The following is a 72,089-nucleotide window of genomic DNA, read 5'->3' as shown; positions in this document are numbered from 1 at the left end:
CCTCAACTCACAATTACAAAATTACATCACATGATACAAAGCTCAACCACCAGACTAATATAATGATATACATGATATAACATGGACCTAAATCAAATCTCCAAATATGCAACACCACCAAAAATCATGCTAATATCAACCACAACATGCTACACCACCAGGAATACCGCATAACACGAAGAACATTACCAGATCAGAAAAATCACCAAGAAATCACACAACAATCAATGCAAATCATCAAAACAAATATGACACAATTAGGAAGCACTGAAAAGAATGTTAGAAACATGAGAAATTGATGCACCAACACCACTCATCAAATCTTCATCAATCAACATCTAAACTTCAAGAACACTCAAACATCAACAATTGTCAAGAAGAAAGATAACTTGTGGAGCACCAAATCATGAACCATCTAAAATGTAGATACGCAAGACCATCCCAAACAATATCCCAAAAACACAGCTAAAGATCTAATCACATGGGAATATACTAGAGCAAATAATGAACTTTGCAAAGCACTGATTAGAAAAACAAAACTACAAACCGGATCATATGAAATGATCAATTAAGCTTCCCGTATCACCAAAACCAATATAGAAAGATGTACTGATACTAGAAATAATCTATACACCAAACCTTGATACCAATCAACCAATCTACAACCACCAGAGCAATAAATCATAGGAACATGTTGACATCAATGACAACAACATATCCTAGCAATAGCAATGTCCACCAATCTCCCCCTTTGGCATTGATGGCAACATATGAATGTGAAAAACAATCAATGCAAAGAAAGAAAATATCTCCAACAAACTCCCCCTAAGATCAAGTAGATAAAATAGTTTTTTACATGCTTGTCTCCCCCTTTGACAACAATGCCAAAGACGCTCAAAATAGAAAACCAAACTTAATCTCCCCCTAAAACATATAACCAATCCAACTGACTACTCCAAAGAAGGAGAAACACCAACTCATCAATCTAGACGAAAGGATAAGATTATGAAGTCCACCGGATTGATGCAAGTCAATGCATCTAGTTCTCATCAGGAGGGGTGGATACCCCTAACTTGTCTCTCAAATAGACAAATGAATCTGTAGACAAAGTCTTAGTGAAAATATCAGCAATTTGTTCATTTGTAGATACATATTCTAGCTTCACTTCCTCTTCACTGACTTTTTCTCTTAAGAAATGATACTTGATTGACACATATTTAGTCTTTGAATGTTTCACTAGATTCTTTGACATATTAATAGCATTGGAATTATCATAATATATGGCATTATGATCATCATAGATAACTCTGATATCCTTCAACATTTGCTTCATCCAAACTATTTGAGTGCAATTACTAGCAGTAGCAATGTACTCAACTTTAGTAGTAGATAAGGATACTGAATCTTGTTTCTTACTTTCCCACGAAACCAATTTCTTACCCAAAAAGAAAGCACCACTGGAGGTACTCTTCTAGTCATCAACATCACCAGCCCAATTAGCATTAGTGTAAGAACATAAGATGAAATCATCATTCCTTGGATATCACAAACCATAATCCATAGCCCCTTTCAAGTATCTGAAAATCTTCTTGACAGGAGTGACATGAATCTCTTTCGGATCAACTTGATATCTAGCATCCATGCACACAATATGCATAATATTCGGTCTAGTCTAAGTAAGATATAGCAGTCCACCAACAATAGATTTGTATAAAGACTGATTAGCTTTCAGAGATTCATCATTTTTAGACAATTTGCAGCCACTCATCATAGGAGTTCCAACTGGATTGGAGTCTTCCAACCCAAACTTCTTCAACAATTCCTTCACATATTTAGTTTGAGATATAAAAATACCTTTTCCAATCTGTGAAATCTACAAACCTAAGAAAAAATTCATGTCACCTATCATAGACATTTCAAATTCTTTCTCCATATCGCCAACAAACTTCATGCTCAAGTTATCATCTCCTCGAAAGATAATATCATCAACAAAAACTTCAACAATCAAGATGTTATCATTTTCAATCTTAAAATATAGATTACTATTAGCAGTGCCTTTACTAAATCCCTATTTCAACAAATACTTATCCAATCTTGCATACCAAGCTCTAGGGGCTTGTTTTAATCCACAAAGAGATTTCTTCAGTTTGCATACCATGTCTCCATCATCTGATAATGAAAATCCATCAGGTTTCTCAATAGACTTCTTCCTCAAAATCACCATTTAGAAAAGCTGACTTGACATCCATCTGATATACCTTGAAATCCTTATATGCAACATATGCAAGCAAGAGTGTAATAGCTTCAAGTCTAGCTACCAAAGAAAAAGTCTCCTCATAATCAATTCCTTCTTTCTGTGAATATCCTTTGCATACCATTCTTGCTTTATTTCTGACATTCACTAGCTTCATTAAATTTGTTCCTAAATACCCATTTAGTACCAATCAGATTTTTATCTTTAGGTCTAGGCACAAGCTTCCATGTGTTATTCTTTCCAATCTAATTTAATTTTTCTTCCATAGCCCTTATCCAATTTTCATCTTTGCAAGCTTCAATAACATCTTTAGGTTCAATTTTGGAAATCGAACATACCTCTTCAACAGCTAGCCTTCTTATAGTCATTACACCTTTATTTTTATCACCAATAATCTAATTTTCAGAATGATTCAATCTTACATACCTCAGAGTCCTTTTATTATTTAGATTTTTCAGGTTCCTGTACCTCTCCACCAGCAACAACAATATATGGATTAATAGTCTTCTACCGGATCAATTTGCTTCAATTCTTCAATCTAAATAGGTGTTAGAATAATATGTTGACCATCATCATATCTGCATACTTTGATTTATTTTCCATGGTTCTCATCAACCTTCACATTTTTATTTTCTACTATCTTTCTGAGTCTCTTATTGTAGCACCAATAGGCTTTTCTCTTTGTTGAATATCCCAAGAAAATTTCTTCATCACTTCTTGCATCAAAATTTCCTATGTCCTCATCTCTCTTGATATAACATTTTCTTCCAAAATTTTTGAAATATCTCATAGTAGGAACATGACCAAACCATAGCTCATAAGGAGTCTTACCAGTATCACCTTTTATATGCACTCGGTTGAAAGTGTAAAAAATAGTGCTAACAACTTCTCTTCAATAGATCTTCAAAACATTTCCTTCAATTAGCATAATCCTTACAAAATCCAAGATAGTTTTGTTCTTCCTTTCAACAACTCCATTTTGTTGTGAGGTTCTAGGAGAAAATAATTGTCTTCTAATCCCATGCTTCTCATAGAATTAATCAAACTCACCAGAACAAAATTATCCTCCTCTATCAAACCTCAAACATTTCACCTTCAATCCCATCTCAGTCTCAACCTTTTCTTTGAATATCTTGAATTTATCTAATGCTTCTGATTTTTTATTCAGAAAGATAGCCCACATCATTCTAGAATAATCATCAATTACTAACATGAAATATCTATCACCCTGCACACTTCTAATATTTGTAGGTCCACATAGTTCAGTATGCATGAGATTTAGCAATCCATTAGACATATACTTCTTACTCTTGAAAGAAATTCTTGTTTGCTTTCCCATTTGACATTCCTTACATGCTGGATTAGTAGGCTTAACAATTTTAGGAAAATCTCTTATAGCCTGTGTAGAATTGATCTTAATCCTAGAATCAAAGTTAACATGACACATTCTCCTATGCCACAACCAACTTTCATCAATTTGAGCAATCAAGCAACTTTTCTCACTAGCATTCAAATGAAAGATATTACCTTCGGTCTTAGTTCCAGATGCAATCTCTATACAAGAGGCATTTAGGATCTTGTATTTTCTATTCTTGAATTGCAAATCATAACCTTTGTCTACCATCTGTCCAACACTTAAAGTATTATGCTTAAAACCTTCAATATACAAGACATCATCAGTGTTATGCTTATCATAAGAGGAAACAGAACCTCTACCATGGATCACACAGGCTTTGTCATCTCCAAATCTTACTATTCCACCATCATATCTTTCCATACTCACAAATTTTATTTTATCACCAGTCATATGATGTGAACAACCACTGTCAATCACCCATTCATCTTTCTCTTTTACTTTAGCAACTAGATATTTCTCCTCAATAGTGCAGTTTGACAGGTACCGGTCTATCTTCTTTGATAGAAATAAACAAAACTTCATCTCCTTCTGATTCTTCATTTGTAACTCCTTCATCAATGGTATAATAATAGTTCTTTTTATGTGTATACTTCCAATTAGGCTTGTAAGGCTTATCATACTTCTCATGCTTCTCATATCTATCATTCCTATTATGCTTATCAAATTTATCATGTCTATCATATTTAGACATTCTCTCCTGGAATCTAAAAGTAAAATGTCCTATCTTATTGCAAGAAAAACATTTCAGAGGCAATTTTCCAACATACGTACCGGATCCCTTAGGTAATATCTGGGCAATCAATGCTTCAAGCTCATCCAATTCTCTTTCTTTCTCTTCCATCTCTCTTCTCTCTCTTTCATATCTAGATATTCTACTTTCTTTAGGGTCATACTTCTGCTTCCCGGATACAGATGCTCTAAATTTTGTCTGAAACTTTCCATGTGAATCACCAAATTCGCTCAATTCAAATGTAGAAATCTTTCCAACCAGCATATCTCTTGTCACAATTGTCACACTTTGGATCTCATCAATAGCAGCTAGCTTATGTTTGTAAGCAGGTGGAAATGATCTCAGCACCCTAATAATGATTTCATCTTCTTCAAGGGTTCCACCAGCACATCTAATACCTAGGACAAGTTCATTCACCTTAGCCATGAAGTAACTTATGCTCTCATCTTCTCCCATCCTCAACATCTCATACTTCCATTTTAAACTCTTCAACTTAGCAACTTTTACTTGTTTATGTCTTTCATACAAGGTTTGAAAATTCTCCCAGACCTCATGTGTAGTTTGAAGTCCCATTACATTGGTCATTTTTTAATCAGTTAGGGCACTCAACAATGCTTCCTTCACTCTAATGGTATTTTCAGCTTCCTTGATCTCATCAATAGTAACTGGTCCATTCGGAGGAACAAAATAGGCATTCTTAGTAATCTTCCAGTAATATTCTCCAAGACATCTCAAGTGCACCTCCATCCAGTTCTTCCATATCGCATAATTACTTCCATCAAATATTGGACTCGCCTTCTTAAAGATAACACTTCCACTTTGAATTGCCATCTCGAATCTCCTCAAGCAGTCAAGTTTCTTTTGGAGGATCTATCTCTAATACCAATTGTTCACAACAACAATGAAGGAAAAATGAGAGGGGGGGTGAATCAGTTTTCATCGGATCTACAAACTTAACCACAAATACAACTCTGATAAACTGTAGAAACAACAAAGATAAGAAAATAGATAACACAAAACACAACATCAGGATTTTGACATGGAAAACCTGGTTAAGGGAAAAACCACGGTGGGAACCTACCTGCAATAAGATGATAATCTGCAGTAGTATGTGTAAATACTACAATGGGGAATGCACCAACATTCACGTACACTTCCTAGAGCTTACAACTAATAATACAATAACCCAGAAGGTTACAACCCTCAGGGAAGTTTGACTAACTTACAATAAGATTCAGACTACAATCCGGAAGGAGTGAATTGAAAGAATAGCATCTGCAAATGCCTGATGACAATTTTGGTTTAGTACATATGTCTTCTTTGTAACAACAAACAAAAAGATGAATCCTTTGTTTCAACATACATCGCTCTCTAATAATGCAGACAAAACCTTGATGCACAAATTACATGACTATATCACCTATTTATACAAATCATCAACCTTGACAACAAGGTTGGCTAAACCCTCAACTCACAATTACAAAATTACATCACACAATACAAAGATCGACCACCAAACCAATATAATGATATACATGATATAACATGGACTTAAATCAAATCTTCAAATACTCAACACCACAGGAAAACACGCCAAGATCTACCACAACACACTACACCACCAGGAATACCGCATAACACGAAGAACATCACCGCATCAACAAAATCACCAAGAACTCACACAATGATCAATGTAGATCATCAAAAACAATAGGACACAATTAGGAAACACCAAAAATCATGTTAGAATCATTAGCAACTGCCGCACCAACACCACTCATCAAATCTTCATCAATCAACATATGACCTTCAAGAACACTCAAACAACAACAACTGTCATGAAGAAGATAACTTGTGGAGCACCAAATCATGAACCATCTGAAATGAAGATACACATGACCATCTCAAACAATATCCCAAAAACTCAACTCAAGATCTTATCACACTGGAGTATACCAGAGGAAATACTGAACTCTGCAAAGCACCGATTAGAAAAAAAAACTACAAATCGAATCATATGATATGATCAATTAAGCTTCCCAGATCACCAAAACCAATACAAAAAGATGTATTAATACTAGAAATAATCTATACACCAAACCATGATACCAATAAACCAATCCACAAGCACCAGAGCAATAAATCATAGGAATATGTTGACATCAATGACAACAACATATCCTAGCAATAGAAATGTCCAACAATCTCCCCCTTTGGCATTGATGGAAACATATGAATGTGAAAAACAATCAATGCAAAGAAAGAAAACATCTCCAACAAACTCCCCCTAAGATCAACCAGATAAAACTATTTTTCACATGCTTCTCTCCCCCTTAGACAACAATGCCAAATATCTCAAAATAGAACACCAAATTCTCCCCCTTAGATAAAAAAATCATGATTCTCTCACCCATAAATAGATAGCCAATCCAATAGACTACTCCACTAGAGGAGCAACACCAACTCATCAATCTGGATAAAAGGAATAAGATTGTTAAGTCCACCGGATTGATGTAACTCAATGCATCTAGTTCTCATCAGAAGGGGTGGATATGCTTAACTTGTCTCTCAAATAGAAAAATGTATCTGCAAGCAAAGCCTTAGTGAAAATATCAATAATTTGTTCCTTTGTAGACACATATTCTAGCTTCACTTCCTCTTCGTTGACTCTTTCTCTCAAGTAATGATATTTGATTGACACATGTTAAGTTTTTGCATGTTGCACCAGATTCTTTGACATGTTAATAGCACTGGAATTATCACAATATATGGTAGTAGGCTCATCATAGATAACTCTGACATCCTTCAACATTTGCTTCATCCAAACTACCTAAGTGTAGCTACCAGCAGCAACAATGTACTCAGCTTCAACAATAGATAAGGACATCAAATCTTGTTTCTTGCTAGCCCATGAAACCAATTTCTTACCTAAAAAGAAAGCACCACCGGAGGTACTCTTTTGGTCATCAACATCACCATCCCAATAAACATCAGTGTAAGCACATAACATGAAATCATCATTCCTCGGATGCCACAAACCATAATCCACAGTTCCCTTCAAGTATTTGAATATTCTCTTTATAACACTGACATGACTCTCTTTCAGATCAACTTGATATCTAGCAGCCATGTACACAACATGCATATTATTCGGCCTAGTCTGAGTAAGATATAGTAGTCCACCAACCATAGATCTATACAAACTCTGATTAGCTTTTGGAGATTCATCATTCTTAGACAATTTGTAGCTAGTCACCTTAGGAGTTCCAACCAGTTTGGAGTCATCTAACTCAAACTTCTTCATCAATTCCTTCACATATTTAGTTTGAGATATAAAAAATGCCTTTTTCAATATGTGAAATCTACAAACCTAAGAAAAAAATTTTCTCTCCTATCATAGACATTTCAAATTCTTTCTACATTTCACCGACAAACATCATGCTCAAGTCATCATCTCCTCCAAAGATAATATCATCAACAAAGAATTCAACAATCAAGATGTTATCATTCTCAATCTTAAAATACAGATTACTATCAGTAGTCCCTTTATTAAATCCTAATTTCAGCAAGTACTTATCCAATCTATCATACCATGCTCTAGGGGCTTGTTTCAATCCATAAAAAACTTTCTTTAGTTTACATACCATGCCTTCATCATCTGATAATGAAAATCCATCAGGTTGCTTAATGTAGACTTCTTCCTCAAGATCACCATTCAGAAAAGATGACTTGACATCCATCTGATACACCATGAAATCTATAGGTAGCATATGCAAGCAATAGTCTAACAACTTCAATTCTGACTACCGGAGCAAAATTATCCTTGTTGGGATTAATGATAGTCCCAAAGATATTAAGAGGGGGGGGTGAATTAGTTTCTAACCGGTTAACAGAATATTTGACCTTGTTATATAATTTGCATTCCAAAACAGTATACCGGTAAACAAGAATTAATGCAGTACATATGAACAATAAAGACAACATAGAAATCACGCCATAACACAATATTTTTAATGAGGAAACCCGATGTGGGAAAAAACTCAGTGGGATTTGTGACCCACAATATTCACTCACTGGCCAATGAATGGATATTACTTACAATGTAATACCTACACATGCAAGAAGGCCAACTACCTAGAGCTCACTTCTCAAATACAAAATGGAAGTCTCACTGACTTACAAAATGGATTATGAGAATCCAATATAATGTACTGCTACATTTCAGCATCTGCTATGCCAGGTTCAGTACCGGTTTAAGCTCATACTATAACCATAAACCCTTATACAAAATCTGCCTTAATATTCACTCATCACTTCTGCCTATCCATGTTACATGTCGATCCATATCAAAATGATTTATAAGATATCATACATATATGAGTCTTATTACAATATGGCATTTCGGCTTTACAAAAGATATTTACAATTAAATACAATAAACAAAATCATGTCGACTGGGATGTCGATATACATTGTTGTCATTGTCGGTGAAGTGTTTATTGGTGTCGGTACCTATCGATGTCACAAGATTGCCTGAAGGTTTCCACAAGGCTACAAGGTTGCCATCAATGACAACACCTTCAATCACCTTCAATTACCATAAGAGTGTGCAATGCCAACAATCTCCCCCTTTGGCATTGATGGCAACACTCATGAGAAAAATCCAAAAATCTGTTCCAAAAATGAAGTCCAAAATTTTACCAAAAATGTGTGCTCCCCATGAGCAGATGATCTCCTCTAATAGTCATATTTTTCTCTATCCCACTTCTCCCCCTTTGACATCAATGACAAAGGTTGTCAAAAATTGTCAAATGAGTGCAAAATGTCAACTTGAACTTTGTAATAGATTGGTTACAATCTAGAATATGTCTGCTAAAACCAAGTTTAAGCTCTGAATAAACCCATTACTATCCTTCATAGCTGCCTCAGTTCTCTGAATTGTATCGATGAGATGATGCATATGTTCCTCCGATGTCTTTTTTCCTAGAATTAATGCCTCAGAGATTTCTTTCCTTAGAGAGATAAGATTATCTAACTTAGGACTGAGTTTGCATTTAAGGTCTCTAGCTTTTCCCTTGATCCATTCCTTCTCTTTCTCTAACTTTTCCAATTTTTCCTCAAATCCAACAATTTCTTGTTCAATAACTAATATAGGTTCAGATGAACCAATGATATTATCAGCTATGTCATCTATCTCCTTTTGAACATTTCTAATTTCTTTATCAATGTTCACTGTCAACATATTTGTCTTGCAAGTATCTCTGTACATTTCCTTATACTCCAAAATTGTTGTGTTTAGTGCCGGTAAAAGTGTATTGATGTGTTCTATGCACTTGTTTATTGTTTCCTAAAATAATTTTCCTTTTTCCTTCTCCATTTTCTCCTTGAATGTTTCTTCATTTATTTGATCAATTGTCAGTATATTTCCAGTAATATATTTAGACAATGTGTCTAACTGACTTAAAGAATATTTTACATTATCTAAATTGCATTTGGGTACAATCAACTTAAAAATAGGAATCGTGTCATCAATTGCCTTATAGGCCAATGCATTACAATCTGTTATTTTCTTTATTGAATCTAGAAGTACTTCAGTCACATTAGTGGGTCTAAATTATGTCAGTGAAGTACCAAATGTCTACCCAACTACCTTTACAATACATGTGCTTCTGGTGCGAGTAACCAATTTGCCTGAATCGACCTCTAGTGGGTCAATCTGTGTTTGCATTTCCACTAGCAATGGTTTTGGTTTCTCTGTGATTGCCGGTTGCACTACCTCAATGTGTCCTTGTGAATCTGTTGATTTCTCTGCTTGTTTCTCTATGTTATCTACTGGTATCTATGTTGGTTTCTCTATATTTTCTACTGCCAGTATCTCTGTTACTGTCTCTGTAGGTTTTTCAATGCTTGCATCAATATTACCAATAATCGTTCCATTGTCCAAGGGTTCCACTGAATACTCAGCTTGCTCTGCTTGTGTCTCAACCCCAATGTGTTCTGCCTGTGTTCCAACCTCAATATTATCTGTCGGTTGTTCAGTAGAAATATCATTTTTCTTTTCCTTCGTGCTCTCCTTATCAACTACAATGTTTACCTCCTGAGTGTGAATATTCATAGTGTATAAAATTTCTGACTCGGGGTTAGTATCCTCATGTGGTGTATCCACATTCTTAATAGCCGGTATGCTATCAGTCTGTACTAATGGAGTAACCAAAGGTGGTGGTAGGTTTTCAGTTACTTTAATGTTGGGTAATCCACCTACTTTACCTTTCCCCTTGTCTTTGTCCTTTTGATAAACTTTGAAAGTTTTTGGTCTTTTCAACTCTTCATGTTTTTCTTTCTCAACAAAGAAAATGTCCCACTTGTCTATTGTTTCTTCTGCAATTCATTTACCTTGCTAGCCATTAGGCTCACATGCTGGCGTCCACTTGCAAAAACTGATCTATTAACTTCACTAATTAATTCATCAATTTCCTCTATAGATTTGATTGGATGTACAGCTAGTGGTTTCTCAATTTTAATTTTCTTATCTAGCTCCATAATTGCTAACCTCTTAGCATCTAACCGCCTATATAATTCACTAGGCAAATCATCTACAACTTCAATTAATACTTTCTTGTAAATGTCTAGATGTAAAATAATGTTGTTCTCAATACTTTCTTTCTCTGCATCAGTAAATGTATTGTACAATTTGCTCACATTAGATAGATTGCCATCATCAGCTATTTCATTCAATAGGTTATCCAATGGTGGTATAACTTGTTTTTGTTTCCTTTTAGGTGTCAATTTCTTTGTCGGTGGCCTCACTACCTGTTGCTTCTTCCTTGTCTTCTTGGGTGTAGGAGAGAGTACCGGTGATGGTTTTCTCTTCCTATCAACTCTTTAAACTCAGCAGGAATTTCACTCTCCAAGGATGTACCAACCGATGAGAGATGTGCCTTCGGTTGTAATCCTTCTAAGTCACTTTCCTTATTACCAGTTATGTTCATTATGTTTTCTTTTATTTCCTTCACTTGTTTGGTTGCACTTCTAATGTACTTTTCTCTTTTCTTCCTCTATTTCAATGTCTGCACACCACTCTCTATTGTCTCTGCATTTCTAAAAACCTTTTCTTTTGGTTCTCTAGGGGCTTCTAATAGGGCTTTGGAAAAAGTTTCAATGATGTTTACATCTACCTCATACCCCATTTCTGTCACCCATATAGTTCTAGGAAGAACTGCCTCCATCCAAATTTCATCCTTTTTAATTACAAAACATATTTCTTTTTCATATTTGTCTACAATATTTTGTTGTAATCTCTCTCTTGTTTTCATTTTTCTTTAAAGGCTTTGAAATACCTAGTGATATTGTTATCCTTATCAATGCCCATACTGGTGAATATTTCTAACAGTTGTTTGCCTACCGGTATATCATAACCAAAGTCTTTCTTACCAATACCAGGAACCTCTTTTGTGAGATACAACATCAGACATACCAAGAGATTGCCAAAACAAAATGTTCATTTCTTGTCTCCTTTGATATTTTTCAGATTATCTATTAACTCGTCCTTTAACCACTCACATACATCTATCTTTGCACCATTGGTGACCATATCATATGCATTTTTAATACAAAGACTGGAAACAAAGTTGAGTCGATTTGCATGTGTGGTTTTATAGCCTAAAATCATGCTTATGAATCTGACATTCACATCCTTAACATCATTTACTCTCAGGGATCTGCTATCATAGGTTGCTCCTGTTAATGTCAGCACTGTGTTATTAGGAACCTTTTTAGTTTTATCTGGCCTGCTACCGATGGAGGGTAAACCAGTCACTTCCCTAACTGCTTCTTTGGTGATTTTGCAAACAGAATCTAGCCAAAAGAATTATCCATGAACTCTGCTAAGGACAATTCTTACTACCTCCTTAGGAAATTTCCGGATGTCAAAGATCTCCACAAAACCTAAACTTTCAATTACCTTATGTTTGGGTTTCACATTTCCACTTTCATCATAGATAACAGTTTTAAACATTTTTAATATTTCCTCTAAACCTAATTCCTCAATATTGCAATGAATATAGATTCTAGGGTCTTTAGCATATGCAACACCTTTTGGAATTTTTGAAAAATCACCTAGGGAATCATCCTATTTCGCTATCTCGGGAAGGATCTTAAAAACTGGCCTAGGGCGTTTCACAACTTCTACAACAGTAGGGTTTGCAATAAATTCTGGAGCAGAGGAGGAAGCCATTGATAAATACCTTAATCTGCCTGATAGGTTTGAGTGCTTGAAATAACTTGCTTCACTTCTTTGCTTTGGATGCCTTCACTCGGATTTTTGCACTCTCTGAAAGTTTGAATGCTTGGTGAATTGAAAAAGAGGGAAAACCATTAGTTTATAATGTCTTTTCTTCAACAACCACAATAAATGCTCACCGGTTAAATGAAACTTAACACATATGTTGGTAAAGAATAAATCCATCTTTTTACCATCAACCGAGGGTAAATTTGCATGATTTTCAACTTGTTGCAATACCCCCAAAAGTTTCTTTTCAGTTGGATGAAGAATCTCCTATCAGTGGAGTAATACTCAGCTCTACTGATGAAGGAATAGTCTCATCAACATTCTGATCTCTCTTTTTAATCCACTATTTTGAAAATTATTTCTTTACTTCATCTACCTTCTCTTTGCCTTTCAAACTGGGTCCTTTATTATTTGTCAGTGAAGTCTTACTTCTACAAAATTTTGCAATATGTCCAATCTTGTTACAAGCATAACAAGTAACATTGTTTTTCTGAATAGCCTTTCCATATCCTATGCTGGTTTGAGTTCTGCATTGATTAGATAAGTGCCCAAATCTTCCACAAACATAACATCTTACATTCATTCTGCAATTTTCTAAATTATGACCAATTTTGTTGCATTTGGAACATTGACCGGTGGGTGCATTAATGTTTTGATTGTTTCTAGATCTACACTGATTTTCTCTATGACCATACTTGCTACAATTAAAGCATTTCCCATTAAATTTGTAAGCATTAGGTTCTCTTACCGGTTTACTGTGATCATGATTGTTTGCAGTACTAGAGCTTTCACCAACTTCAAATCCAAGTCCATTAGTGTCTCCATTAGGTTTCTGACTTTTCAACATATCATCAAGTTCTTCTGAACTTTTCTTGAATTTCTCTTTATGTTGATTTGCAGTAGCTAACTCATTTTCCAAAATTCCTTTATGTCTCATAAGTTCAGTTTTATCATGTTCCATGTGAATCAGATCTGTCTTCAACATATCATTTTCATGACTAAGTCTTAGATTTTCATTTCCAGCATCAATGAGTCTCCTAGTCAAGTCATCTTCATTCTTCTTTATATCTTCAATGTCTTTACAAAACCTCATAGTCATATCTTACATTTCATTCCTCATAGTACTATTTTCTTGCCTCAATTTGTTCACAAGATCATTAAGAGTTTCCTTTTCATCATCATCACTTTGCATCTTCTCGTGAAGTTCTTTCTTTTGTTTCTAGCAATAGTGAAATTTTCCTAAAGTCCTTGAATGAATTCCTGTGTAGTCCTTACATCATCTTCAAGTTTGATATTCTTCAACTTTTCTGCATCATAGTCTGTAAGAGCTCCTTCTAATTTCTTTCTCAAGTTTTCCATCTGTACCGGTGTCAAAATCTTCCTCAAGTTGTTAGGCTTTTGAAAATAGAGGACCAGGCTTTGATACATACTAGGATTCCCAGAGATACTGAGAGGGAGGAGGGTGAATCAGTATCTGACCGGTATAATAATTTTCTTAACTTATAACATGAAAAGCATATCAAAATTGTGTACCGGTAAACCAAAAATAATGCAGCAAAGAAGAATAATAACCACGACATAAGCAACACACCATAACACAATATTTTAAAGAGGAAACCCGGTGTGGGAAAAACCTCGGTGGGATTTGTGACCCACAATATTCACTTACTGGTCAATAAGAGAATATTACTGCTTATAATAGGGGCCTGCACATGCAGGAAGGCCAAGTGCCTAGAGCTCACTACTCAATTACAAAGAAGTCACACTGACTTACAAATAGATTATACAAATCCAATGTCTTCTACTACTTCAAATCAACATCTACTATGCTACATTCAGTACTGGTTTAAGCTCTACTACATACATAAACCCTTATCCAATATCTGCCTTATAATTTGCATATTAGGTCTGCCATTATGTTTCTATCTTTCACATTCTAAATGATCTACAATGATCTCATACATATATGAGTCATATTACAATCCACCAAGTCGGCTTACAAAATATTTTACAATTAATTACAAAATATATTTACACAAAATTCCTATCGGCCAGGGTGTTGGTAATCTTCCTTTTCATGTCGGTGATCTGTATGCAGGTGCAGAGTCTGTCGATGTCGATGCCTGTGTCTGCCTGCCGGTATCACATGATTGTAAGGTTGCCATCAATGACAATACCTTCAATCACCTACAATTTCTCATTGGAGTGTGCATTTTCCAACAATCTCCCCCTTTGGCATTGATGGCAACGCTCATGAGAAAAATCCAAAAATGATTTGCCAAAATTGTCTTACCAAAACTGTGTGCTAAAAAATATTATTTCAAAACTAAGTGCTCCCCCTGAGCAGATAATGTCTTGTTCTAATCATTTTTCTCATCTCACTACTCCCCCTTTGTCATTCACTAATAGTGGAGTGTGTCTCCTACCTGGATCTTATGGGTTACAATCTGAAAGAGTTCTAATAATACCAAATTTAGACTCTCAGTGAACTTTTTACTGTCTTTCATTGCAGCCTCTGTCCTTTGAATGGTACCGATGAGGTGATGCATTTGTTCCTCCAGTGTCTTCAGTCCTTGAACATGTGCCTCAGATATCTCTTTACTCAAAGAGATGAGGTACTCCAATTTAAGGCTGAGTTTGCATTTAAGGTCTTTTGCCTTCCTTTTTATTTTGTCTTTCTTGTTTTCAAATTTCTCAATTTTTTCTTCAAGACTGTGTATCTTCTTCTTTGTAACTGATAATGGTTCAAATGAATTGATGAGGTTATCAGGTATATTGTCAATCTCCTTTTGTACCTTTCTTATTTCTTTGTCTATATCTGTTGTCAGAACATTTATCCTACATGTATCTTTATAGAGTTCCTTAAACTCCATTATTGTTTTGTTTAGTGCTAGTAAAATGGTGCCAATGTGTTCCATGCACTTCTTTATTGTTACATCAAAGAATTTCTCTTTCTCTTTATTCATTTTCTCCTTAAATGTGTCCTCGTTTATTTGATCAACTGCCAAAATGTTATCGATGATGTATTTAGACAATGTGTCTAGTTGACCTAAAGAATCTTTATTATCCACAATGCACTTGGGTGCTATCAATTTAAGAATGGGGATTGTATCATCAATAGCCTTATATCCTTGTGCATTACACTCTGTGATTTTCTTTATTGAGTCCAATAAGACCTCTGTTACATTTGTAGGCCAAAATTCTGCTATAGAAGTACTAGATGTCTGTCCAACTATTTTTACAACTTCCATGTTGTCGGTTGTAGTAATAACCTTGCTTTCCTCTTTCTCGAGAGGATCTGTTTGGGTATGCATTTCTATTAGCAAAGGTTTTGGTTTTTCAGTTTTTGCCGGTGGCAATATCGCAGTTTGAACTTGTACATCAACCTGTTTTTGTTCCAATGCCTTAGATGGTTTCTCTGAGTTCTCAAATGTCGGTTTCTCAGATGTAGTCTATGAATGTACTTCTAGTTTCTATGTATTTGCCTATGCACTATTCATTCTCGTTTTCTCTGATTGTTTCTCAGTAGAGTCCTCTGTCGGTTTCTCTATCTCTATGCTAACATTAATCTCCACATCTACAGCTGGTGGCTCAGTAGCCACATCTTTCTTCTTATCCTTAGTGGTTTCTTTATCTACCACAATATTCACCTCTTGTGTATCAATAGTCATGGTATACAAAATTTTAGACTCAGGATTTGTATCCTCTAGAGGAGTCTCCATACTCTCAATAGAGGGTTGAATGTCAACTGATTGGACCGGTGTAGTATCAAAAAGAGGTGGGGGTAAGTTGTCAGTTATCTTAAGGTTTGGAGGTCCACCTACCTTACCTTTCCCCTTATCCCTATCTTTTTGATATACTCTGATATTCTTGGGTCTTTTGAGTTCTTCATGTTCCTCTTTTACAACAAAGAATATGTCCCATGCATCTGTTGTTTCTTCAGAAAATTCATTCGCTCTGCCAGCCATCAGTGCTACATGTCGGTGACCGATTGAGAATATAGTCCGATTGGCCTCACTGATTAATTGATCAATTTCTTCTGGTGAGTTAACTGGATGCACTGCAAGTAATTTTTGAATTTTTATTTTCTTATCCAGCTCAACAATAGCTACCCTTCTAGCTTCAAGTCTTCTATAAAGATTAGTGGGTATTTCATCAACAATTTCCATCAAAAATTTCTTTTAAATATCTAAGTGTAAGATTACACTATTTTCTATGCTCTCTCTATCATCAGCGGAAAGTGTATTGTATAGTTTGCTAATGTTCTTCAACTTTCCATCCTCTATTATTGCGCTAAGGAGCTTATCTAGTGGAGCAATGTCTTGTTTTACCTTTTTCTTCTTAGGAGTCAACTTATTTACTGGAGGCCTCATTGCCTGTTGCTTTTGTCTAGTTCTCCTGGGTGTGGGTGAGGGTTTTCTTTTCCTTTCTACCCTTTTGAATACCGCCAATATACCACTCTCAAAAGAAGTTCCAACCAGTGAAAGATGAGCTTCTGGTTGAAGTCCTTCCAGCTCACTTTCCTTGATACCAGTTTGTTTCAAAATATCTTCCTTAATTGCCTTTGCCTGTCGGGTTCCCTTCTTTACAGTTTGTTCAACTTTCTTAACCCTTTTCCTTGACTGAATTCCACTTTCAATTATTTCTGCATTTCCAAAAACTTTCTCTGTTGGTTCCTTTGGTGCTTCAAGGAGGGCTTTTGCATAAGTTTCTATGATGTTATCATTTGTTTCATAGACCATTTCAGTTACCCAGATAGTCCTAGGGACAATTGCCTCCATCCAGATTTCATCTTTCTTAATTACAAAACATATTTGCTTTTGTTATTTATCCACAATTGCCTGTGACAGTCTTGTTCTAGTCTTCATTTGAGCTTTTAGTGCTTGAAAGTGTTCATTTATGTTTTTCTCCCTGCTATCTCCCATGTTTAGTGTATCCAAAAGTTTTTTTCCTACCGGTATATCAAAACCAAAATATCTCTTACCAATACTGGGTACTTGTTTAGTAATAGACAACATTAAACATACAGGTAAATTTCTAAATCGAAAGGTTCCTTTCTTATCTCCCTTTATCTTCTTCAGATTGTCTATTAATTCATCTTTGAGCCATTCACACACATCTGTTCTAGCATTATTGTTAACCATATCATATGCACTTTTAATACATAGGCTTGATACCAAGTTTAACCTATTTGCATGTGTAGCCTTGTAGCCTAAAATCATACTAACAAATCTGACATTGATGTCCTTCACATCGTTTACCCTTAGAGACCTTTTGTCAAATGTTGCATCGGTTAGTTTCATTACTGTGGCATTTGAGACCTTTTGTGTTCTATCAGACCTACTACTGGTGGAAGGTAACCCTGTTACTGCCTTTACTGTTTCTTTGGTGATCTTATGGATTGAATCCATCCAAAAGAATTCCCCATGAACTCTGCTTAGCACAATCCTTATAATATCCTTAGGAAAATCCAAGACACTAAGGATTTCAGTAAAACCTAGGGTGTCCACTATCTTATGTTTCGGTTTGATATTTCCAGATTCATCACAAATCACAGTCCAATACATGTTCTTGATTTCATCATCTCCTAATTCCTCTATATGACAATGTATGTATATCCTAGGGTCTTCAGCATATACTACTCTCTTAGGAATTTGAGAAAATGCACCTATGGTATCATCTTTCTTCGCAATTTTGGGAACAAGTTTGAATACGAGTCTAGGGCACTTGATTACTTCAATCAAGTAGGGTTTGCAATAAATTCAGGAGTGGATGAGGAAGCCATAGATATAAATACCTTAATCTGCCTTAAGGATGAGTTCTTGGATGAACTGCTTCACTTCTTCGCTAAGGATGCCTTTGCTCGGGAATTTTCGCACTCTCAAAGATTTGAATGCTTGGTGAATGAAAAAGGAGCCAAAACACTTGCTTTATAATGTTATTTTCTCCAACTACCACATTTAATCCTTTCCGATTAAGTCACAACTTAACTCATCTGCCGGTAAATAAGTAATTCAATTTCTCACCATCAACCGAGGGAATAATAGCATGTTTTTCAATTTGTTGCTAAACCCCCAAAGGATTTTCCTTTAGTTAGATGAAGAGTCTCCTGCCAGTGGAGTGATACTCTGTTTTGCCGGTGGAGGAGTATTCCCATCAACATTCTGATCTGACTTTCTGATCCATTGTTTTGAGAATTCTTGCTTTACCTCTTCAACTTTTTATTTACCTTTCAAACTAGGACCTTTGTTATTTGCCGGTGAAGTTTTGCTTCTACAAAATTTTGCAATATGTCCAATTTTGTTACAAGCATAACAAGTCACATTGTTTTTTTGAATAGCTTTCCCATATCCTATGCTAGTTTGTGTTCTGCATTGGTTAGATAGGTGTCCAAATCTTCCACAAACATATCATCTTACATTCATTCTGCAGTTTTCTGAATTATGACCAATTTTGTTACATTTAGAGCATTGACTGGTGGGTGTAATATTGTTCTGATAATTTCTAGATCTACACTGATTTTCTCTATGACCATACTTGTTACAGTTAAATCATTTCCCATTGAATTTGTAAGCATTAGGTTATCTTACCAGTTTACTATGATCATGATTGTTTGTAGTACTAGAGCTTTCACCAATTTCAAATCCAAGGCCATTTTTATCGCCATTAGATTTCTAATTCTTCAACATGTCAACAAGTTCTTCTGAAATTTTCTTGAATTTATCCTTGTGTTGATTTGCAACAGTCAGTTTATTTTCCAACATTTCTTTCTGTCTCATGAGTTCAGTTTTGTCATTTTGTGTATGCATCAAATCTGTCTTCAACATATCATTTTCATGACTGAGTCTTGTGTTTTCATTTCCAGCATCATTCAGTCTTCTAACCAAGTATTCTTCATTCTTCTTCTAGTTTTCAATTTCTTTACAAAATCTCATAGTCATATCTTACATCTCATTCTTCATTGTACTATTTTCTTGCCTTAGCTTGTTTACCAGATCATTAAGAGTTTCCTTTTCATCTTCATCATTCTGCATCTTTTCACAAAGTTCTCTTCTTTTATTTCTTGCTATAGTGAAATTTTCTTGAAGTCCTCGAATAATATCCTATGCAACTTTCATATCATCCTCAAGTTTGATATTCTTTACTTTTTCTGCATCGTAGTCTGAAAGAGTTGTTTCCAATTGCTTTCTCAAATTTTCCATCTCTACCGGTGTCAAGTTCTTCCTCAAGTTGTTAGGCTTTTGAAAATAGAGGACCAAGCTCTAATACCAATTGCTAGGATTCCCAGAGATACTGAGAGGGGGGGTGAATCAGTATCTGACCAATATAATAATTTTCTTAACTTATAACATGAAAAGCATATCAAAACTATGTACTGGTAAACCAAAAATAAAACAAAAAGAAGAATAATAACCATGGCATAAGAAACACACCATAACATAATATTTTAAAGAGGAAACCCGGTGTGGAAAAAACCTCGGTGGGATTTGTGACCCACAATATTCACTTACTGGTCAATAAGAGAATATTACTGCTTACAATAGGGGCCTACACATGCAGGAAGGCCAAGTGCCTAGAGCTCACTACTCAATTACAAAGAAGTCACACTGACTTACAAATGGATTATACAAATCCAATGTCTTGTATTGCTTCAGATCAACATCTACTATGCTACATTCAATACCGGTTTAAGCTCTGCTACATACATAAACCCTTATCCAATATCTGCCTTATAATTTGCATATTAGGTCTGCCATTATGTTTCTATCTTTCACATTCTAAATGATCTACAATGATCTCATACTTATATGAGTCATATTACAATCCACCAAGTCGGCTTACAAAATATTTTACAATTAATTACAAAATATATATACACAAAATTCCTATTAGCCAGGGTGTCGGTAATCTTCCTTTTCATGTCGGTGATCTGTATGCAGGTGTAGAGTCTGTTGGTGTCGATGCCTATGTCTGTCTATTGGTATCACATGATTGTAAGGTTTCCATCAATGACAATACCTTCAATCACCTGCAATTTCTCATTGGAGTGTGTATTTTCCAACAATACCAATTGTTAGGATTAATGATAGTCCCAAAGATACTGAGAGGAGGGGGTGAATCAGTATCTAACCAGTTAACAAAATATTTGACCTTGTTATATAATTTGCATTCCAAAACAGTGTACCGGTAAACAAGAATTAATGTAGTAAATATGAACAATAAAGACAACATAGAAAGCACATCATAACACAAGATTTTTAATGAGGAAACCCGGTGTGGGAAAAACCTCGGGGGGATTTGTGACCCACAATATTCACTCACTGGCCAATGAATGGATATTACTTACAATGTGGTGCCTACACATGCAAGAAGGCCAACTGACTAGAGCTCACTGCTCAAATACAAAATGGAAGTCTCACTGACTTACAAAATGGATTATGAGAATCCAATATAATGTACTGCTACAATTCAGCATCTGTTATGCCAGATTCAGTACCGGTTTAAGCTCATACTATAACCATAAACCCTTATACAAAATCTTCCTTAATATTCACTCATCACTTCCGCCTATCCATGTTACATGTCCATCCATATCAAAATGATTTACAAGATCTCATACATATATGAGTGTTATTACAATATGCCATGTCGGCTTTACAAAAGATATTTACAATTAAATACAATAAACAAAATCCTGTCGACTAGGATGCCAGTATACATTGTTGTCATTGTCGGTGAAGTGTCTATCGATGTCGGTGCCTACCAGTGTCACAAGATTGCCTGAAGGTTTCCACAAGGCTGGAAGGTTGCCATCAATGACAACACCTTCAATCACCTTCAATTACCATAAGAGTGTGCAATGCCAACACTCCTCATAATCAATCCCTTCTTTTTATGAATATCCTTTATATATCAGTCTTGCTTTATTTCTAACAACTTCACCAGCTTCATTCAATTTATTCCTAAATACCTATTTAGTACCTATAAAATTCTTATCTTTAGGTCTAGGCACAAGTTCCCATTTGTTATTATTTTCAATTTGATCTAATTCTTATTCCATAGCTCTCATCCAATTTTCATCTTTGCAAGCTTCAACAACATCTTTAGGTTCAACTTTAGAAATAAAACATGCCTCTTCAACAACTAGCCTTCTTCTAGTCATCACACCTTTATTTTTATCTCCAATAATCTGATTTTCAAAATGATTCAATCTTGAATACCTCAGAGTCTTCTAACTGTTTTGATTTTTAGGTTCTTGCACCTCTCCATTGACAACAACAGCATCTGGATTAACTGTCTCTACCAGATCATTCTGCTTCAATTCTTTCATTTGAATAGGATTTAGAACAATGTTTTGACCATCATCATATCCGCAAGCTCTGATACCAATTGTTGGTAACAACAATGAAAGAAAACTAAGAGGGGGGGTGAATCAGTTTTCACCAGATCTACAAACTTAATCACAAATATAGATTTGATAAACTACAACAATAACAAAGATAAGAAAATTGATAACACAACACACAACACCAAGATTTTGACGTGGAAAACCCTGTTAAGGGAAAAACCACAGTGGGAACCTACCCACAATAAGATGATACTCTACAGTAGTATGTGTAAATATCACAATGGGTAATGCACATGCATTCCAGCACATTGCCTAGAGCTCACTGCTCAAAATACAATAACCAGAAGGCTACAACCCTCAGGGAAGTCTCACTGAGTTACAACAAGATTCAGACTACAATCCGGAAGGAATGAACTGGAATAATAGCATCTCAAATGCCTGATGACAGTTCCAGTTATGCACAATTGTTTTCTCTGCAACACCAATCTCTGCTCAATACACCACACCGAAAGATGAATCCTTGTTTGCACATACAAAACTCTCTGATAAGGCCGCCACAACCTTGATACCTAAATTGCATGACAATATCACCTATTTATACAATTCATCAACCTTGACAACAAGGTTGGCTAAACCCTCAACTCATAATTAAAAAATTACATCACATGATACAAAGATTAACCACTAGACCAATATAACATGACATAACATGGACCTAATTCGAATATCCAAACATGCAAGATTACCAGAAATCACACCAAGATCAACTACAATGCACTACACCATAAGGAAAACCGCATAACACAAAGAACATCACCGGTTCAACAAAATCACCAAGAACTCATATAACGATCAATGTGGATCATCAAAACAAATAGGATACAATTAGAAAACACGAACAAGCATGTTCAAATCATCAGTAATAGCTACACCAATACCACTTATCAAATCTTCATCAATCAACATCTGAACCTCAAGAATACTCAAATAGCAGCAACTGTAACGAAGAAAGATAACTTGTGGAGCACCAAAATCATGAACCATCTGAAATGAAGATACACAAGACCACTCCAAACAATCTCCCAAAGACTCAGCTTAAGATCTGATCACATTAGAATATATCGGAGGAAATACTGAACTCTACAAAGCACTGATCAAAAAAACAAACTACAAACCGGATCATATGCTATGATCAATTAAGCTTCCCGGATCACTAAAACCAATAACGATACTATAAATACTCCATACACCAAACAGAAAATCCCAATAAATGAATAAACAAGCACCAGAACAATAAATCATAGGAATATGTTGACATCAATGACAACAACATATCCTTGCAACAACAATGTCCAACAAGACCTTTCTTGGTGAAAATTTGAGAGATCTTGTGGAAAATTTCTTCCACAAAAGGAAGGCTCACACCCAAGAGCAAAGGAGATTGAGAGGACATGTGATTGGAGGAGGAATGGAAATGAGATCCGGCTTGGTGGAATGCTCTAGAGATTTTCTTATTCGTGTACCCATTCCACTTGAAGACTTGTTGAAGGTGAGACAACTCTTGGTTCAAGTTATCATTGTCACAAATCTGGTAGGCTCTTAAGGCAAGGGTTTTGAGGATCCCAAATTTTTGGCTGGGGGGGTGATAAAAAGAGGAATGAAGATAAAGGTCGATATGGGTCACTTTGGGAAACACTTGACAACTGATAGAACTATCAGGTTTCTTAAGGATTAAGACATCAAGGAAACGCAACTGGTTACCAAATTCGTGTTCCTTGGTGAAGGAGATGGAAGGAGTGATGTTATTGAGGTGAGCATGGAATTATTCCATCTTTTCAAGACCATGAGGCCAACAAACATTAGTGCCATCCATGTATCGTTTCCACCACTTTGGCTACAAGGGAAAGGAGTGTAAGGCCATAGTCTCAAAGTGCTCCATATATAACTTGGTTATGATAGGAGAGAGGGGGGAACCCATGGCCACTCTGTCCACTTGTTCATAGATGGCATTTTGGAAAGAAAAGAAAGTCGACCTCAGGCATAACTCCACCAAGGAGGTGATCTCTACATTAGGCTTGCATTTAATTATCTTAATAAAGTCGGGGATAAGGACCTTGGTAAAGAGAGAGACCACATCAAAGTTAACAAGCAAATCATTACTATCTAATCTGAACTCCTTGATAAATTGGACAAAATGAGAAGAATCTTTGATGAATGAATCAGAGTTACCCACAAGAGGAGAGATAAATTTGGCAAGGAAGGAGACCAATTTATAGGTCGGAGAGCCAATTGTGTCAACAATGGGCCTCAAGGGAACATCCACTTTATGAATCTTAGGGACCCCATAGATTCGCGGGGTCACTTCCTTCGAAGGAAGAAGATGCTAGTTGGTAGCCTCATCAAAAGAAGAGCTAGAAATAGTTGATTTGACCTACTTCATAATTTTGGAACAAGGATTATGGGAGACAATTTTATAGTTGTTGGAGTCTGAAAGAAGGGTATGCATTTTGGAGAAGTAGTCAGACTTGTCCATAATGATCATGGCATTGCCTTTGTCAGCTTTAGAGATAATGAGGTCATTATTGCTCATAAGTCTCTTAAAGGCTAGGATCTCCACTTTGGGGATGTTACATTTAGGTGGTTTGGCACGTTGCAGAGCTATGACACAATCTTGCCTAACCTCCTCAACAACATCAATAGGAAGAGCACATACTGCATTCTCAATATAAGTGAGGAAGTCCACTAGAGGGATGGTTCACTGAGTCACAACAAGGCCCAATCCTCACTTAAGAAAATTAAAAGTGAGGGGGTCTAAGTTGGCATGGGGCAAGTTGTCGACAAGCTTAGACTCCCAATTTCTAGACAAGAGGGGATTGGAAGAGGACTCATGATGCAACATGCTACCCCAGACAAAGAGGAGGAGGGGAAGGGGGGCCCAAGGAACTTTTCTTGAGACTTGTTTTTGAACTTGCAAAATGGAGAGAAGGTGGCATTAGGTTGTATAAGTGCTTGCCTTTGATTGATGATGTGATGCTCTTTAAATAAGTCCCCCAAGTTTTGATGCAATAACATGATAAATCATAACAACATTCATCATGAACACATACTCGAAGGCAACTTGGTGTATCTTGATGCTTATTGTACTAAGATCTGCTCTTGAAAGAATTAGGAATGTTTGAGAACAAATTTTGACAGATGATAAAATGAATTAGGGATGATGCCTTATATAGGATTCTCAATTTATTTTCACTTTTAGGTTGACTTACAGTGTTCGCATCCCAATATCGAAGCCAAACTTGGTAATGTTAAGGCTAACACGTTACTCTCTCAAATTTTTAGCCAAAAAACATCAAACTATTGGGATAAGCCCTAGAGTTCTGACAATATAGGCCCTAATTTTGGGGGATGCGAGATAATAGGGCCCTAATATTAAATTTGGAATTTATATTAAGATTGACGACATTTAAGTGGGAAATAAAGTGCCTCAAAATTTAAACTAGGATAGAACCCAAATAAGCTTGAAATGATATAGGAAAAAGGGCACACTATTAGTAGGGGCCTAAAGAGTAGTGTGAAATTGTAAGGGTTACAATTTATGACACTACAGTTTCATATATTACATCTTCATTAAATATCTTAGCTAATAAGTTAATTTCTCAAAATCCCTTTATGCTTTATGACATTTGTTGACTTTCTACTAGGTCATTGTGATCATGGACATTGTGTCTTTCTTGAACCATAATGCTTGTAGGTTTGAACCTTTACATTGAAGAAGTTGGTGTTCATAATAGTGAGTTCATGTTCCAAAATCTCATTGAATCCATATGCTGATAAGGTTTGTACCCCTTTTCAAATACCAAAAACCTTTGAGTTTGAACTATTGACATCAATACAATGGGTTTATATTATTAATTGAAAGTTTAAATATAAATAATTTTTAAATTGTGCAAATTTTTAAAAAATAATTATATATAAATATAATTTTTTATTTTATTATGGATGTTGAATGTGTACGCTCCATGAATAGTTAACTAGAATAAAGATGCGAGTTACATCTACCTTAAAAGATGTTTAAAAACATACGAATCTAAATTCTTCTTTCATAGTATAGAAGTGAGATTGTGCCTACTTTTAAAAATGCTAGTAAACGTTAATTTTTGGCAACAAATCTCATGGCTGCCATTGATATTTGAATTAAATTAGAGTCATGTGTAAGAAATTGTCCACAGTACGCTCGACATCTTTGTAGAACCCCGCTTTTTATTATTTTCAATTGCAAGACACTCAGCGTCAGAGCCGTTGTCCCGCTGGAATTCTTTAACCCAAATGGAAAATTCATAAACCCACCACAAACAAAATTAAAATTAAAAAACAGCCGAACGCCAAACAAGCCAAATTCACAAACTCGAGGCAAGCAAACTTCACAAACTCACCACAAGGAAAATTCACAAACTCACCGCAAGCAAAATTCACAAAACAAGCCCACGCTGTTCTGTAGCCTTCTGTTTTTCTCGTCGATATTTACATGATGCAGATTTTCAATTGCAAGACTCTCAGCGTAAGAGCCGCTGCCCAGCTGAAGCTCTTAACACCACTCATTCAAGAAATCTATATTTCGGATTTGAAATTGCCCAAGGATCAGCGAAACCCCATCTTTCACCAGTTTTATGATACACTTGTAAGAGGTGCTGAGCTGGTGAAAAAATGCGAAAATATTAGCACTTTGAACCTGCCTCTCAATCACAGGTATGCTTCGCAGATTTTCAAGCTTGAAAAGGATATTAATAGCTTCCTGGGCTTAATTCCTGCCCACATATTGCTTGATACCAGAGTTCTTTTAGCAGAACTGAAAAACAATTACCCATCAGAGGCTGCAGACATGAGCAGGGTATTGAATGATTCCATCTTCAAGCAAGCTTCCCTGCTAACAAACGATCCTTCCCAAAATACCATGATGCTTCAACAAATGGTTTTAGATGATTTGTTTGACTTTACTGAGATTGTAGGAGATTCCACAATCTATAATCGTGATAATGGTTATGGAAAATTTGAAATTTTGGTTGGTCTGGAGAAATCCATTGGGGATTTGAAGGGGCATTTGTTCAACAATGAAGTGTCTGTCGTTGGTGTGCAATGTATGGGTGGTGGTGGGAAAACCACATTGGCCTTAGCTCTCTGCAACGATCTTCAAATGAAAGGTGAAAGGTTTTCCCCTCAATTTGGACCATGTTTTCCTGTAGTTTTAAGTTTTCATTTGAAAGGTACTATGGGTGGTGGTACTATGGGGGGTGGTGGGAAAACCACATTGGCCTTAGCTCTCTGCAACGATCTTCAAATGAAAGGTGAAAGGTTTGCCCCTCAATTTGGGCCATGTTCTCCTGTAGTTTTAAGTTTTCATTTGAAAGGTACTATGGGGGGTGGTGGGAAAACCACATTGGCCTTAGCTCTCTGCAACGATCTTCAATTTGGGCCATGTTTTCCTGTAGTTTTAAGTTTTCATTTGAAAGGTACTATAGGGGGTGGTGGGAAAACCACATTGGCCTTAGCTCTCAGCAACGATCTTCAAATGAAAGGTGAAAGGTTTTCTTCTCAATTTGGGCCATGTTTTCCTATAGTTTTAAGTTTTCATTTGAAAGGCACTCTTTGAAATTTCTAAGGTTTCTGGGTTGAATGCCAATATATGCCAAGATTTTGGGTACTTTTTCTTCCCCATTTCTGAGGAAATGAGACGAACTTTAATCACCCTCATCGTCATAAGCCAAATTTTACTCTTTGGGGATGTTTGTTTTGAAGTGATTTCTTAAAACTTAATCTGGTTGTCTTGACTCTACATTTGGATTTCCTATAGTGGATTATAAATATAAATCTGTCTGGTTTAGGATTTTATTTAGTACTTATCATTCTCTATTTGTGTGTGGCTTCATGTACTAATTACTGGTTTAAGTTTGCATAGGCAGCCTGCTTTAGTTTAATTAACAGATTTGGTTTATTGTGTATATCAGATTATTTTGGAAACAACATATTTTTAATCACAGTTTCACAGTCCCCAAATCTTAAGGGCATTTTAGAGATCATGTGGGAAAAGATAGTTAGGAAGAAGGTACCCGAGTTTGAGAATGTGGAAGATGCACATATACAGCTGCAGCAGCAGCTTCTGAAGCAATTGAAGCCAGCACTGGTGATTCTAGATGATGTCTGGAACAGAGTAAGTCTGGAAAATTTGCTATTTCAAGGCCCAGGATACAAAACTCTCATCACAACTAGAAACAGTTCCATTATACCGAAAGGCCTGTCTACTCAAGTGTATCAATTACCATTGCTGGGCCATAAAGATGCTCTGTCACTTTTCTGCTTCTGGGCATTCGGACAGACATCGATTCCATGCACTGCAGATGCAAATCTAGTGAAAGAGGTGTTTATTCTTCTCTGAGCTCTTTACTGTTTTGTGAGTTGGATGAAATCCATAATACTATTAAATATGCCTAATTTTTTTTAATCTGGAATTTTCGATACAGCAAAAATCAATCGTTTTGACTCTTTGCTCAGTCGTTTTAGGTAGTTCAGGTCTGAGTTGGACTCTTGATTTACCCACGATGTGAATTGAGTGTCCATTGCATATCACGTGAAAGATTATAAAAGAGAAGCAAACTATGTGTGTCATTTTTGTTGTCCTACAAGACCTCTTGAATGTTTTTCCATTCTATGAGTTACAGGTGCAAGCAGAATGTAAGGGTTTGCCATTAGCTCTTAAGGTGATTGCAAGCTCGTTGCATGGGGAACTTCCTGTAGTCTGGGAGATTGCAAAGAATAAGCTTTCCAAAGGGGAACTTCCTGTAGTCTGGGAAATTGGAAAGAATAAGCTTTCCAAAGGGCTTCTTGAATGCTTGGGGACAAGTGTTGATAGGTTAGATGATGTGGTTAAGGAATGTTTCTTAGACATGGGGTCATTTCCAGAGGACACAAAGATCTGTGCTAATGCTCTGCTAGATATTTGGGTTTATTTTCGGAATCTGGAATGGCAGGATGCCTTTGCCATCCTATTGGAACTTGCAAGCCGAAATCTGTTGAATTTGACTAGCAATCCAGGGTAATTGTCAATATTTTTCATTTACAGATGGTTTGCTATCAATTTTAAAATTATGCTGACATGGCAGATGCACTTTTCAGGAGTGGAACAACAATTTCTCATGGAAGTGTCTCTGAGCTGTACTTTTCTCAACACAAAGTAATGAGAGATTTGGCCTTGTATTTGGGATGCCAAGGTGATATAGTCCACAGAAAGAGGTTACTTATGCGCAGGAAGGAGAATAATTTGCCAGAGTCATGGGCGTTGCTTTGTGATAGAGAGTTCGATGCGCAAATTGTGTCTATTCACACAGGTGCGTTACAAGATTTCTCACAATGAGATATCACCAATTAGCATTTGTCGCCATTGTGGTATTCTCTAATTGAATTTAATTTCCGATTTGTAAATGCAGGCCCTATGGGGAAAAACCAGTGGTACGGGATGAATTTTCCGGAGGCAGAGGCTCTGATATTGCTCTTTACTGCGAATGAGTATTATCTTCCTTCATTTTTAAAATCAATGAAGAAACTGAAATTCCTAATGGTATTCAATTATGGCACAAAGAGAGCAACGGTGAAGGTTCAGGAGCCTTTATCTTCACTCACTCAACTCAGAAGTGTCCGCTTGGAGAGGGTAATTGCACCAGCTTTATTAAAACAGAGCAAAGTGCTACAGAACTTAGAGAAACTATCTTTGAGCTTATGTGAAGGGTTTCAAAACACATCCACATTCAACAATAACAAGCTGCATGATTTTAAGATTGATCACTGCAGTGATTTAGAGGAGTTGCCTCCAAGTATCTGCAATATGCCTTACGCTCAGATGTGGTCTATTACCAACTGCTATATGGTTCAGAACTTATCATATGACCTTGGAAATCTAAGCTCTCTAAGAGTGTTAAGGTTGTCGGCACTGCCGGGCCTAAAAGAGCTTCCATCATCAATCGGAAACCTTGTGGGGCTGGAATATCTGGACATTTCAGTATGTGTGGGTCTGAAACAACTTCCAGAGGAAATAGGCCAACTAAAGAAATTAACAGAGCTAGATATGAGAGAGTGTTCTCGTTTGAAGAGGCTACCTAGAAGTGTTTGTGGACTAACTTCCCTCAAACATGTTATCTGTGATGAGAAGATTGGGAAACAATGGTTGAAGGCCAAGGGAATTGCTATCCCAGAGCTTAGGGTTGATATTGTGGAACTACGGTTCAGTTTGGATTGGCTTGTTGATTGACTCAAATCCTGGTAAATTATCAGTACTCTTTCTTTATTTTTTCCAATTCACTAGAACAGACCCAATGTATAAATGCTCACTGTAGTAAACTTATTTTTTAATTATATTTGTCTTTTTTTCGTTGTGGGTGCAGAACAAACGTTTTTCCCGTCCCACTCTCAGTTTGTTTCTGTTCTATGTGTATCTTGGAGGGGGGTGGCTTTAAATATGAGGCAGTGGAGTTCCTTGGTCACTTGGACATCTGAACTGCAATTATATCTGCACTTGCTTGAACATCAATTTTTTATTTTCAGTTTGCTCTGAATAATCAGCTACAATTTGTTATAATTGAATATCTTTAACTCTGTTGGCCTATTTTATATTTGATGAAATTAAAACCAGTGAAAGTGTTTTAAGAATCATGAGGTAAAGAAATAATCAAAGTCAAGTGTATATTGATTGTTTTTTTATAAATTTTTTTTGGAGGGGATTATTTTTGGTTATATTTGAATATTTTATTTCTTTTATTTTAAATATATTTTAGATAATAATCGTCTTGTTGTCTTTAAAATAGGTCATATATATTGATGTTCAGATCAAATTTAAAATTCACTTTCCTTGATCATATATATATATATAACCTTTTTAATTGACCTCCAATAGATTTACTTTATATAAGAGGATGCGAGGAAATGAATTCTTAAGCATTAAACAAGTAATACACACACTTCACACTAATATAAAGTAGACTTGCCTATATCTGAAGCATTACATAGAGTAACCACCACATAGTTCATTATAGTTGGAACAACTTGCATCTACATATAGCATTTATCTTTACACACAAATAATTTATTTTTACATATAACTTTTTAATCAACTCAAATACTTGACTAAGAGAGATCCTCACATGTCACACATACATATTTTTCTTTAGGCAAATTGCAAGTTTAAATTAAAAGTTGAACGCTACCAGAGAATATTGACTATGGATGTTAAATACAATTATTCAAAACATCATTATATAAAGAAAAATATTATTGTTATTGCAAAATAGGACAAAATTTAAAGAGGGATTATGCTGATAATTTTACGCATCCAAATAAATAGATAGCAATAATCATAGATGGAAATAGATTACAAAATAAATAATAACCATAACTGAGGAATTACATGATGAAATTCTCAGAAGAAAAAACTCCACACCTAAAGAGATCCAAGGTTTGCATTAATTCGTCAAATGAGCTACATCAATACAACTTCTCTCTCTGAATTGGTGCAACATAGTATGTGAATAACTGTATTGTGGTGAAAAGTAGGGTTTCACAAGTTTAAGTATGAATCCACTTATTTTCCACACTTTACATTAAAAGGGAGAAGTGAACCTGATTGATTCACCCTTGATTATATTACAAGGGTTGATTGCAGATTGGATTTTGTTCCCTTTTGGTAGAGTTGATGATGCAATTGAAAGGATGTAATTTGATTGCTAGATCTATGGTAAATGATGGAAATTTGACATAAAATAGCATAAGCAACAAGCTACATGTAAAGTATGCAAACATGGAGCTAGATTTGAGCAGGAGGGACAGAGAAGAACCCGTGCCTGGAATCTTGGCCCAAAAGTGTAGGACTGTGTGACAATTAGTGACCTGGTCCCTAGGTATCACATGAGGACAAGAATAACACTTTCAAAATCGGGATGTCGCACAACATCTATTCCTAGAAGCTCGTCTGAAATTTATTTCATGGGACTGTGTGGCATTTGGCGACCCAATCCTCCACATTTTGCCCTTGCAAAAGCTAAATCTAATTGTTGTCAAATTCTTTTCTAGAATCTCTATTTGTGACTTCTAAATATATTACCTACACACAAAAACAAGGAGAATGTGTTAGGACTAAGGTGCCATCTACCTTGTAAATCCTATGATATGGTTCCAACATCTTTGGAAAGTATCCTAACACACTTAGGATGTATTGAAAAAATAATTTCTAATATTGAATTCTCATCATTGTTTGTAATACATTCATAAGTGGTCTTGGGTTACACTAGCAATGGTAAAAAATGTTTGGGAACACAAATATTTAATATTACTTTCCCCACTTATGGATGTCCACAATAAGATATTTATTGACTTAAGAAAGTGGGAAAAGAGTGACCTATGGGCTTGTCCAAGTGGTAGCATGGAAGTGGCAACATGTGTCTCTTGGTTTTCAGCCATTTATTGCATTAATGTAATGTTTATCTTGCAAGTATAGGTGTCCATGTTGGAGGGAAGGTATTAGAATCTAAATCGATGTATTTTAAAGTTTTGTGGATGCATTCCAAGGGTTGTGGTTGTGAGGAATGAAGAGGATTCTTTGGGAACCTTTATTGGTCATTTTAGAGCTCTTGCCATTCTATAAATGCATCCTTTTGGTGTATAATTAAGTAGAATAGTTGAGAACATTTGAATGTAGTTTCTTCCATAGGAACGCAAGATGGATAGGAGGTATAAGGTGGTTGTTCACATGTACATAGGTGCTACAATGGTGGAGGCAAAGAGGAGAAATGAAGTGATAGTATTGTATGAACTTTTATTATTGTTAATACAAGCTTGTCCTCTCTTCTTGGTTTGGTTTTTTTCCCACAAGGGTTTCTCCACATAAATCTCATGTTATGTGTGGATGTTATTATGTTGATTTATGCCTTATTGTTTTTATCTTATGCTAATATTAATAATTATTAATCATTGTTATATGTTCACGTAAGATAGGTTTATTAAGCATGGTTAACAGGCTGATTTTTGGCATCATAAAGAAGAAAGATCTAATCATGGGTTTTCCACAATTGAGGAAACTTGTGTTCAAATTTGCATATGAGTTTCAGATTTTCATGTTGTAGTTATCCAAGCCTTGAATCTCATCCTTTGACTAGTTAATTGGATAGAGATTGATCTTAACAATATTGATATTGAACCTGTTTATTTCTCAACAAAATAGTGTTGTTGATAGGGATTTTCCTAGGTCAAACCCTGGATTTGAAATTAACCCTTGAATTGAATTGAAATTATAAATGGAAATGATGAAGTAAATGTTTAAAGATATACCTCAGATCTGCTGCAATTATGATGGATGATGATGCAATTCTCTTTGGATGTAACCACAACTGTTGATGCAATAACATGACTTGACATGACATGACCTAATCAAACATACATGCTTGCATGAAGATTTATGTAGGGTTATTTTTTCCATGATTAAGACTATTGTGGGATGAAATATTGCCTTAAATTCTTGAAGATGCTTGATGCAAATGCAAGATTGTGGATTGTGAGAGATATTCTTAGATTAATCATGGATCTCAAAATGAATAGGAAGAATGCTCTTATATAGGGTTCCCAATGTGATTAACTAATTAGGACAACCTCCAATGATCAAATTGAGATATTGAGAATTGAAACCACCAAGATGGGAAAGTGAATTGACATATTTGAATGAGGTCCTATTTACGGAGGACCAAGACGCACTAGACAACCTGGACTACAATTCCTTAGGTGTCATGGTCCACCAAAATTAGGGGAGACAAGTGGGAAAGTAGATTACACAACCCGAGGCATAGGTTCAATTCTTTGTGCAAAAAGATGACATCATATTAGACGTGAAAAGGCTAGAAATAGACTTGAGAGAGAGTTAGGATGGGACACACTAAAGCAGGGGCACAAAAGGTGGTGTAAATTGTGTAGGGTTTTAGTTTACGACGCTACATCTAGTCCTCACTTTAGCGGGAGTATGAGCCTATGCGTATACTCATGGTAAATTGGAGAGAAAGAGATAGAGATGAGTAGTTGGGAGCGGGCTCATAAAGAGATAAGACATCAATATATTTGAGGGAACAAGCCCCTAATATTAGGATCTTAACTCATATAATCATATGTAAGGACACATAGGAAAAAATAAAGAAACATATGAATGAAAGATACACCAAAGACATAAAAGGGTTAGTAGTAAAAACAAAGGCTCCAAGTCAACTAGTTGAAAAGACCTCGATAGTCAAAATGTCTTAATTGCTAATATTATTCTTGGAACGCTATTACAAAAGCACAAATAATCACTTGGAAAGAGCAAGAGAATGCATGGAATTATAAACTATGATCCAACAACTATCAAGGTATATCATTCTATGAGTTCATGTGGAAGAGAAGGTAAAATGATGAATTCCATGGGCTAGTAAGTTGTGTTATGCTAGATGATCCATGGGTGAAAGAAAGAGGGGATATGTATTCCATGGCCTAGAAATATGTGTTATGCTAAGTGATCCATTGAAGCACAGATTCTCACAAGATAATAAGTTGTGTTATGTTGTGTGCTTTGTGTGAGCTAGTTCTACCTACCCTGAAAATTAAGAAAGAGGAGTTGAAATGTCTAGCAAGTTGTGTTATGCTAGATAAATCACCCTAAGGAATTGAAAGGTCTACCAAGCTGTGTTATGCTAGTCTACCTGTCCCAAAAGGAGAGTTGAAAGGTATAGCAAGTTGTGTTATGACAGTCAACTCATCCAAACATGGTGCCAAAAGGATAACCACTTGCGAAGCATTGTACGCAAGGAATACCACAACTTGACTTTGAAAATGATAACCAAGAAAAGAATTGTATGTAAGGCAATCCACAACATGAATTTAAAAATAATAACCAAGCAAAGCATTGTATGCAAGGAAATCTACAACTTGAATTTAAAAAGGATAACCACACAAAGCATTGTATGCAAGGAAATACACAACTTGAATTGAACATGTGCTACAAGGAGGCCATGATGTATGCCCCCATTTAAGATGTCAACATGCCCTTATGTTGATGTCTTTAGGAAAGAAGAAAGGAAAGGATAAAAACCTTCATCAACAAGGAGATATCCTTTAAGCAAAAAATGTACATAACTCCAAACCAAAGAGGCATAACCCTTATGAGCAAGGAGAAGATAGTTGTAAAGGGATATCTTACAATAGGGTAAGTTCACCAAGATGGTGAATAAAAAATCAAACACTAGAAAAAAAAAGCCTAAAATAAATGAAACGTGATCGTGTTTTAATAAATTCAAAAACCGCGTACATGTTCAGACTTGAAAAATCCAAGCCAAAACACGTACGCACCATTTAAATAAAAAAGGCGATCGTGTTATTTAAAATAAAAATGTGTTTGGGTTTAAAAAAAATAAAACCATGACCGTGCTTTTAAAAATATAAATGCGATCATGTTATGTTTTAGCAAGCAAAACATGATCACGTACATGATGCTTACATTAAGTTTGATAAGGATATATACATAAAATAAGTTTGATAAGCCTTCCCTTATTTTTTTCATTATGATATATACATAAAATATAACATTTAAGTATAAATATATTGTAACGATGATTGAGAATGGTTTCAGATCTCTAGGAGTCATAATGTAAATTCTAGATTTTTTAAGATCTTATAATTTTTCAGACTTAGTTAGATTTCAGTAATCAGTAGGCTTCCATCAACATGCTCTTGTTGTCTCTCTATCTCACGTCTTTTTTCTCCCCTAAGCTCTAGACCTATCTATTAGAATGGGCTGATACCTGGAGTAAACTGAGAGGGGGGGGTGGGTGAATCAGTTTACTAACAATAACAACACTTAATTCAATTATACACCTTAAACTGGAGCACAACACAATGTAGAATCTAACATGAAAGCACAACACACATAGCACCAATATTTTGACGTGGAAAACCCAGAAAGGGAAAACCACGGTGGGAAACCCTACCCACAATCAGATGAATACTTTGTAGTAGTATTGTGAATGATTACAATGGCATATGCACATGTAGAAAGGTCAACAACCTAGAGTGCACTTCTCATCACAAAGGGAAGTCTCACTGACTTATAAAATCACCAGACTACAATTTGGAATACAATGAATTGTGTATGTAGCATCTAAAAATGTCTGATACAGTTTTGGTTAAGCACTCATGTCTTCTCTGCAATACAAAACCTTCCTCTGACCTTTGTTGAATGATATAACCTTGTTTGCTCATAAACAAATCTTTGATAATGTAGAACTAACCACCCAAAATCATGATCCATCCATATATATACAATTACATGAGTAAGTCACCTATAAATACAGATCATCAACCTTATTGACAAGGTCTGCTAAACCCTAAACCCATAAACCCATAATTACAAAAATTACATCACACGATACCACCAGACCAATATTATGATTTACATTACATAGCATAGACCTAAATCAAGTAACCAAACAATTATATCTGTCAGGAATTCCAACAAGACCAAAATCCAACACGCTTCACTTGCTAGTAGAAACCCTTAGTGAAAGTTTAACTAGATCCAAATAGGACTACCATAACAACACGCCATCCAATGCAAAGTCATCAAACACTTGAGATATGATCAAGGAGCACCAATAGTATGATAGAAAATAATTCCATAAGATGGACCCAAAATCAATAGATGAAGTCACCAAATAAGCATATCGGTAAAGCTAACTGGGAACACCAGAAGCCGATAAAGGCACAAGAAATCCGGGAGCATGCAGGTAACCAATAAAAGCCAAAAGTGATGACCAAATCATGAAGCCACCAACAAGCATATAACCATTAAAATAAGCATCCAAAACCGATTCCAAAGATTTGATCATACTGGATCAGAAACACAACCAAAGACAAGATAATCACCAAGACTAACTGGGACAGATATAACCGAGATAGTCTCCAACTGGGATACAGTGTTGATATCAATTAGAACACGTAACAGTATCAAGCATATTGCCAAAAAACTTCCCCTTTGGCATTGATGGAAACACTGAATGTGAAAAACATCCAAGTGCCAAGGAATGCCAACAAACTCCAAAAGTTGATCTGAAATATCTCTCCCCCTAAGATTAACAATTTTTCACATGAAAACCTCTCCCCCCTTTGATATTAATGACAAAGAATGGATACCAAACCAAGAATACTGAACCAAATAGCTAACTACTCCCCCTGAGTAGTAGCACCATAATCATCAACTTGTATTAGAAAAGTATGTATGTTAAGCTCATCGGATTGATGCATCCTTTCATCTCTAAGTCTCTTTCAGAGGGTTGGTAACCCCCAAATGATCTCTAAGATATTCAAAGGTGTCCTTAGCTAATGGTTTAGTTAGAATATCTACAAATTGTTCCTTAGTAGACACATAAACCAATCTGACTTCCTTTTCTTCAACATTTTCCTTCAAGAAATTATACCTTATAGAAATGTGTTTTGCTTTGGAATAAAATACCAGATTCTTTGACATATCAATAGCAACAGTATTATCATAGTGAATAACAATAGGCTCATCATAACTTACCCTTATTTCTTTTAACATTTGTTTCATCCATAAAATCTAAGTACAGTTGGTAGTAGTTGCAACATATTCTGCTTCAGCAGTAGACAATGAAGTGCATGATTGTTTCTGTACTAATCCATGAAACCAACTTCTTCCCAAGAAAGAATGCACCACCAGTAGTGTTGTTCTGGTCATCCACGTCTCCTACCCAATTAGAATCTATATATGCACATAATGTGAAGTCATCAATCTTAGGATACCATAACCCAAAGTCTGTTGTACCTGCTAAATATTTGAATATTCTTTTGACAACAATTTCATGAGTTTCTCTAGGATCTGACTGAAATCTAGAAGCAATACAAACATCATTCATTATATCAGGTCTAGACTGAGTTAGGTACATCAAACCTCCAATCATTGATTTATATCTACTCGGATTCACTTTAGGTGATTCACTGTCCTTTGACAATTCGCAACCGATTATCATAAGAGTACCAACAGGTTTAGAATTTTCAAGTCCAAATTTATTAAGTAACCCCTTCACATACTTAGTTTGACAAATGAAAATACCTTTATCAGTCTGAGTAATCTACAAACCTAAGAAAAATTTCATCTCACCAATCATAGATATTTCAAATTCATTCTTCATATCATCAGCAAATTTCATGCATAAACCTTTTTCTCCTCCAAAAATGATATCATCCACAAAGACTTCAATAATCAATATGCCATCATGCTCAATTTTATAATATAAGTTACTGTCAGCATTACCTTTACTGAAACCAAGTTTTAGAAGATACTTATCTAGTCTAGCATACCATTCTCTAGGGGCCTATTTTAGTCCATATAAAGCTTTCTTTAGCCCGCAAACCATGTCCTTGTCTTCTGATAAAGAAAATCCATTAGCTTTCTCAATGTAAACTCCTTCTTCAAGGTCTCCATTCAGGAATGCACATTTAACATCCATCTAATATACATTGTAGTTCTTGTGTGCAACATAAGCAAGAAAAAGTCTTATCACTTCAATTCTAGCAACCAGAGCATAAGTTTCTCCATAATCAACACCTACTTCATGTGAATAGCCTTTGCAAAACAATCTAGCCTTTTTCCTTACCACTTGACATTCCTCATTTAATTTATTCCTGAAAACCCATTTACTTCCAATAATGTTCTTGTCTTTAGGTCTAGGTACAAGTTCCCATGTTCTATTATTTTCAATATGATCTAATTCTTTTTCCATTGCTTTTATCCAATTTTCATCCTTACTTGCCACAATAAAATATTCCGATTCGATTTAAGAAATTAAACATACCTCTTCAGCAGCTAACCTTCTCCTAGTCATCACACCTTTCCTTTTATCTCCAATGATATGATCTTCAGAATGATCTAGCTTTACATACTTGGGAGTCTTTGAATTTTATTGATTTGCTGACTCATTCTGCTATTTCTCTATCATTGTTGAATTTTTTGATGTTACTAGAGTCACTGGTTCACTGTTTTGAACTGATTATTGTATTACCAGTTCAAGTCTAATAAACTTAGCTCAGATCTGATTACTGCCATGCTCATCCACCTTGACATTTATGCTTTTCATTATCACATTCAATCTTTTTTTATAACATCTATATGCTTTTCTCTTAGTAGAATAACCCAAAAATATTCCTTCATCACTTCTAGGATCAAAATTTCCTAATGCATCATCTCTTCTAATGTAACATTTGCTTCCAAAATTTTTGAAATATCTGACAATAGGAGTATGACCAAACCATAATTCATAAGGAGTCTTACCAGTATCACCTTTAATGTGTACTCTATTGAAAGTGTATACAATGGTATTGATGACCTCTCTCCAATAGATATCAGATAATTTAGCTTCAGTCATCATAGTCCTTGCAGCATCCAAGATTGTTCTGTTCTTTCTTTCCACCAATTTGTTATGTTGTGGAGTCCTAAGTGTAGAAAATTATCTTCTAGAACAATTCTTTTCACAAAAGTTGTTGAACTCACCAGATGTAAACTCACTGCCATGATCTGATCTCAAGCATTTTATCTTCAGTCCTGTCTCAGTCTCAACCATAGCCTTAAAGATTTTGAATTTCTCAACTGCTTCAGATTTTTCTTTCGAAAATGCCACCCACATCATTCTAGAATAGTCATCAATAAGTAACATAAAATTTCTCTCACCATGAAAACTTTTAGTCCTTATTAGTCCACACAAATCAGTATGAATAAGATCAAGAATTTCATTAGATTTATTATGTATGCTTCTGAAAGTATCTCTAAATTTCTTACCCATTTGACATTCTCTACATACTGGATTATGAGGTTTAAAATTTTTAGGCAAATCTCCGGTGGCTGGTATTGAACTAATCTTCACTATGGAATCAAAATTTACATGGAACATCCTCTTATGTCATAACCAACTTTCATCAATCTGAGCAATCAATCAAGCCTTCTCACCGAAGTTAAAATGAAAGATTTTACCTTTAGTCTGAGTTCCAGAAGCAATCTCCAATCCAGATTTATTAATGATCTTGCATTTACCATCTTTGAATTGCAAATGAAATCCTATATCCACCATCTGACCTACATTCAAAAGATTATGCTTTCAGCCTTCAACATAGTAAACATTATCAGTATTTTTCTTACCATCCAATGATATTGTTCCTTTGCCTTTGATCCTACATGCCTTGTTATCTCCAAATTTGACCAATCCACCATAAAATTCTTGCAGTGATAGAAACTTTCTCTTATCACCAGTCATGTGATGTGAGCATCCACTATCTATATCCCATTCATCCTTTTCTTCAATTTTAGTAGCCAAAGCCTTTTCCTCAATATGTGTAGCTTCAATGATAGATTCCAAATAATCATCCTTGATAGCAATAAAGACCCAATCTTTGCCAGAGCAAGCTCCATTACCGGATCCACTCACAGGTTCATCATCATCATCAGAAATACCAAAATCGTCATCACCTACTTAATAAAATGATTTATCCTTATTCCTTCTGAATCTAGGTCTTCTCTGATATTTAGGATTAGGCTTATAACTCCTCACAAATATTTCATGATTCCTAGTAGCTCTTTCAGGACATCTAGAAGCAAAATGACCAATCTTATTGCATGAAAAACATTTAAAAGGAAATTTTCCTTCATACTTACTTCTAGCTGGTCCTTTAGGAATTCTTCTAGCAATCAAGGCTTCCAACTCTTCAAGCTCTCTTTCTTCTTTCTCAATTTCCTCTATATCCATAGCATACATTTCTTTCTAATATATCTTCTGCTTACCGGAGGCAGATGCTTGTAAAGCAGTCTCAGTTTTAGCAACATTTTGATCTCCAAGTTCTTCAAGTTCAAAAGCAATCAATTTCCTAAGTAATGTATCTCTAGTCATAGGGGTACTTGACATTGTTCGGAGTTCATTAATAGTAGTAGCCTTCATCTTGTAATCCGGAGGTATGACTCTTAGAACTTTTGACACTATTTCATCTACATTGACTGATCCGCCACAACATTTGATACCCACGACAATCTCATTGACTCTATCCATGAAAGAACTTATCTTCTCATCCTCTTCCATCTTCAAAGTTTCATATCTTACCCAGAAACCTTCAAGTTTAGCAATCTTTACTGCTTGATGACCTTCATAAAAAGTTTCAAGCTTCAACCAGATCTTCTTAGAATTCTCCAATTCTATGACATTCAATAGCTTTTCATTAGATAGGGCACTGAACAAAGCTTATTTTTCTCTTACATCATTTCCAGCTCTCTTGTGTTCATTAGCAGGTCTCGATGTACCAGAATTAGCACATCATGAGGTATATACCCTTTCTCTACTATCTCCAAAACTTTTGTTCCAAGACATCTGAGATGAATCTTCAGCCACTCCTTCCATATCTTGTAATTTGTACCATCAAATCTAGGACTCTCCTTCCAGAAGGGATTAAATGTAGAACTAGATGCCAATGTCATCAGATCTCCTCAAGTGGTCAAGCTTCTGCAAAGAGGACCTTGCTCTGATACCAATTGTTAGAATGGTTGATACTAGGAGTAAACTGAGACGGGGGGTGAATCAGTTTACTAATAATAACAAAACTTATTCAATTATATGCCTTAAACCGGAGCACAATGCAATGTAGAATGTAACATGAAAGCATAACACACATAACACCAATATTTGGACATGGAAAACCCCGAAAGGGAAAAAACATAGTGAGAAACCCTACCCACAATCAGATGAATACTCTATAGTAGTATTGTGAATGATTACAATGGGGTCTGCATATGCAGAAAGGACAACAACTTAGACCACACTTCTCATCACAAAGGGAAGTCAGCGAGACTTACAAAATCATTGGAGTACAATTCAAAATATAATGAACTATGAAAGTAGCATCTACAAATGCCTGATATAGTTTCAGTTAAGTATTAATGTCTTCTTTGCAATACAAAACCTTCCTCTAACCTTTGCTGAATGATATAACCTTGTTTGTTGATAAAAACAATCTCTGATAATGCAAACTTAACCACCCAAAACCATGATCCATATATCTATATACAATTATATGAAGAAGTCACCTATAAATATAGATCATCAAACTTATTGACAAGGTCAGCTAAACCCTAAACCCATAAACCCATAATTACAAAAAAATACATCACATGATACCACTAGACCAATATTATGATTTACATTACATAGCATAGACCTAAATCAAGTAACCAAACAATTATATCCATCGGGAATTCTGCCAAGACCAAAATCCAGCATGCTTTACTTGTTGGTAGAAACCCTCAGTGAAAGTTTAATTAGATCGAAATAGAACCACCATAACAACACGCCGTCCAATGAAAAGTCATCAAACACTCGGGATATGATCAAGAAGCACCAACAACATGATAGAAACCAATTCCATAAGCTAGACCTAAAATCCACAGATGAAGTCACCAAATAATGCATACTTGTAAAGCTAACTAGGAATGCCAAAAGTCAGTAAAGGCACAAGCAAGCCGGGAGCAAGCCAATAACTGGTAAATGCCAAAAGCAATGACCAAATCATGAAGCTACCAGAATATAGAAAACATATAACCATCAGAATAAGTATCCAAAACTGATTCGAGAGATCTGATCATACCGGATCAGAAACACAGCCAAAGCCAAGATAATCACCAAGATCAATCGGGATAGTCTCCAATTGGGATACAGTGTTGACATCAATGACAACAATTAACCATATCAAGAATATTGCCAAGACTATCTATTTTCCTATCTCTCTCCTTCTCATCCCTCTCTACCTCTCTCTATCTTACTCTCTCATCTCTCCCCAACCTCTAGATCTTATAATTTCTCAGACAATCAAATTTTAGTAATAAATAAGCTCCTATTATCATATTCTCTCTCTCTCTCTCTAGTTTACTCTCTTTATCTCCCTCCATCTCTAGATCTATCTCTCTTCCTATCACTCTTTCTCTCCTCTTCTCTCCCCCATCTCTCTATCTCACTCTCTCCTCTTCTTTGGGATTTAAACCTATCTCTCTGACCCTTCTTTATATCTCCCTTCTCTTCTCTAAATATATGATACACATTATCTCCTCTCTCTCTCTCTCTCTCTCTCTCTCTCTCTCTCTCTCTCTCTCCCCTTCCCTCTATCTTTTCATCTATATCTCTTCTCTATGTTTCCCTACACACATCCCCTCTCCCTCTCTACCTCTACCTCTCTACATACCTCTCTCTCTCCCTCTCGCTCCCTCAGCCCCTCCATCCCTCTCTATTGTTCTATATCTCACACTCTTTATCTCCCTTCTCCTTCTCTCTACCTACCTCTCTTTTCATCCATCTCTACGTTTTTCTCTCTACCTACCTCTCATTTCATCCATCTCTACATTTTTCTCTACCTACCTCTCTTTCATTCATTTCTACTTTTAACTCCCCTGACTCTTTACCTCCTTCCCTTCATACTCTCTCTCTCCCTCTCTCCATCCCTTTCTCTACCTCCCTCCCTCCTTCCCTCTTTGTAATCTCTCTCTAACTACTTGTATCTATCTTTCATCCATCTCTTTTAATAATTCTCCTTGCCTCCCTTGCTCCAAATATCTCCCCCACTTTTTTCTGTGTCACCTTTCTCTATCTCTCTCCTTCCCTTTGCACCTCTCTCTCTATATATCTAGGTATTTAGATAAATAGTGTACAAGGGGAGTGCAAGAGAGGTAGGTAGACATAGATGAGTAGATACAAATGAAAGGAGAGACAGAGGTAGAGATGTAGGGATGGAGAGAGATGTAGGTTGAGAAAAAGGTAATATAGAGAGAGTGAGGAGGCAGGTGAGATTGATAGAAGTGGCAAGGGAAGGTTTGAGAGATTAAAAAAAAAAGATAGAAATAGAGGTCTTGTAGGGAGGGAGATATATATATATATATATATATATATATATAAAAATAGAGAGAGGAAGAGGGAAGATGATGATAAGTTGAGATGGGGGAAATAGGTAGACATAGGTGGAGAGGGAAGGAGAGAGATAGAGACAAGTGAGATATACAAAAGTGGAGGGGAGAGTTGGAGTGAGGGAGAGAAGGAGAGGTATTCAAAGAGAGGGAGGGAAGGAGAGGTATTCAAAGATAGATAGAGAGAGAGAGGAAGAGGGGGAAAATAGATAGAGAGAGGTGGAGAGGGAAGGGGAAAGATAGAGACATGTGAGATATACAAAAGTGGAGGGGAGAGTTGGAGTGAGGGAGAGAAGGAGAGGTATTCAAAGAGAGGAAGGGAAGAAGAGGTATTCAAATAGAGGTCGAGTAGATAGAGATAAGTAGTTATATATATAAGTAGAGATAGAAGAGTAGAGAGAGGAGGGAAGTAGATCTATTCAAATAAAAAGGTTTAGGGACTTATAGGGAGGTATGTAGAGAGAGAGAGAGAGGGGGGGGCTATGTAGAGGAGTAAATGAATGGAGTTAGGGGAGATATGTAGGAAGATGGAGAGAGGAGATATAGATAAATAGAGAGAAAGAGAGAGATAGGTGGGGAGGGGGAGAGAGAGGTGAGATAGAGAGGAGAGAATGTGCATGAGGTAGGTAGAGAAGAGAGAGAGGAGATAAAAAGTAGAAGGGTGAGAGACATAGTTTTAGAGATTGGGAAGAGAGGAGAGAATGATATATAAAAATATGGGGACATAGAGAGGGAGAGTGATAGGAAGAGAGATAGGTATAGAGATCGAGGGAGACAAGTAGAGTGAAATAGAAATATAATTGAATATCTTAACTCTCTTGGCCTATTTTATATTTGGTGAAATTACAACTAGTGAAAGTGTTTTAAGAATCTTGAGGTAAATAAATAATCAAGATCAAGTGTATATTGAATATTATTTATTTATTTAATTATTATGTAGAGGGAATTACTTTTGGTTGTATTTGAATATTTTATTCATTATTTTTAGATTTTAATATATTTTAAAAAATAATAGTCTTGTTGTCTTTAAAATAAATCATATGTATTGATGTTGAGATCAAATTTAAAATTCATTTTTCCTTATTATATATAATTTTTTTTAACCTTTTTAATTAACCTCCAATAATTTTAATTTATAGAAGAGGATGCAAGGAAATGGATTCTCAAGCATTAAATAAGTAATACACACAAACTTAACAAGAATATAAAGTAGACTTTCCTATATCTAAAGCATTACATAGAGTAACCACCACATCTAGATCATTATAGTTGGAACAAGTTGCATCTAAATATAGAATTTATCTTTACACGCAAATAGTTTATTTTTACATATAATTTTTGAATCAACCCAAAGACTTGACTAAGAGAGATCCTCATATGTCACACATACCTATTTTTCTTTAGGAAAATTGCAAGTTTATATTAAAAGTTGAACATTGCCAGAGAATATTGACTATGGATGTTAAATACAATTATTCAATACACCATTATATAAAGAAAAATATTATATTGTTATTACAAAATAGGACAAAATTTAAAGAGAAATTATGCTGATAATTTTATGCATCCAAATAAATAGATAGCAATAATCATAGATGGAAATAGAATACAAAATAAATGCTAACCATAACTCAAGAATTACATGGTGAAATTCCCACAAGAAAAAACTCCACACCCAAAGAGATCCAAGGGTTGTATTAATCCATCAAATGAGTTACATCAACACAACTTCTCTTTTTGAATTAGTGCAACACAGTATGTGAATAAACTGTATTGTGGTGAAAAGTAGGGTTTCACAAGTTTAAGTATGAATCCACTTATTTTCTACACTCTACATTGAAAGGGAGAGATGAATCTGATTGATTCTCCCTTGATTATATTACAATAAGGGTTGATTGCAGATTGAATTTTGTTCCCTTTTGTTAGAGTTGATGATGTAATTGAAAGGATGTAATTTGTTGCTATATCTAGGGTAAATGATGGAAATTTGACATAAAATAGCATGAACAACAAGCTACAGGTAGAGTATGCATACATGGAGCTATATTTGAGTAGGAGGGATAGAGAAGAACTTGTGCCTAGAAGCTTGGCCTGAAAGTGTAGGAACATGCAATAATTAATGACTTGGTCTCTGGCTATCAGATGAGGACAAGAATAAAACTTTCAAAATCAGGATGTCGCACAATATTTGTTCCTAGAAGCTTTTCTGAAATTTATTTTGTGGGACTATGTGGCATTTAGTCACCCAGTTGTCCATATTTTGCCCCTGCAAAAGCTAAATCTAACTATCAGCAAATTATTTGCTAGAATCTCTATTTGTGGATCATAAATATATCACCTACACACAAAACAAGGAAAATGTGTTAGGATTAAGGTGTTATCTACCTTGTAAATCCTTTGATATGGTTCCAACATATTTGGAAAGTTTATTAACACACTTAGAATGTATTGAAAAAATAATTTGTAATATTTAATTCTCACTGTTGTTTGTAATACATTCATAAGTGGTCTTGGGTTACACTAGCAACGGTAAAAAAAGGTTGTGAATACAAATATTTAATATTGTTTCCCCCACTTATGGATGTCTACAATAAGATATTTACTAACTTAAGAAAGTGGAGAAAGAGTGATCTATGGGCTTCTCCAAGTGGGAGAATGGAAGAGGAAACATGTGTCTCTTGGTTTTCAATCATTTATTATGTTTAATGTAATGTTTATCTTGCAAGCATTGGTGCCTATGTTGGAGGGAAGGTGTTGGAATCTAAATTGATGTATTTTTCATGTTTTGAGGAGGAATTCCAAGGGTTGTGGTCACAAGAAATGAAGAGGCTTATTTTGGAACATTTATTGGTCGCTTTGGATCTCTTGCCATTCTATAAATACATCCTTTTAGTGTAGAGTTAAGTAGAATAGTTTAGAACATTTGAATATATTTTCCTCTACAGGAACACAAGATGGATGGGAGGCATAAGGTGGTTGTTCACATGTACATAGTGTTAGAAATCTTTGATAATAATAATGAACCAGAGGAGAAATCTTTGATAATAATAAAGAACCAGAGGAAAAATGAGAAGGGGGGGGGGGTGAACTAGTTTGCCACAATTTAAAAAATTAATGCAGATTATGAAGCTTCTACTGGAGCACCATAAAAACAACATAATGAAAGATAAAGCATGAAAGTACCAAAAACACTAAACCAATATTTTTGACATGGAAAACTCAATAAAGGGAAAAACCATGGTGGGAAACCCTACCCACAGTCAGATAATACTTCTACAATAGTATGTGAAATAATTACAATGGAGATTGCACTTACAATCAGACCAACCGCCTAGAGTGCATTTCTCATTAGAAAAGGAAGTCTCACTGACTTATAGGGTAAGTGCACCAAGATGGTGAACAAAAAGGGGGTATAAGTGACCACTTTGTTTTCTAAAAATAGATAAACCTAAACTTCAAAGAGATATTTGAAGGTCATGCACTAAAAACTAGGAGTTGAGAAAACAATAATAATTGTAGTGCTCTGAATCTAGTTTCTAAACTACTAAAGTTTTTTAAAATTGGATAAGATTAAGAGGGTCAACCCTCTCCCGCACGAAAAATTGTTCCTGATTTTTTCATAAAAACATAACATAGTTGTTTTTCATGCGCTACACAAAATATATAGTTAGATTAAGTATTTTGCAAAACCCTTTAGTAGGATGATAGGTAAGAGTGATATCTAGAAATTGTGTATTTTTTTGTAATTTTCTGTTGAGTATTTTGTTTTTTTATGATTTTTTTAAGTGAGCACATCCTGAAAAATTTGGTACCTATTCATGCATTGGGTATAACTTTCATCAAATAATAAAAAATGCAAACTTTTTTTTTAAAGTGTATAGATTCTAGTATAGAACAATAATATGTAATTTATTTTAAATTTTCTCAAGTATATCAAAAGTTATTAAAAAAATGGTAGACATATGTCCGTGAGGACTGTCAAGGAACTGGTAAAGAAAATTAAAGTTTACTATGCTAATGTTGTCCAAAAATAGAAAAATTTATATGGTCAGAAAACTGAGAAGATGTGTGAGATGATGGTGGTAATTGTAGAGATACCCACTTGATCATTTGTAAACCTGATGACGACGAAGTCAAGAAATCATGTTGGAAGATGAAAAAATGTGTAAAGGGACAAAAATGGGGGGAAAATAGGCTTGCAAGCCTTAGGGTCATTTTCCAACCCTCATACCAAGCCAAAACCCACACGGGTTTTGAAAAAAAAAAAGTACTATTCACAGTTCTACATAACCCGTATGGGTTATGTAGAACTAAAAGCATTAGTTTATGTTTCACAAAACCTGTATGGGTTATGAAGACATAATAATGTATGCTTATAAACTTAACATTTACTACACATATGTATAGACATGCATATATAATATGTGTTTATGTATGTATATATGCATATCTATAGTTATATATAGATATATGTATATATGTTTGTATACATGCATGTCTCTCTTCTTTTCCTCTCTCTCTCTCTCTCATCTTCCTTCCCCATCACCATCTCTATCTATTCTAAGCCCTAATTATCCTCCTTGAGTTCTATCTCATCTCTCTCCCCCTCACACTTCTCTCTCTGCTGAGTCTCTCCCCCTCACACTTATCTCTCTACCAACTCTCTCACCCTTTTATCCTTCTCATTCTCTCTCTACCTCATATCTCTCTCTCTCTCTCACACACACACACACACACACACACACATTATCCTATCCTATTCTCACCCTCTCTCCCTTATCTCTCTTTCTCTCCCCCTCCCTCTCCCTTTCCCCCCTCTCCCTCTCCCTCTTGTTATATTATCCTATTCTTTATCTCCCCTTGCCCCCCCCTCTCTCTCTCTCTCTCTCTCTCTCTCTCTCTCTCTCTCCTTTTCCCAATCTCCCTCTCTCTCCCTCTCCCCCTCTCCTTTTCCCAATCTTCCTCTCTCCCCCTCTCCTTATCCTATTCTCTCTCTCTCTCTCTCTCTCTCTCCCTCCTATTCTCTCCCTCTCCCTCTCTCCCAATCTCCTCTCTCTCTCCCCCTCTCTCTCCATCCCCTCTCCTTATCCTATTCTCTCCTTCTCTTCCTATCTCCTATTATGTCTCTTACCTACTCTCTCTCTCTCTCTCTCTTGCTATCCCCTTCTCTCTCTATCTCTAACTCTCTCCCCCTCCCCCTCTCCTTATCCTATTCTATCCCTCTCTTCCTACCCCCTACTCTCTCTCTCTCTCTCTCTCTCTCTCTCTCTCTCTCTCTCTCTTCCTCTCCCTCTCTTAATCCTATTCTCACCCTCTCTCCCTTCTCTTTCTCACCCCTCTCTTTCTCCCCCCCTCTCTCTCTCCCCACTTCCTATATGGTTTCTAGTTCTACATAACCTATACAGGTTATGTAGAACTAAGGCCAAAAATTTTAGTTCTGCATAACCCATTGTTTCCTATAAAATATAATGTTCCTCAAAACCCATTTTTTATTTTTAATTATAAAAATAATGTTCCTCAAAACCCGTATAGGTTTTGAGGAAATTTTGATTTTTTACTATAAAATATACTGTTCCTCAAAACCCACACGGGTTTTGAGCAACTTTTTATTTTTTAATTATTTTTGGCTAGGCTTAGTGTTACCAAGCCTAGCACGTTTTTGAATTTCCAGAACACGCACAGGTTATGAAAAATTTCATTTTTTATTGCATGTGGCCACTTTTTTGTTCACCATCTTGGTGCACTTACCCTACATAAACATCAGACTACAATCCAGAGAAAATGAACTATGAAAATAACATCTCCTAATGCTTGATACAGCTCCAATTAAGCACAAATGTCTGCCCTGCAACACCAAAACCTTCACAACCATTCGTTGAATGATATTGTAAAGCGGAAAATCGTGATCGAACCCTAGTTGCTCTCCCCTCTTCCAACTCCAAGGAGAGAGAAGGGAGATCACTAGGGTTGATGGTTTTCACTTAAGGGAGAGACTTTACATTCAAAAGAGGGGTTGAAACCCACAAGATCCAATCCCACACAATGCAAGATTGGATGCTAAATGCGTTTCAAGGGTTAAGACAGCAAGGCTACCCTCTTTTGTAAAGAATGTTGATAGAAGAATTAAGCTAGGAATGCATAGAAAGTGACAAAGATTCGCTTATAAACTGAGATAGGGATATAGGATGAAGCTGCATACTTGGAATTAGCAGTAAAATGTCGATACGGCACTGTCCTGCAAATTTGAGCAAAAGTTGCCGGGACGATGGCGCCCGAGCGCCACGGTCCTCCGAAAAATCCGCGAAACGAAGGGGGATCTGTTCGTCTCTGCACAAGGATTCCAGATCTTCAATTTCAGCCGCGTACCTACAACCTACACACAGAAAAGCGAAGATGATTGGGGGGTTAGGGATTAGGGGTTTGCCTTTAGGTCAAACCCCGGTTTTGGAATTAACCAAGAAATGAGAAATTGTTGTAAACGTAATGTAAAACAAGTACTAATACCTTGTTGTAAGGATGTTTGTATCCTTATGTGCGAAGGTATAGATGTTGTTTGTTGTATGTTGTATGTTGTAGCATGTAATGTGTTGTAAGTGATCTCCTCTTCAATGGTTGAATCCTTGTCTTGAATGCAACACTTAGCCTTGAATGGAGACTTGAAATGATCAATTACTTGAAGGAATGCTTGAATGCTTGAATGCTTGAGTATAGTTTCCATGCTTGTCCACATATTTCCTTCTTACCCAAATGGTAGAGGCAAATGTAGTTTATATACTTGCAAATTAGGGCTGATAGACTGATTTTCCTGACCTTAGGCCAACCAGGAAAATTAATTTTCCAATTTGCAAACATAAAGACCCGAAGTCCAAAAAAGACCGGGCCCAAAATAGGACCCAGGGACCAGGGCGCTGGGCGCGATGGTCCTGGGGGACCAAGGTGCTAGGCACCCTGGTCTTGAAGGACCAGGGCGCTGGGCACTCTGGTCCCACCTCCTGGGACAGCAGGGTGTAAAGGAGGTTCAGGCCAGAGTGCAAGAAAATGCAGTTTTTGGTGTCATAATCAGGTTTCGAGGTCTCCATTCAGGTTGCGTGTTGCATCGCCATCGTGAAGACCCAAATGCGGTCGAAATTGCAAATGTCGCAATTTTAGGACGCTACATTTAGCCCCCACTTTAGCGGGAGTATAAGCGTACGCTCATACTTCCGGTAAAGTACAAGGAAACAACATTGAAAGACTTTCACCACGTCAAGGAGGCAAGATACACCAAGCCCCCAGTGGACTAAGGATCTTACGACTTCGATTGACAAAGTAAAAGGGAAGATCATGAGGGAGAACCATGACTGTCAGTAGTAAGGTTCCCTCACTATGAGTCATGCAAGAAAGATATCAAAAATTTTCAAGGCAAGGTTAAATTTGCCAAGAAATTTTCAAGTATCTTGAAAAGATATGAACGAGATGTATGCCCCCCTACGTTAAAGCGATCGGACATGCCTCACCGGGGGTGATTGCTTTAAGGTAGTGATACATATAAGAAATGAGAAAGGAGCACGTTATCACAAGGATTTAGCCCCCAAGTGTGAGATAAGCCCAAGGATAATAGACACAAAACACAAAGCACAAGGTGACTTCGCTTTCCTCGGGGTCAGTATGCTGTATGATAATTCATGTATATCATATGTATGTATGCATAATTGTTCTTCATTCCCCAATCAAGGAAGGTCACCTAGAAGAAGGGAACACATGTGTCTTTTGAGTCAGCATGAGAGAGACCAAAAGAGATCTCAATGTTTTGCATTGTCCTCAAGTAGACAACACTAAGGACAACAAATAGAAGAATGAGAATAACATATAGAAGAAGTAACAAAAGAGAGGGGGAGAGAATCTGCTATGCTAATGAAACTAGTCTAGCACGTCATCTACCCCCCGATCTTGCTGATCAATGTTTCGGGAAGGTAGGGAACACGCTAGAGGAGGAACATCCAACATAGCAGATGGAGCTATCGCAAGATCCAAACAAGGGCTATGTTCATATCCCAAGCCACGGTGTTCTTGTCTAGGAGCTAGGATAAGTGCTTTAGAAAATTCATTAGATAAATGGTTTTCAACATCAACAAGTTCATTTTCACTATCAGAATGAACAGGAGAAGTAGCATTTTCATCTATATCATCATCAAGATTTATAAAAATAGGATCTTTAACTCGCACAGGATCAAGACCATCATGCATCTTATGTTTAGGAGATTTCGGCTCAATCGTCGGCTGAGGAGAAAATGGAATAATGCTTGTTGAAGGTGTTTTTGGAGATTGCAAAGTTTGAGAAGCAGCTGCTTGAGCCCTAAGACAACGCTTTCGCCAGCGTTCACATGCAGAACGATTTCGTCTAGTCTTAGTAGGAAGATTAGGAGATTGAGGAGGAGGAATGTTCTCATCCTTATCACTTGGGTGTTTAGGTTGTGGTCTCTTAGGTTGAACAATAGGAGAAGAGGAAGGTCTCTTCTCTCCATAAGAGGAAGGAGGAGGAACTGCTCCATATAAGGGAGGAATATTTGGTTTAGGAAGGAGACCAAGTCCATCATGACGAGGAGGGATAGGTCTACTTTTAGGAGGTTTATTAGGCATAGACATAGTCACATCCATAGGAATGGGTTGGGAATCTTCTTGAGGAAAGACATTAGTTTTATCTTTCAAAGGAAGAACTTCCTTCTCAAGAATGATAGGAATGTCAAGTTTAGGTGTTCTAGGTTCACTTAGAGATAGGATCATATCTTTTTTTCCACTTTTGATAAGATTTGAAAAGATGATCACTTCGCGGAGGAAGAGATTGGAATTGTTTAGGCCAAAAATGATCAATAGGAACGCTAGAAGTTCTTTCAGCTGGTTTAAAGAGACTATGATTGACAGTAACAACTTCACCATTATGGGGAAATTTCAAACACTTGTCAATAGGAGAAGCAATAGCTTTCATGGAAGATAGCCAAGGATAGCCAAGCTTCACACGAAATTGTTCGGAAGATGGAATAATAGCAAAGTTCACATCAAGGGATTTGTTACGGACCTCAATAGGTAATGTAATAGAACCAATTGCAGGAGAAGAAAATGCATCAAATAGTTTCACAACCACATTTATTTCATCATAGATCACTTGATTCAATTGAAAAGTAAAAAGAAATTCTTCAGTAATGACATTAACCATACAAGAAGGATCAATAAGCACTCCACGACAAGGTGTGTTTTTGACTTTTGCAACTATATATAAAGGACCATTAGGTGCCCTGATAGTTTCACTAGAATCAAATGTGATGGAAGGTTCTTTAGGGATTTTCTACTGCTCCATAAAGTTAATCACATTCGGAGTCATAGACACAAGATCATCAGGTGAGACAGAGGAATCAGTAGTATCAATCGCATTAGAGGTATGAGAAGGCAATGGATCAGTAAAAATCTGAAGATTTTGGTTAGGAGGAGCTACAGATGTGTTGCCTTTATCATTCACTCCAGAAATAGAGATAGTATTATTATCAATCAAATCTTGAATTTTACCCTTTAAAGCAAAACATTTTTCAGTATCATGCCCAGGTTGACGATGAAATTGACAAAAAGATTTGTTATCAAAATAAGGTGAATTAATCTTTGCAGAATCAATTTGCCTTATAGGAGGAAGAGTAAGCATATTTTGTTCCAATAACTTATTCATAATACTATGCAATGATTCATTCAAAGGAGTAAACTTTCTTTCTTTCCTGAAAAACTTAGAAATAGGAGACACACCTGATGCTGCATTCACATTGTTGTTGATGATGTTTTCATTGAATTTAATGGACTCTCTATTCGGTTTAAACTTCCCAAATGGTTGTTGACTACTATCACCCTTATCACTCGGAGTCATAGGATTTGCTTGTTCCATTTGACTCACAGTTAGTTGATAATTGTGAAGAGTTGCGCACAACTGTTGGAAAGAAGTAAACTCAGAAAATAAGAGTTTTTCTCTAATGTCTTTTTGTAAATTAGAAATGAAGATTCTTTGAATATCATTGTCAGGCACTGGAAAAGAAATTTGAGCATACAAATGCTTATATCTACCAATGAAATCAGTCACTTTTTCTTTAACACCTTGTTTACAATGCATTAAATCAATCAAAGTAACTTTAGGACTTATATTGTTTTGAAATTGTTGAATGAAAGCATTTGCAAGTTGTTCAAAAGAAGTAATAGAATAGGAAGGCAACGAGCAATACCATTGTAGGGCTTTGTCTCTTAATGTTCTAGTAAACAATTTTGCAAGCAACCTTTGGTCATAAGCAAAATCAGTACATATTGTTTGAAAAGTCTTAACATGTGTTAGAGGATCACCCTTACCATTATAAAGCTCCAAATGCGGAATTTCAACATGTTTAGGGGGGATAGCTCGAACAATGTCAAGAGAAAGTGGGCTCGCAACGTCAAATGTGGGCACACTAAACTTAGATTGATTCATAGAGGCAATTTGTTGCTGTAAGAAGAGACAGTTTGTGCAAGATTGTTAATGGTTGCTTCAGTCGAAGAATTCATATTAGACGTGTTAGATTGTGATGGAGGTGTTATGTTATTGAAAGAAGGTAGAGAGTAAGGTGGTGGGACACTATGATAGTTAGTCATAGGAGATGATTGGACAGGAGGAACACTACAAGGAGGAATGGAATGGTTAAATGAATTGCCCCCTTGCGTCATGTTCATTTGTGGTGATATAATAGGAACACTCATTGAAGGAATGAATGAAGAAGTTGGATTGAATGAAGGAAGAGGGTTGATTGAAGAAGAGGGATTGCCCCCATGACTGGTGATCATAGGAGGAATGTCTTGTATTGAAGTAGTCATTATGTTTGATGTAAAAGTAGGTATACTAGCAATAGGAGTTGTCAAAGGAATAGAATGATTAACTTGAGTAGGAGGTTGTGTATAACCCAAAGTTTCGGCACAACTCTTCATAGGCATCACATTCGAATCCACAATGTGTGCAATACCATGCAAAATATCAATTCCATTCTTATCACTTTGAAGCATGTGTTTTAGACCCTCAATTGAAGGAAGAGCTTGACTATCAGGGTATTCTTGAGACATCCATTGTCGAAAATCGTCAAATTGGTTATCCAATTTTGAAAGTTGTTCTACAGAAACCTCATGGAGAGCTTCTTCATCATTAAGAGGATTAGAGGAATTACCCATGTCCTCGTTAAAAAGACCATTCAAATTAGGTTCCATCTCCTCAGTAATTAAACCTTGGAAAGACTTAATTCTACGGATTCGTCTAACGGGAATAGTGTAAGTAGGGCTTATTGTTGTAAAACTCATGCACTAAAGAAAGAGAGAAGATTTTGAATTTTAGAGGTAGCAAATTTCAGTAAAACCAGCCAATCTTCCAGATTTAAGCTGTTAAATAGAATCAGGACAATCTCCCGAAATTTCAGAAAAAATGTCCGGGACCGTGGCGCTCGGGGTGCACACGGTCCTCGTAACTTTTTTCGAAATTTGCAGGGATGAAAGTTATGATGATTTTACAGCTAACCTAAAAAAATTGAGTGATTTTACGATCTGTAGATAGGCCAAATTAAAGTTGCAATCTCAAAATTGAACCCTACCAAGATTGTCAAAAAATGCAAAATTTGAATTTTGGAAAAGAGAGGGAAACTGAAATTTTGAATTTTATGATTTTAGAGGGAATACCAACAGCAATGCAAGTTTTGAAATTTGAAAATTGACTCAATTTCACGCAAAATTCAATTTTGAAAGCAGAAATCAAAGTTGTTGTAATTAAGCACTTAATTTCAAAAGTCACAAATTGCAAAAATTTGAATAAAGCATTGAAATTTCGAATGAATGATAACACACTTTTCAGATTTAGGATTGTAAGAAACACAATTTTGACACAAATTTCAATTTCAACAATTTTTGAATGATTAGAAGCCCTAAACCAAGCAATCACAAGACCAACTTTGACTGTAATTTTGAAGGTGTTAAAATTGATAAAATCAGCCAAAATTCTAGATTTTAGCAGAAAAACACAGTAAGATCTCGCTCCCGAAATTTCGGAAAAAATGTCGGGGACGATGGCGCTCGGAGTGCACACGGTCCTCGCAACTTTTTTCCAAATTTTCAGGGATGAAAGATATTATGATTTTATTGCGGAATCCAAAGTTACAACTGATTTGGAGATGTTTTGATCAGTGAAATTGTCAGACAAAGGTTGAATCAAGAGGGTTTCAAAAATTAGGGTTTTGACACTTAACCACTTAATTTTTAGAATTAAAGCACAAATATGAATTGATAATTTGTAATAGAAGGGCAGATCTGAAACAAGCATCAACAATTAAACATTTCACAAGTTTAATTATTTAAAAAGAAAATTTAGGGTTTTTATGCAATTAACCTCTAAAATTTTGCAAAAGATCAAACATGGAAATGTAATCAAGGAATCCAATTTTCAGATCTAATTATGAATAATCAGAAAGGATGTTCACGTCAGGTTCACCAAAATGTAAAGCGGAAAATCGCGATCGAACCCTAGTTGCTCTCCCCTCTTCCAACTCCAAGGAGAGAGAAGGGAGATCACTAGGGTTGATGGTTTTCACTTAAGGGAGAGACTTTACATTCAAAAGAGGGGTTGAAACCCACAAGATCCAATCCCACACAATGCAAGATTGGATGCTAAATGCGTTTCAAGGGTTAAGACAGCAAGGCTACCCTCTTTTGTAAAGAATGTTGATAGAAGAATTAAGCTAGGAATGCATAGAAAGTGACAAAGATTCGCTTATAAACTGAGATAGGGATATAGGATGAAGCTGCGGACCTAGAATTAGTAGTAAAATGTTGATACGGCGCTGTCCTGTAAATTTGAGCAAAAGTTGTCAGGACGATGGCGCCCGAGCGCCACGGTCCTCCGAAAAATCCGCGAAACGAAGGGGGATCTGTTCGTCTCTGCACAAGGATTCCAGATCTTCAATTTCAGCCGCGTACCTGCAACCTACACACAGAAAAGCAAAGACGATTGGGGGGTTAGGGATTAGGGGTTTGCCTTTAGGTCAAACCCCGGTTTTGGAATTAACCAAGAAATGAGAAATTGTTGTAAACGTAATGTAAAACAAGTACTAATACCTTGTTGTAAGGATGTTTGTATCCTTATGTGCGAAGGTATAGATGTTGTTGTTTGTTGTATGTTGTATGTTGTAGCATGTAATGTGTTGTAAGTGATCTCCTCTTCAATGGTTGAATCCTTGTCTTGAATGCAACACTTAGCCTTGAATGGAGACTTGAAATGATCAATTACTTGAAGGAATGCTTGAATGCTTGAATGCTTGAGTATAGTTTCCACGCTTGTCCACATATGTCCTTCTTACCCAAATGGGAGAGGCAAATGTAGTTTATATACTTGCCAATTAGGGATGATAGACTGATTTTCCCGACCTTAGGCCGACCAGGAAAGTTAATTTTCCAATTTGCAAACATAAAGACCCGAAGTCCAAAAAAGACAGGGCCCAAAATAGGACCCAGGGACCAGGGCGCTGGGCGCCATGGTCCTGGGGGACCAGGGCGCTAGGCGCCCTAGTCCTGAAGGACCAGGGCGCTGGGCGCTCTGGTCCCACCTCCCGGGACAGCAGGGTGCAAAGGAGGTTCAAGCCAGAGTGCAAGAAAATGCAGTTTTTGGTGTCATAATCAGGTTTCGGGGTCTCCATTCAGGTTGCATGTTGCGTCGCCATCGTGAAGACCCAAATGCGGTCAAAATTGCAAGTGTCACAATTTTAGGACGCTACAGATATGACCTTAGTCACACATAAACCTCTCTTTGATAATGCAGACGTAACCATACCAACATCATCCCAAATTACATGAATAAGTCACCTATAAATACATATCATCAACCTAGATAACAAGGTCAATTAAACCCTCAACTCATAACTCATAATTACAAAAATTACATCACACGATACCACCAGACCAATATTATGATTTAAATTACATAGAATAAACCTAATTCAAATTCCCAAACCATTATATCTACCAAAAATTATGTCAAAACCAATATTAACACATTTCACCAACTGGTAGAAACCTTCAGTGCAAATAACATAGAATATCCAACCGGATCCAAATAGGACCACCATTGCGAAGCCACCAAACAATTAGGACATGATCAAGAATAGCTTCAACATGTTAGGAACCATTTCTATAAGCCGGATCAAAACCAATTAACCAATTCATCGAATATCACCAACCAGTACTATCAACTGGTAAACTGGAATATAAGGGATAGGTTTTGGAGCACCAAATCATGAACTGACTAAATGTGACAAGAATATAATCATCCTAAATAACCATCCAAAACTAAATCCAATGATCTGATCATATCAGATTAGAATCTCTGAAAACCTCAGCCAAAACCAAGTCCAACCGGAACAGGTCCAATTGAGATAGAACCATATTCAACTAGAGCACAGTGTTCACATCAATGGCAACACATAAACAATTCCAGCGTACTACCAAAAATCTCCCCCTTTGTTATTGATGGCAACACTGAATGTAAAAAACATCCAAGTGCCAAGGAATACCGACAATCTCCCCAAACAATTAGGAAACAACAAAATATCTCTCCCCCTAAGATTATCTTTTTTTTACATGAACACCTCTCCCCCTTTGACATCAATGACAAAGGGATGATACCAAACCAAACAGCTGACTACTCCCCCTGAGTAGCAACATCATTCCATCAACCCGGATCAGAAGATATCTTTGATAAGCTCACCGGATTGATGCATCCCTGCATCTCTATCTCTACTAGAGGGGTGTGACCCCCAACTGATCTCTGAGATATTTAAAAGTATCTTTACGCAATGGTTTTGTTATAATATTTGTGATCTTTTCCTTAGTAGGCACATATACCAACCCGACTTCCTTTGCTTCAACCTTTTTCTTCAAGAAATTATACCTTATGGAAATGTGTTTTAATTTGGAATGTAATATCAGATTCTTTGACATATCAATAGCAGTAGTATTATCACAATCAATAACAATAGGCTCATCATAACTCACCCTTATATCCTTCAACATCTGCTTCATCCACAAGATCCAAGTACAATTTGTTGCAGCAGCTACATATTTAGCTTCAGTAGTAGATAATGAAGTGGATGAATGTTTCTTGCTAAGCCATGAGACCATTTTCTTCCCAAGAAAGAATGCACTGCCTATAGTGCTCTTCTGATCATCAACATCTCCTGACCAATCTGAGTCTATATGGGCACATAATCTAAAATCATCATCCTTTGGATACCATAACCCATAATCTGTTGTTCCTGCTAAATATCTGAATATCCTCTTAACAGCAATATCATGACTTTCTGTTGGATCTGATTGAAATCTAGAAGCAATATAGACAACATTCATTATATCTAGTATGGTCTGAGTTAAGTACAACAATCCACCAGTCATTGATTTGTATCTAGATGAGTTTACTCTAGGAGATTCATCTTCCTTTGACAAGTTGCAACTAGTTACTAAAGGGGTACCAACAGGTTTTGAGTTTTCAAGACTAAATTTCTTAAGAAATTCCTTCACATACTTAGTTTGACAAATAAAAATACCTTTATTAGTCTGAGTAATTTGAAAACCTAAGAAAAAAATCACCTCTCCAATCATAGACATTTCAAATTCATTCTTCACGTCATCAACAAATTTCAAGCATAAACTTTATTCTCCTCCAAAAATGATATCATCAACAAATACTTCAATGATCAATATGTCATCATGCCCAATCTTATAATATAAGTTACTATCAACATTACCTTTGCTAAAACCGAGCTTTGAAAGATATTTATCTAATCTAGCATACCAGGCTCTAGGGGATTGTTTCAATTCACATAAAGCTTTCTTCAATCTACAAACCATGTCCTTGTCTTCTAATAAAGAAAATCCATCAGGCTACTCAGTGTAGACTTCTTCTTGAAGATCTCCATTCAGAAATGCACATTTGACATCCATTTGATATACCTTGTAGTTCTTGTGTGTAGCATATGAAATAAATAGTCTTACTACTTCAATCCTTGCAATCAGAGCATAAGTGTCATCATAATCAACTCCTTCTTGTTGTGAGTAACCTTTGAAAACCAATCAAGCTTTGTTCCTTACAACCTAACCTTCCTAATTTAATTTATTCTTGAAAACCCATTAGTTCCAATAACATTTTTATCTTTAGGCCTAGGAACCAATTCCCATGTTTTGTTCATTTCTATTTGATCTAGTTCCTCTTCCATTTCTCTCATCCAATTCTCATCTTTACTTGATTCAATAAATGATTCCAGTTTAATTTAAGAAATTAAACATACCTCTTCAAAAGCTAACCTTCTTCTTGTCAGCATACCTTTCCTCTTATCTCCAATGATTTGATCTTCAGAATGATTCGACTTTACATACATGGGAGTCTTTGGATTATCTTGACTTTATGGCTCTTTCTGCTCTTCAATAGTCACTGTGGAATTTTGTAATGTTACCAGAGCAACTGGATCAATTCTTTGAACTAATTTTTACACTACCGGTTCTGATTTGACAATTTCATCTTCCGATGCATTTTCATATGATATGATTTAGCTGTTACATTTCTCACCCACTTTGACATTTATGCTTTCCATTATCCTATTCAATCTTTTGTTATAACATCTATATGCTTTTCTCTTAGTAGAATAACCCAAAAATATTCCTTCATCACATCTAGGATCAAATTTCCCTAATGCATTATCTCTTCTAATATAGCATTTACTTCCAAAAATTTTGAAATACCTGACAATAGGAGCATGACCAAACCATAATTCATAAGAAGTCTTATCAATATCACCCTTTATGTGTACTCTATTGAAAGTGTATGCCACAGTATTGACAACTTCTCTCCAATAAATATCAAGCAAGTTGGCTTCCATCATCATTGTCCTTGCAACATCTAACATAGTTCTATTCTTCCTTTTCACTATTCCATTCTATTGTGGAGTTATAGGTGCAAAAAATTGCCTTTGGATTCCATGCTTCTCACAAAAGTGATTGAACTCATCAGATGTAAACTCACCACCTAGATCTGACCTTAAACATTTTATCTTCAATCCTGTTTCTATCTCAACCATAGCTTTGAATATTTTGAATTTCTCAAGAGCTTCTGATTTTTCTTTAAAAAATGCAACCCACATCATTCTAGAGTAATCATCAATAAGGAACATAAAGTATCTATCACCTTGAAAACTTTTACTCCTTGCCGGTCCACATAGATTAGTATGAATAAGATCAATAATTTCATTAGATCTATCATGTATGCTTTTGAAAGAAGTTCTAACTTGCTTACCCATTTGATATTCTTTACATACCATATTATGAGGATTGATAATATTTGGAAAATCTCTGACAACCTGGGTTGAATTTATCTTCACTTTGCAATAAACATTCACGTGACACATCCTCTTATGCCATAACCATCTTTCATCAATCTGATTAATCAAGCAAACCTTCTCACGGAGTTAAAATGAAAGATATTTCATTTAGTTTGAGATCCAGAGGCAATTTCCAATCCAAATCTAATGATAATCTTGCATTTTCCATCTTTGAATTGTAAATAAAATCCTCTATACATAATCGGACCTACACTCAAAAGATTATGCTTCAAACCTTCAACATAATAAAAATTGCCATTATTAATCTTACCATACAAGGATATTGTTCCTTTGCCTTTGATCCTCCATGCATTGTTGTCTCCAAATCTGACTAGTCCACCATCAAATTCTCGCAGAGTTAGAAATTTCCTTTTATTGCCAATCATGTGATGTGAGCAACCACTGTCTATAACCCATTCAGCTTTCTCTTCAATTTTAGCAGCCAAGGCTTTCTCCTCATCATGAGTTATATTAATGACATGTTCTGGAGAATCATTCTTGATAGCAATAAAGACCCAATCTTTACCTAAGCTTCCATTACCGGATCCACTCATAGGTTCATCATCAAAATCATCATAAATACCAAAATCATCATCACCAACATAATAACGTGATTTGTCCTTATTCTTTCTATATCTAGTTTTTTTCTGATTTTCTGGATTAGGATTACAATTCCTCATAAATCTTTCATGATTCCTAGTAGCTCTTTCAGGACATCTAGAAGTAAAATGACCAATCTTATTGGATGAAAAAAATTTAAATGGAACTTATCCTTCATACTTACTTCCAACCAGTCCTTTAGGGATTCTTCTAGCAATTAAGGCTTCCAACTCTTCAAGTTCTTTGTCTTCTCTCTCAATATATATCAAATCTTTAGCGTATAACTCCTTCTAGACTATCTTCTTCTTATCAAAGGTAGATGCTTTAAATGCAGTCTCTGTTTTAGTAGCACTTTGATCTCCTAGCTCCTCAAGCTCAAAAGCAGTCAACTTCCCAAGTAATGTATCTCTAGTAAAAGGGGTACTTGATAATGTTCAGAGTTCATTTATTGTAGTAGCCTTCATCTTGTAAGGTTGGAGGTAAAACTCTCAGAATCTTTGAAACAATCTCATCCTCATTAACTATTCCATCGCAACACTTGATTCCCATGACAATCTCATTCATTCTATCCATGAAAGAACTTATCTTCTCATTTCTATCTTCAAATTTTCATATCTCACCCGGAAACCTTCTAGTTTCGCAATCTTTACTACTTGGTTGCCTTCATAAAGAGTTTGAAGCTTCAACCAGATCTACTTTGCATTTTTGAGCTCTATAACATTCAACAATTTCTTATTTGATAGGGCACAACAATGCTTCTTTTTCTCTGACATTATTATCAGCTCTCTTCTGCATATCAGGAGGTGTCAGAGGTCCAGAATTAGGATCATGAGGTGTATACCCTTTTTCTACTATCTCCCAAACTTTAGCTCCAAGACATCTTAGATGAATCTTCATTCACTCCTTCCATAATTTTTTATTTGTACCATCAAATTTGGGACTCTCCTTCTGGTAGGGATTAAATGTAGAATCTGATGCCATCAGATCTCCTCAAGTAGTTAATCTTCTATAGAGAGGACCTCACTCTAATACCAATTGTTAGAAAGCTTTGATAACAATAATGAATCAGATGAAAACTGAGAGGGGGGGTGAATCAGTTTTCCACAAGTTAAACAATTAATGCGGATTATGAACCTTATACTGGAGTACAATAAAAATAGCATAGTGAAAGACAAAGCATGAAAGTACAGAACACAACACCAATATTTTTGATGTGGAAAACCTAGTAAAGGGAAAAAACATGGTGGGAAACCCTACCCACAGTCAAATAATACTTCTGCAACAATATGTGAAATAATTACAATGGGGATTGCACTTGCAATCAGGCCACCTGCCTAGAGCACACTTCTCATCATGAAAGGAAGTCTCATTGACTTACATAAACATTTGACTACAATCCAAAGAAAATGAACTATGAAAATAGCATCTCCTAATGCTTGATACAGTTACGGTTAAGCATAGATGTCTTCCCTACAACACCAAAACCTTCACAACCCTTCACTGAATCATATGACCTTATTCCCACATAAACCTCTCTCTAATAATGTAGACATAACCATACCAACATCATCCCAAATTACATGAATATGTCACCTATAAATATAGATCATCAACCTTGATAAACAAGGTCGGCTAAATTCTTAACTCATAACTCATAATTACCAAAATTACATCACATGATACTGCCAGACAAATATTATGATTTACATTACATAGCATGGACCTAATTCAAATTCCCAAATAATTATATCCATAAGAAATTACACCAATACCAATATCAACACATTTTACCAACCAGAAGAAACCCTCAGTGCAAATAACACATAATATCCAACCGGATCCAAATAGGACCACCAAATCAGAACACGAGCCAATGCATATCCACCAAATAATTAGGACATGATCAATAGCATGTTCAACATGTTAGGAACCATTTCTATAAGCCATATCAAAACCACTTAACCAATTCATTGGATATTAGCAAGCAATACTGTCAACCGGTACCAAGAATATCAATCAGTAAATCAGAACATAAGTGATAGCTTTCGGAGCACCAAATCATGAGCCAAATAAATGTGACAAGCATATAATCATCCTAAATAACCATCCAATACCGAATCCAACAATCTGATCATACTAGAGTAGAATCTTTAAAAACCTCATCCAAAACCAAGTCCAATAAGAACAGGTCCAACTGGGACAACAACAACCAACTGGGACATAACCATATCCAACCAGAGCATAGTGGTGACATCAATGACAACACATAAACAATTCCAGCATATTGCCAACAAATAGGTGCTTCTATGGTGGAGGCGAAGAGGAGAAAGGAAGTGATAGTATTGTAAGAACTTTTATTGTTGTTAATGTCTAGTGTGAAAATGGAATCAAGTAAACTAAGACCTAATCCCAGTCTCATTCATGCAATTGAATACAAAAGTGATGTTATAAACTAAAATTATAGATAAATGTAAAACTAAAATTGAGATATAGACTATAGAACAGAAAATGAAATTCAAATTGTTAGGATTCCCAAAGATACTAAGAGGAGGGGGGGGGTGAATCAGTATCTAACTAGTTAATGGATTTTATGAACTTATTAAATGAGTTGCATTCCAAGATAGTGTACCGGTAAACAAGAATTAATGCAATAAATAAGAACAGTAAACACAACATAGAAAGCATACCATAACACAATATTTTTGGCGAGGAAACCCGGTGTGGGAAAAACCTTGGTGGGATTTGTGACCCACAATATTCGCTCACTGGCCAATAAGTGAATATTACTTACAATATGTGGTGCATGCACATGCAGGAAGGCTCACTGCCTAGAGCTCACTTCTCAGATACAAAGGAAGTCTCACTGACTTACAAAAGTGGATTATAGAAATCCAAAGTGATGTACTGCTACAAAAAGCATCTGCTATGCCAGATTTAGTACTGATTTAAGCTCTTGCAATAATCATGAACCTCACATCAATATTTGCTCATCATATCCATCTACCATGTCCTTACTTACAAATGATCCTACAAGATCTCATACTTATATGAGTCTTATTACAATATGCCATGTCGGCTTACAAAAACATATTACAATTAAATGCATTAAGTAACAAACAAAATCCTATCAGCCAGGGTGCCAGTAATCAATCATTTCACTGCCAGTGAACTATATGCCAGTGTAGAGTCTGTTGGTGTCATAGGATTGTAAGGTTTCCATCAATGACAATACCTTCAATCACCTACAATTTCTCATTGGAGTGTGCATTTTCCAACAATATCCCACTTTGGAATTGATGGCAACACTCATGAGAAAAAGCCAAAAAGTGTATCCAAAAAGTGTTTTCCAAAAATCTTACCAAAATTGTCTGCTCCAAAATTGTGTGCTCCCCCTGAGCAGATGATCTCTTCTATCATACATTTTTCTACTCCTTACTTCTTTTTCTCATCCTCTACTACTCCCCCTTTGGCATCAATGACAAAGGTTCTCATTCAATGTCAATTGAGTGTAGTTCCAGTATGGATCCCTGTAACTGGTGGGTTACAATCTGATAAAGATCTGCCAATGCAAAATTTAGGTTGTTATAGAACCTCTCACTATCCTTTAGTGTTGCTTCAGTCCTTTGGATTGTACCAGCGAGTATGTGCATTTTATCTTCCGGTCTCTTAAGTCCTGGAACAAGAGCCTTAGAAATCTCTTTTCTCAAAGAGATGAGGATATCTAGTTTAGGACCTAGTTTAGATTTCAGTTCCTTTGCCTTAAACTTTATTCTTTCCTTATCTTTTTCAAGTTTTTCAATTTTCTCTTCATAGCCTGTAATTTTCTGTTCTACTACCGATATGGTGTCTGATGAACCTATTAAATTATCAGCAATGTTATTGATTTCCTTTTGTGCTTTGTTGATCTCTGTATCTATATCCTCTGTCAAAATGTTAGTCTTGCATGTATCTCTGTACACTTTCTTGAAGTCCAATATTGTCTTGCCTACTACCGGTAATAATGTATCAATATGTTCCTTACTCTTCTTTACTGCCTCAAAGAATTTTTCCTTCTCTTTATTCATTTTCTCTCTGGAAGTCTCCTCATTGATGTGATCAATTGTTAGTAGGTTTCCAGTTATGTACTTAGACAATGTGTCTAATTGGCTTAAAGAATCTTTATTTTCTATATTACACTTGGGTGCAATCATCTTCAAAATTGGTATGGTGTCATCAATTGCCTTATATGCAAGTGCATTGTAATTAGTTATTTTCTTAATTGAATCAAGCAATACCTCTATTACATTGGTTGGCCAGAATTCTATCAGTGAAGAAGCAGATGATTGACCAACTGCCTTAACAATCTTTAATCCGCTGGTGTGAGGAACCTCTTTGCTTATGGTGACCTCTGGTAGGTTAGTTTGAGTCTTCATTTCTACAAGCAAGGGTTTTTGTTTCTCAGCTGATGTTGGTGGTACAATCTCTGTCTGAACCTTTAACTCATCCTTCTTCTCTTCTGATTTCTCAATGTGTACCTCTGTTTGCTTCTCAGAGCTTTCCACTATCAGTTTCTCTGATTGTGATTTTGTGTTTTCTACTGGTTTCTCTGTGTTTACCTCTGAACTATCTACTGCCGGTATCTCAATAGATTTATTAGTGTCATCAGTTGTCAGTTTCTCAATAGATACATCAGTATGTACACCAGTGGTATTTGCCTTTCCAGTATCTAGGGGGTTAGTTAACTGTTCAGTTTGTTGCTCAGCCCCAATTTTAATATTGCCAACTGTGTCCTCAATGTTTGTCTCAACTATAATGTCTTCTAGTAGTGGCTTAGTTGCCACATCTCTCTTCTCACTTGTCTAGTGCAGGAGCACCTAGTTGAGCAAAACTCTCCTTTTTGAGTATTTAATGCTTTCATGTTTGTAATGTCTTGTTTCAAGTTTATAATGTTGTTTTAGGTTGTTGTGTATCTTGTCTAGTGGTTTTGATCTCATTTTGGGCTCAAGAGGTCAAGTTTGCCTTTCAGGCTTTAAGTTGACAAGTTTTGGCAAAAATGTGCAAAATTGCCAAAAAGGTCTTCTAATGCTTTCCAAAGCATTGAAACATGTTTGATAAGTGTTTTTAAGCATGTCTAAGGTGTTTAGACAAGTTGATAAGGTTATATTGTCAAAAATGTCTTTTGGAGTAAGAAATGTTGTCATTTGGGCTTGCAAAAGTTGTCAAGGTTATCATTTTTGGGTTTTTCTAGTAAAATACAGTTGTGGAAGCCTCATGTCCATACAAGGATTGGTAACTAATTGGAAAAAATATAAAAAGGACTCCCTTTTCCTTAAGAAAGGTTGGAGATTGTATGAGCAAGAGATTCGTAATAAAAATCATGAAATTTTGGCTTTTATCACTATTTTTTCCTTCCTTGGGGTAACAGTCCATACTATAGCTATTCTAGTCCACACTATACCTTTGGAAAGTGTGCATAGTATTTTTACAGTTCTCTCTAAGTGATTGTTGTTCTGGTTTCCTTTGGCAAATTGATTGTACAAAATTATTTCACTTCTGTGTGCTCACTGCCCTATCAAGGGTTTGAGGTTACAAATGCAACAACTTGACTAATCTAGGTCTGGGATCCCAAAAAATGGATTTAGTCAAGTTGGTATGCATGTATATAGTGTACATATGCTTCATCTTGTTCCAGAATGGTGTTCAGAAGAAGGATTTGAGTGAATACTAGGCAAGTATTGATTACTCGGCTAGTAGCATGATCACAAAACTCAAAATTTGCACCCAAAAGTAATTTGGAGTGAAAAAATGTATGAGGTAGAGTTGTGGACATATGGAAAAGGGTGTTGAGAATCACCTTGGTTGCTTAGAGCAGCTTGTTTCTACTAAACATACTCAGTTTGTAACCAAAACAGTGAGTTCACTGTTTTTGTGAATTTATTGATATTGTGTGCAGCAAGTTCTTCAATACTTTTCAAGTTTTGAAAACTCTTCAAAATCATTGCTGCAGGGAATTTTATGAGTGTTTGATCTTGTTCCATGCATGAAGTGTTTGGAGTGAAGTATTAATGTTTTAAGAGAGCAGACTTAATAGTGAACTAACTATGACAGGGTTGTGACAATCATATACATGCTTTAGTTCTAGTTGTTTGCCAAGTGTTTGGTCTAATGATTGTAGGGAAGTAATAGGGGAAGGCTTTATTTTGGTGTGGAAGAAGTTATAAGCCAATTTGGAGGCTTGAATAGTGGAGTTGGGAAGACTTTTCTATGTTCTTTGGTCTAAACCCTACCAAACCCTACAATTATGCCACAAATAGTGGACAGTCCTCATTTTGCACTAACAGTGGCCTAAACCATTAAAATACATTAGCATATACCTTTAAAACACCATCCAAATCAAGGTTTTTGGAGGAGAGACCCATCGTAGAGAAGGATAAGAAAAAAAGTGTCAATTACCCCTCCATGGGCTAGTAGCCCTTTTTGACTATTTTTGTCAAAATGCATGAATCCAATTAAATAGAGGAGTTTGGGGCTTAAGAAACTTCATGAGATCTTCCCAAAATAGTGAAATAAGCAACATATAGGCCCTTGGATAGTGGGTAGTCTCTTTTGGGGGTTTGACCTTTTGGTTGGTGAGTTGAGTAAGTGAAGAGCTATGAGCCTTAAACCAAGTTAGTTGTCAAATTTTGAGTAAAACCTTGTTGCCTCTACATGACCATGTTGGAATTGCCTAATGTACACTAAAAATAGTAAGTTGAATGTCCAGTAAGCCAAGGACTGGGAAATGTGTAGATGGGTGAAGTGAGGAGTTGGAGTAAGTTTGAGCAAGGGTGTGAGCTTTCACCAAGAAGGGAGGTTGATGGTGAAGACTTGTAGAGGGACCTATCAATTGCAGCTAATCTTGTTATTGGAAACATAAGGAGCAGACATAAACAATACCTTTTTGTTTCCTTTTGTGACCTTTTGACCAAAATTGGCCTTTTGAGCAATTACCTAGCAACCTCCCTATCATTGTCTCCTTATCAACCATAATTTTGACTTCCTGTGTGTCAATATTCATTGTATACAACACCTCTGAATAAGGATTTATGTCCTCATGTGTTGTCTTCATACTCTCTGTTGCTAGTGGTGTATCATCATTTACAACATTTATAACCGATGGAGTATCAGAAGGAGGTGGGGGCAAGTTATCTGTTACCTTTATGCTCAGAGGACCACCTACCTTACCTTTACCCTTATCCTTGTCCTTTTGGTAGACTTTAAAAGTCTTAGGTCTTTTAAGCTCTTCTTGTTTCTCCTTATCAACAAAGAATATATCCCACTTGTTTGTGGTTTCTTTTGATATCTCATTAACTCTGCTAGCCATTAATGCTACATGCTAGTGACCGGTTGAAAATACTATCTGGTTTGCCTCACTTATTAGTTCATCAATTTCTTCTGTTGAATTCACTGGGTGAACTGCAAGTAGTTTCTCTATCTTCATCTTTTTATCTAGTTCAACAATTGCTACTCTTCTTTCTTCTAACCTTCTATACAAGTCATTAGGGTAAATCATCTACAACCTCTATCAAAAATTTGTTGTAAATATCCAAGTGTAGGATAACACTATTTTCTATGCTTTCTTTTTCCTCATTTGAAAATGTGTTATACAACTTGCTAATATTTGACAAGTTACCATCTTCAGTTATTTCATGTAGAAGATTGTCAAGTGGAGGAACAACTTGCTTTTCTTTCTTCTTTCTTGGTGTCATCTTCTTTGCCGGAGGCCTAATTGCCTATTGTTTTTGTCTTGTTCTCTTGGGTGCAAGAGAGGGTACCGGTGAGGGTTTTCTCTTTCTTTCTACCCTTTTAAACTCTGTCAGTATTTCACTGTTAGAGGAGGTAGCAACTGGTGAAAGATGTGCTTCCGGTTGTAATCCTTCCAAGTCACTCTCCTTAATACCAGTTTTATTTAATATATCTTCCTTGATTGCTTTTGCCTGCCTTGTTCCCTTTCTAACTGTTAGTTTAGTTTTCTTTATTCTTTTCTATGATTGAATTTTGCTTTCAATTGTTTGCACATTTCCAAATACTTTTTTTGTTGGTTCTTTGGGGGCTTCTAGAAGGGATTTTGCATAAGTTTCAATTATGTTTCATCTGCCTCATATCCCATCTCTGTAACCCAAACTATCCTTGGGACCACTACTTCCATCTAGATCTCATCTTTCTTTATTACAAAGCATATCTCCTTTTGATATTTGTCAACTATAGCTTGAGATAGCCTTATCCTGGTTTTCATCCTAGCCTTTAATGCCTGAAAATGTTCATTTATGTTCTTATCTTTGTCATCTCCAATGCTGTTTAGAATATCCAGAAGTTGTTTTCCTACCGGTATGTCAAATCCAAAATTCTTTCTACCTATACTGGGAACTTCTTTGGTGATGTACAACAATAAACATACAAGTAAGTTGCCAAATCTGAATGTCCCTTTCTTGTCCCCTTTGATTTTTTTCAGATTGTCTATTAGTTCATCTTTTAACCATTCACATCTTTTAACCATTCACATATGTCAATATTTGCATTGTTGTTTACCATGTCATAGGCACTTTTGATACATAAGCTAGAAACATAGTTTAATCTGTTGGCATGTGTAGCCTTGTATCCAAGAATCATGCTAATGAATTTTACATTGATATCCTTTATATCATTTACTCTCAAGGATCTCTTGTCGTAGGTTGCACCGGTTAGGGTCATTACAGTGTCATTTGGAACCTCTTTAGTCTTATCAAGCCTGCTACTGGTGGAAGGTAAGCCTGTCACTGCGCTAACTGCCTCTTTTGTTATCTTATTGATGGAATCCAACCAAAAGAACTCCCCATGTACTCTACTTAACACAATCCTTATAACATCCTTTGGAAAATTAGGGATACTAAGAATCTCCACAAAACCTAGGGTTTCAACTATCTTATGTTCCGGTTTCGCATTTCCATTAACATCACAAATTACTATTCTATACATGTTCATTATTTCTTCAGCTCCTAGTCCTTCAATATGACAATGTATGTAAATTCTAGGATCCTCAGCATATACAACTCCTTTGGGTATTTTAAAAAAATGCTCCTAGGGTATCATCTTTCTTCGCTATTTTGGGAATAATTTTAAATACGGGTCTAGGGCGCTTAACAACTTCAATTACAATAGGGTTTGCAATGAATTTAGGTGCAGAGGAGGAAGTCATTGTATAAATACCTTAAACTGCCTTTAGGTATGAGTGCTTGAATGATTTGCTTCACTTCTTGCTATGGATGCCTTTGCTCAATATTTTTGCACTCTAAGGAAGTTTGAATGCTCGGTGAATAAAAAAGAGCCAAAAACACTTGCTTTATAATGTCATTTCCTTCAACTACCACTTTTAATGCCTGCCGGTAAAGAAGTAATCCAAATTCTCACCATCAACTGAGGGTAAATTAACATGTTTTTCAATTTTCTGCCATACCCCCAAAAGGTTTCTTTTCAGTTAGATGAAGAATCTCCTACCGGTGGAGTGATACTCTATTCTACCAATGAAGGAATAGCTTCATTAACATTTTGATCTGACTTTCTAATCCATTGTTTTGAAAATTCTTGTTTTACCTCTTCAATCTTCTCTTTACCTTTCAAACTGGGCCCTTTGTCATTTGCCGGTGATGCCTTACTTCTACAAAATTTTGCAATATGTCCAATCTTGTTACAAGCATACAAAGTCACATTGTTTTTCTGAATAGCTTTTCCATATCCTATGCCAGTATGTGTTCTGGATTGATTAGATAAGTGTCCAAATCTTCCACAAACATGACATCTTACATTCATTCTGCAATTTTCTGAGTTGTGACCAATTTTTTTGTATTTAGAACATTCACCGTTGGGTGCATTGGTGTCCTAATAGTTTCTGGATCTACACTGATTTGCTCTATGTCCATACTTATTATAGTTAAAGCATTTCCCATTGAATTTGTATGCACTAGGTTGTCTTAC

General features: G+C 36.0%; 1 protein-coding gene across 1 annotated transcript; it reads left to right on the top strand.

Moving 5' to 3' along the window:
- The first annotated feature begins 26,562 nt into the window (after positions 1-26,562).
- On the top strand, positions 26,563-30,333 carry LOC131050811 (probable disease resistance protein At4g33300). The gene is made up of 5 exons (XM_059218902.1): positions 26,563-27,610; positions 28,040-28,449; positions 28,751-29,124; positions 29,208-29,416; positions 29,516-30,333. The coding sequence occupies exons 1-5, from the start codon at positions 26,563-26,565 to the stop codon at positions 30,331-30,333; spliced, it is 2,859 nt and encodes a 952-aa protein (XP_059074885.1).
- Positions 30,334-72,089: the final 41,756 nt, after the last annotated feature.

Source organism: Cryptomeria japonica, chromosome 4, assembly GCF_030272615.1.
Source record: "Cryptomeria japonica chromosome 4, Sugi_1.0, whole genome shotgun sequence".
Classification (NCBI taxonomy): Eukaryota; Viridiplantae; Streptophyta; class Pinopsida; order Cupressales; family Cupressaceae; genus Cryptomeria; species Cryptomeria japonica.
The sequence above is the reverse complement of the archived record's forward strand: the minus strand, read 5'-3'. Positions and strand labels throughout refer to the sequence as shown.

Excerpts from the sequence above, each read along its gene's own strand:
- LOC131050811 (XM_059218902.1), top strand. The coding sequence starts at position 26,563 with ATGATGCAGATTTTCAATTGCAAGACTCTCAGCGTAAGAGCCGCTGCC. Across the intron at positions 28,450-28,750 it reads ATGCAAATCTAGTGAAAGAG|GTGCAAGCAGAATGTAAGGG; the intron begins GTGTTTATTCTT and ends TATGAGTTACAG. Across the intron at positions 29,125-29,207 it reads AATTTGACTAGCAATCCAGG|TGGAACAACAATTTCTCATG; the intron begins GTAATTGTCAAT and ends ACTTTTCAGGAG.